General features: G+C 47.3%; 1 protein-coding gene across 1 annotated transcript; it reads right to left on the bottom strand.

Moving 5' to 3' along the window:
- Nucleotides 1-1,543: 1,543 nt before the first annotated feature.
- LOC120930792 (putative per-hexamer repeat protein 5) lies at nucleotides 1,544-20,095 on the bottom strand. Its single transcript, XM_040341966.1, has 3 exons — nucleotides 20,001-20,095; nucleotides 19,273-19,435; nucleotides 1,544-3,022 (listed from the first exon to the last, which is right to left on the bottom strand). The coding sequence occupies exons 1-3, from the start codon at nucleotides 20,093-20,095 to the stop codon at nucleotides 1,544-1,546; spliced, it is 1,737 nt and encodes a 578-aa protein (XP_040197900.1).
- Nucleotides 20,096-61,060: the final 40,965 nt, after the last annotated feature.

Genomic DNA, 61,060 nt, shown 5'->3' with positions numbered 1-61,060 from the left:
CCCTGTGTCTCCACCACTCCTCTGTGCACCCCTGTGCCTCCACCACACCTCTATGTGCCCCATGTCATCTAGTAACTCCATGAGTGACCCATGTTTTTTGGTGCATCCCATGTTAGCTAGTGACTCCAAGTACACCCCATGTCGAACATTGCATCTAATGCGCCAGTGCGCCCTCTGTGCCTCCAGTGCGCCCTCTGTGCCTCCAGTGTGCCCTCTGTGCCTCCAGTGCACCCTTTGTGCCTCTCTCGATGACTACAGACCACTGTCCATGACAAACCACAAAATGAAAAAAAATGTACATTTATAAAATTGCACTGAAGGAAGTCGAGGGGTACAACGTTTTACGAAAGACTGATGATTGGCGAGGACGCACGCCGCTCTTCACACCACAGTGGCTCCGTTTACACGCTCCTTAGAAAGCACACATCTCAAGGGGTTCAGGATGATGGCCGATGCCTCATTTTATCCACCTGGCTAGATGTAACTTTCGGGGATCCCAGCGGCGACGTCGAATCCTCTTAGAAAGATTCTTACGAAAGATTGGCGGTTGGCGGGTACGTTCCGGCTCTGTGATCGGAACGCCCTCCAGGGGAACATTTGGCCATATAAAGGAGTTTATTGAACCTTAGAAATGTTGTGTGTCCGGAGGGCCTGGGAACGTCTCGGTGAGACGCCCTCCACCCCGCACACTCACCAATTCTTCGGGTTTTTGTAGAATATTTGTTTTATCTCAGTTTTCTGCTCATACAGCGGGAATGTTGGCGCCCCCCGCGGGGGAACTGTCACTCCTTCTGACAGCTCTCACTTTTCCATGATACTGGAGAGGTGTTTTTACTATGAGTGTCGGCGGGGGGTCCTGACGGGCAGCGGGGAGAGGGCACAGGAGAACATAGCCGAGGGCTCCATGCTTGTTACATGGTGAGCCAGGTGCGCCATTAATACGTCAGCCCGCGTTTACGGGGGTCGGGCTAATTGATTTTAAACGCTGCATGCTCTAGTTTTTACGACAGGTCATGCCGGGCTTCAGAGTCAACTGCTGGTCAACGCGGAGTCTGCCGAGAAAACATATCACTAGCAACTGTTATCAGGGCCGCCATCAGGAATTTCGGGGCCCCTTACACTGCTTCAGGCACGGGCCCCCGAGGGGGGGGGGCGCCCACGAATTGAGAAGCGGGGAGGGGTGCTGACGAACAAAAAAAAAAGAAAAGGGGATTGCCATCTGGGCACCTGGGGACCTCCGGGCCCCTTACAGGTATACTGACGGAATTTTTTTTTCTTGTTCCATTTAAAAAAAAACATGGGCCCCTTACAGATATATTGACAAAAAGAAAGAAAAAAAGAAAAACAATAAAAAAAAGGGGTTGCCATCCGGGCACCTGGGGACCTCTGGGCCCCTTACAGGTATACTGACGAAATAAAAAAAACAAAAAAAATAAAAAAATAAAAAAACAAGGGGTTGCCATCCGAGCACCTGGGGACCTCCGGGCCCCTTACAGATATACTGCCTGTACCCGCCTGATGGCGGCCCTGAATGTTATTGGTTTCAAAGGACCATCCCAGACTCGTCCCTAATAAGCCTGGAATCATCTCCGGGTTCAACTGCTATTGGATTTTCCAATTTTTCTGGAGTTTTTGTCCGATTCTGAATCTCCCATCGACTACCAGTACCCTTACCAGTACCAGTACCATTACCAGTACCAGTATCAGTACCATTACCATTACCAGTACCAGTACCATTACCATTACCAGTACCATTACCAGTACCATTACCAGTACCATTACCATTACCAGTACCATTACCATTACCAGTACCATTACCAGTACCAGTACCATTACCAGTACCAGTACCATTACCAGTACCATTACCAGTACCATTACCAGTACCATTACCATTACCAGTACCATTACCATTACCATTACCAGTACCAGTACCATTACCATTACCAGTACCATTACCAGTACCATTACCAGTACCATTACCATTACCATTACCAGTACCATTACCAGTACCATTACCATTACCAGTACCATTACCAGTACCAGTACCATTACCAGTACCAGTACCATTACCAGTACCAGTACCAGTACCATTACCAGTACCATTACCAGTACCAGTAAAATTACCAGTACCATTAGCAGTACCATTACCATTACCAGTACCATTACCAGTACCATTACCATTACCATTACTAGTACCAGTACCAGTACCATTACCATTACCAGTACCATTACCATTACCATTACCAGTACCATTACCAGTACCATTACCATTACCATTACCAGTACCAGTACCATTACCAGTACCATTACCAGTACCATTACCATTACCATTACCAGTACCATTACCAGTACCAGTACCATTACCAGTACCAGTACCATTACCAGTACCATTACCAGTACCATTACCATTACCAGTACCATTACCAGTACCAGTACCATTACCAGTACCATTACCATTACCATTACCAGTACCATTACCAGTACCAGTACCATTACCAGTACCATTACCAGTACCATTACCATTACCAGTACCATTACCAGTACCAGTACCATTACCATTACCATTACCATTACCATTACCATTACCATTACCATAACCAGTACCATTACCAGTACCATTACCAGTACCAGTACCATTACCAGTACCATTACCATTACCAGTACCATTACCAGTACCAGTACCATTACCAGTACCAGTACCATTACCATTACCAGTACCATTACCATTACCAGTACCAGTACCATTACCAGTACCATTACCAGTACCATTATCATTACCAGTACCAGTACCAGTACCATTACCATTACCAGTACCAGTACCATTACCATTACCAGTACCATTACCAGTACCAGTACCATTACCAGTACCAGTACCATTACCATTACCAGTACCAGTACCATTACCAGTACCATTACCATTACCAGTACCAGTACCATTACCAGTACCATTACCAGTACCATTATCATTACCAGTACCAGTACCATTACCAGTACCAGTACCATTACCATTACCAGTCTCCCACTCCCATATTAAAAAAGTATTTTTCCCAACCCTCACTCAGCAGCAGCAGAAGAAAACCTCTGATTGGTCCACAAAACACCAATCACGTGTCCCGTTGTAATGAAATTTGGATTGGAAAATCCTCAACGAAGTTTCGTATACAATTCGGAAAGCACAGCAATTCGGATTCCGGATGCTCCCGAATGTACAAATTTGGGGAAAATTGGTAGGAATTTTCGATTCGTACGAAACGAACCTCACATGTCTACTCAGGTGACTTTATGAGAAGAAGTGTGATCAGCGCCCGGGCTGGAGGACCACTGAGAAAAAGCCACGGGGAATGCGTTGATTTCCATCACCGCTGCAAGGCGGGAGCAGCAAAAAACGATCACCGAGCGGCACCACCAAGAAAGAAGGCGGAGCTTGTGTACGGACCAAGAAAGCTTGTCTGTGCCCACATAGTCATATATACTGTAACTACACACTGCGTATAGAGACACTGGACGCAATGAGAGACACTGGGAACACACTGGCCACACTTGAAGACACTGGGGTAGATTCAGCTAGGGGCGCGCACTGATACGGCGGCGCAGCGTACCGTTTTTACGCTACGCCTCCGTAAATTACTGGAGCTACGCTTCATTCACAAAGCATTTGCTCCGTAATTTGCGGCGGCGTTTCGTAAAAGGGGCCGGCGTAAGCGCGCATAATTTAAATGATCCCGTAGGGGGCGTGGATCATTTAAATTAGGCGTGTTCCCACGCCGAACCTAATGCGCATGCGCCGTCCCTAAAATTTCCCGACGTGCTTTGCGCTAAATGACGTCGCAAGGACGGCATTGGTTTCGACGTGAACGTAAATGGCGTCCAAGCCCCATTCACGGACGACTTACGCAAACAACGTAAATTTCGAAAATCGCGACGCGGGAACGACGTGTATACTTACCATTGGCCGGCGCCTCCTAATAGCAGGAGCAGCCTTACGACAAAAGCGACGGACGCAAACGACGTAAAACACGACCGCCGGGCGCGCGTACGTTTGTGAATCGGCGTAAGTATGCAATTTGCATACTCTACGCTGACCACTACAGGTGCGCCACCTAGCGGCCAGCGTCAGAATGCAGCCTAAGATACGACGGCATAAGAGACTTATGCCAGTCGTATCTTAGGCTACAGTCGGCGTATCGAGCTTTCTGAATACAGAAAAGTCGATACGCCGGCGCTACTTAGCAATTACGCTGCGTATCTATGGATACGCAGGCGTAATTGCTACCTGAATCTACCCCACTGGCCACACACTGGTGGTACTTAGAGACACTGGCTTCACTTGGAGACACTGGCTGCACACTGGTTGCACTTTGAGACACTGGCCGAACTTCTAGCCATCTGGTCACACTTGGAGACACTGGCCACACACTAGCCACACTTAGAGACAGTGGCTGCACTTGGAGACACTGGCCTCACTTGGAGACACTGGCCGCAATTAGAGACACTGGCCACAATTAGAGACACTGGCCACAATTAGAGACACTGGAAACACACTGGTTGCACTTTGAGACACTGGCCGCACTTCGAGCCATCCCGGAGACACTGGCCACACTTGGAGATACTGGCCGCACTTGGAGACACTGGCCACAATTAGAGACACTGGCCACAATTAGAGACACTGGCCACACACTGGTGGTACTTGGAGACACTGGAAACACACTGGCCCAGATTCAAGTAGAATCGCGCAATATTTGCGTGGGCAAAGAGCAAATTTTTTTTCTCTGCGCCCACGCAAATATTGTGCTTTGCCCGCGATTCACGGAGCAGTTGCTCCGTAAATTGCGCGGGCAATATGCTAAGCAGCCGGGCGCAAGGCTGCCTAATGTAAATGATCCCGCCGGGGGCGGGAATCATTTAAATTAGGCGCGCTCCAGCGCCGAGCGAACAGCGCATGCTCCGTCGGGAAACTTTCCCGACGTGCATTGCGGCAAATGACGTCGCAAGGACGTCATTTGCTTGTAAGTGAACGTGAATGGCGTCCAGCGCCATTCACGGTTCACTTACGTAAACGACGTGAAATTTGAACGTCGCGAGCGGGAGGCGCAGCTATACTTTAGCATTGGTTGCGCCTGCTATTAGCAGGAGCAACCTTATGCTAAAGGCGCCGTACGGAAACTCCGTACCTTGCGTACGCAGGGCCCGCGCAACTTTTGTGAATCGGTGGTAGTATGCAATTTGCATACTATACGCCGATCACAATGGCCGCGCCCCCTAGCGGCCAACGCAAGAATGCAGCCTGGGATGTGAAGGCATAAGGAGGCTTATGTCTGTCAGATCCTAGGCTGCAGTCGGTGTAACGAGGTTCCTGAATCAGGAGCACTCGTTACACCGGAGCAAGTAAGCACTTGCGCCGCGCAACTATGGTTGCGCGGGCGCAAGTGCTTCTTGAATCTGGGCCACTGGTTGCACTTTGAGACACTGGCCGCACTTCGAGCCATCCCGGAGACACTGGCCACACTTGGAGATACTGGCCGCACTTGGAGATACTGGCCGCACTTGGAGACACTGGCCACAATTAGAGACACTGGCCACAATTAGAGACACTGGCCACACACTGGTTGCACTTTGAGACACTGGCCGCACTTCGAGCCATCCCGGAGACACTGGCCACACATTAGCCACACTTAGAGACAGTGGGGTAGATTCAGGTAGCAATTACGCCTGCGTATCCATAGATACGCAGCGTAATTGCTTAGTTGCGCCGGCATATCGACTTTTCTGTATTCAGAAAGCTCTATACGCCGACTGTAGCCTAAGACATGCGTGGCATAAGGCTCTTATGCCGTCGTATCGTAGGCCGCATTCTTACGCTGGCCGCTAGGTGGCATTCCCGTGGTGGTCAGCGTAGAGTATGCAAATTGCATACTCACGCCGATTCACAACCGTACGCGCGCCCGGCGTTCACATTTTATGTCGTTTGCGTTCGTCGGTTTCTGCGCAAGGCTGTTCCTGCTATTAGCAGGAGCAGCCATTGCTAAGTATACCCGCGTCGCGATTTTTGAAAATGACTTCGTTTGCGTAAGTGAATCGTAAATGGCACTGGACGCCATTTACGTTCACTTTGAAGCAAATGACGTCCTTGCGACGTCATTTACCGCAATGCACGTCGGGAAAGTTTCCCGACGTAGCATGCGCACTACGTTCGGCGCAGGAAAGCGCGTAATTTAAATGATCCACGCCCCCTACGGGATCATTTGAATTAGGCGGGCTTACGCCGGCCATTTTTACGGAGCGCCTCCGCAAATTACGGAGCTACTGCTTCCTGAATCAAGCGTAGCGCAGGTAATTTACGGAGGCGTAGCGAACAAAACGTAACGCTGCGCCTCCGTAAGAAGTGCGCAGCAGTACCTGAATCCACCCCCTTGAGTCCAATTAAATAGGAAAACTCTCGGTGTGAGTGGAGAACACAAACCCAATACGGTATTATTACGGATTGGAAGTTGTGGTGACGCTGACCCTGCAACCTCCAATAATAATCCCAGACCAGGAGATCGGACTCTTCTGATTGGCCAGCACTGAAATTAACTCCCCGTATGCCGCCTTCCTCAAGCTGTATAATAAGTGTGTCTCCCGGCTTTGTATTGGGCGATGGAGGATTGTGAGCCGACCTCTCCTGTCCTCCTCTCCTCTCTCTTGTCTCTCAGTGAATAAGCAGGAAGTGTCAGGGTGGTGTGATAGGAAATCCCGGGATTTGGAATGTCACAGTCCGGACACTGGGAGGGAAGAGAGCAGAGCGCAGGCTTCCTGGGGTCACACAGTGTCACTGACAGCACAATATTGTCCCCTTCTGTCCCTTATTGTCACCATCACACTCTGACTGCTCAACATCTCCGACCCTCAGAGGGACCTCCGTCCAACAAGTCCTACAATGTCACACTGCCCCCCCCATACCTGTCCTTCAATGTCACACTGCCCCCCCCATACCTGTCCTTCAATGTCACACTGCCCCCCCCATACCTGTCCTTCAATGTCACACTGCCCCCCCCATACCTGTCCTAGAGATGTCACACTGACCCCCCCATACCTGTCCTACAATGTCACACTGTCCCCCCCCATACCTGTCCTACAATGTCACACTGCCCCCCCCCATACCTGTCCTACAATGTCACACTGCCCCCCCCCCCATACCTGTCCTACAATGTCACACTGCCCCCCCCATACCTGTCCTAGAGATGTCACACTGCCCCCCCCAATACCTGTCCTACAATGTCACACTGCCCCCCCCCCCCCACTCCATCCAACAAGTCCTACAATGTCACACTGCCCCCCCCCCCCCATACCTGTCCTTCAATGTCACACTGCCCCCCCTCCACACCTGTCCTTCAATGTCACACTGCCCCCCCTCCACACCTGTCCTTCAATGTCACACTCCCCCCCCCCTCCACACCTGTCCTACAATGTCACACTGCCCCCCCCCAATACCTGTCCTTCAATGTCACACTGCCCCCCCCCCTCCACACCTGTCCTAAAATGTCACACTGCCCCCCCCATACCTGTCCTACAATGTCACACTGCCCCCCCATACCTGTCCTACAATGTCACACTGCCCCCCCATACCTGTCCTACAATGTCACACTGCCCCCCCATACCTGTCCTACAATGTCACACTGCCCCCCCATACCTGTCCTACAATGTCACACTGCCCCCCCATACCTGTCCTAGAGATGTCACACTGTCCCCTCCTGTCCTAGAGATGTCACACTGCCCCCTCCTGTCCTAGAGATGTCACACTGCCCCCTCCTGTCCTAGAGATGTCACACTGTCCCCTCCTGTCCTAGAGATGTCACACTGTCCCCTCCTGTCCTAGAGATGTCACACTGTCCCCTCCTGTCCTAGAGATGTCACACTGTCCCCTCCTGTCCTAGAGATGTCACACTGCCCCCTCCTGTCCTAGAGATGTCACACTGCCCCCTCCTGTCCTAGAGATGTCACACTGTCCCCTCCTGTCCTAGAGATGTCACACTGTCCCCCCCTGTCCTAGAGATGTCACACTGTCCCCCCCTGTCCTAGAGATGTCACACTGTCCCCTCTTGTACCTGTCCTAGAGATGTCACACTGTCCCCTCCTGTCCTAGAGATGTCACACTGTCCCCTCCTGTCCTAGAGATGTCACACTGTCCCCTCCTGTCCAAGAGATGTCACACTGTCCCCTCCTGTCCAAGAGATGTCACACTGTCCCCTCCTGTCCTAGAGATGTCACACTGTCCCCTCCTGTCCTAGAGATGTCACACTGTCCCCTCCTGTCCTAGAGATGTCACACTGTCCCCTCCTGTCCAAGAGATGTCACACTGTCCCCTCCTGTCCTAGAGATGTCACACTGTCCCCTCCTGTCCTAGAGATGTCACACTGCCCCCTCCTGTCCTAGAGATGTCACACTGTCCCCTCCTGTCCTAGAAATGTCACACTGTCCCCTCCTGTCCTAGAGATGTCACACTGTCCCCTCCTGTCCTAGAAATGTCACACTGTCCCCTCCTGTCCTAGAGATGTCACACTGCCCCCTCCTGTCCTAGAGATGTCACACTGTCCCCTCCTGTCCTAGAGATGTCACACTGTCCCCTCCTGTCCTAGAGATGTCACACTGTCCCCTCCTGTCCTAGAGATGTCACACTGTCCCCCCCTGTCCTAGAGATGTCACACTGTCCCCCCCTGTCCTAGAGATGTCACACTGACCCCTCCTGTCCTAGAGATGTCACACTGCCCCCTCCTGTCCTAGAGATGTCACACTGCCCCCTCCTGTCCTAGAGATGTCACACTGTCCCCCCCTGTCCTAGAGATGTCACACTGTCCCCTCCTGTACCTGTCCTAGAGATGTCACACTGTCCCCTCCTGTCCTAAAGATGTCACACTGTCCCCCCCTGTCCTAGAGATGTCACACTGTCCCCCCCCTGTCCTAGAGATGTCACACTGTCCCCTCCTGTACCTGTCCTAGAGATGTCACACTGTCCCCTCCTGTCCTAGAGATGTCACACTGTCCCCTCCTGTCCTAGAGATGTCACACTGTCCCCTCCTGTCCTAGAAATGTCACACTGTCCCCTCCTGTCCTAGAGATGTCACACTGTCCCCTCCTGTCCTAGAGATGTCACACTGCCCCCTCCTGTCCTAGAGATGTCACACTGTCCCCTCCTGTCCTAGAGATGTCACACTGCCCCCTCCTGTCCTAGAGATGTCACACTGTCCCCTCCTGTCCTAGAGATGTCACACTGCCCCCTCCTGTACTAGAGATGTCACACTGTCCCCTCCTGTCCTAGAGATGTCACACTGCCCCCTCCTGTCCTAGAGATGTCACACTGTCCCCTCCTGTCCTAGAGATGTCAAACTGTCCCCTCCTGTCCTAGAGATGTCACACTGTCCCCTCCTGTCCTAGAGATGTCACACTGTCCCCTCCTGTCCTAGAGATGTCACACTGTCCCCTCCTGTCCTAGAGATGTCACACTGCCCCCTCCTGTACCTGTCCTAGAGATGTCACACTGCCCCCTCCTGTCCTAGAGATGTCACACTGCCCCCTCCTGTCCTAGAGATGTCACACTGTCCCCTCCTGTCCTAGAGATGTCACACTGTCCCCTCCTGTCCTAGAGATGTCACACTGCCCCCTCCTGTCCTAGAGATGTCACACTGTCCCCTCCTGTCCTAGAGATGTCACACTGTCCCCTCCTGTCCTAGAGATGTCACACTGTCCCCTCCTGTCCTAGAGATGTCACACTGTTCCCTCCTGTCCTAGAGATGTCACACTGTCCCCTCCTGTCCTAGAGATGTCACACTGTCCCCTCCTGTCCTAGAGATGTCACACTGTCCCCTCCTGTCCTAGAGATGTCACACTGTCCCCTCCTGTCCTAGAGATGTCACACTGTCCCCCCTGTCCTAGAGATGTCACACTGTCCCCCCTGTCCTAGAGATGTCACACTGTCCCCCCTGTCCTAGAGATGTCACACTGTCCTCTCCTGTCCTAGAGATGTCACACTGTCCCCTCCTGTCCTAGAGATGTCACACTGTCCCCCCTGTCCTAGAGATGTCACACTGCCCCCTCCTGTCCTGGAGATGTCACACTGTCCTCTCCTGTCCTAGAGATGTCACACTGTCCCCTCCTGTCCTAGAGATGTCACACTGTCCCCCCTGTCCTAGAGATGTCACACTGTCCCCCCTGTCCTAGAGATGTCACACTGTCCCCCCCTGTCCTAGAGATGTCACACTGTCCTCTCCTGTCCTAGAGATGTCACACTGTCCTCTCCTGTACCTGTCCTAGAGATGTCACACTGTCCCCTCCTGTCCTAGAGATATCACACTGTCCCCTCCTGTCCTAGAGATGTCACACTGTCCCCTCCTGTACCTGTCCTAGAGATGTCACACTGTCCCCCCCTGTCCTAGAGATGTCACACTGTCCCCTCCTGTCCTAGAGATGTCACACTGTCCCCTCCTGTCCTAGAGATGTCACACTGCCCCCTCCTGTCCTAGAGATGTCAAACTGTCCCCTCCTGTCCTAGAGATGTCACACTGTCCCCTCCTGTCCTAGAGATGTCACACTGTCCCCTCCTGTCCTAGAGATGTCACACTGCCCCCCCTGTCCTAGAGATGTCACACTGACCCCTCCTGTCCTAGAGATGTCACACTGCCCCCTCCTGTCCTAGAGATGTCACACTGCCCCCTCCTGTCCTAGAGATGTCACACTGTCCCCTCCTGTACCTGTCCTAGAGATGTCACACTGTCCCCTCCTGTCCTAGAGATGTCACACTGTCCCTCCTGTCCTAGAGATGTCACACTGTCCCCTCCTGTCCTAGAGATGTCACACTGTCCCCTCCTGTACCTGTCCTAGAGATGTCACACTGCCCCCTCCTGTCCTAGAGATGTCACACTGTCCCCTCCTGTACCTGTCCTAGAGATGTCACACTGTCCTCTCCTGTCCTAGAGATGTCACACTGTCCCCTCCTGTACCTGTCCTAGAGATGTCACACTGTCCCCTCCTGTCCTAGAGATGTCACACTGTCCCTCCTGTCCTAGAGATGTCACACTGCCCCCTCCTGTCCTAGAGATGTCACACTGTCCCCTCCTGTACCTGTCCTAGAGATGTCACACTGTCCCCTCCTGTCCTAGAGATGTCACACTGTCCCCTCCTGTCCTAGAGATGTCACACTGTCCCCTCCTGTACCTGTCCTAGAGATGTCACACTGCCCACTCCTGTCCTAGAGATGTCACACTGCCCCCTCCTGTCCTAGAGATGTCACACTGTCCCCTCCTGTCCTAGAGATGTCACACTGTCCCCTCCTGTCCTAGAGATGTCACACTGCCCCCTCCTGTCCTAGAGATGTCACACTGTCCCCTCCTGTCCTAGAGATGTCACACTGTCCCCTCCTGTCCTAGAGATGTCACACTGTCCCCTCCTGTCCTAGAGATGTCACACTGTCCCCTCCTGTCCTAGAGATGTCACACTGTCCCCTCCTGTCCTAGAGATGTCACACTGTCCCCTCCTGTCCTAGAGATGTCACACTGTCCCCTCCTGTCCTAGAGATGTCACACTGTCCCCTCCTGTCCTAGAGATGTCACACTGTCCCCCCTGTCCTAGAGATGTCACACTGTCCCCCCTGTCCTAGAGATGTCACACTGTCCCCCCTGTCCTAGAGATGTCACACTGTCCTCTCCTGTCCTAGAGATGTCACACTGTCCCCTCCTGTCCTAGAGATGTCACACTGTCCCCCCTGTCCTAGAGATGTCACACTGCCCCCTCCTGTCCTAGAGATGTCACACTGTCCTCTCCTGTCCTAGAGATGTCACACTGTCCCCTCCTGTCCTAGAGATGTCACACTGTCCCCCCTGTCCTAGAGATGTCACACTGTCCCCCCTGTCCTAGAGATGTCACACTGTCCTCTCCTGTCCTAGAGATGTCACACTGTCCTCTCCTGTACCTGTCCTAGAGATGTCACACTGTCCCCTCCTGTCCTAGAGATATCACACTGTCCCCTCCTGTCCTGGAGATGTCACACTGTCCCCTCCTGTCCTAGAGATGTCACACTGTCCCCTCCTGTCCTAGAGATGTCACACTGTCCCCTCCTGTACCTGTCCTAGAGATGTCACACTGTCCCCTCCTGTCCTAAAGATGTCACACTGTCCCCCCTGTCCTAGAGATATCACACTGTCCCCTCCTGTCCTAGAGATGTCACACTGTCCCCTCCTGTCCTAGAGATGTCACACTGTCCCCTCCTGTCCTAGAGATGTCACACTGTCCTCTCCTGTCCTAGAGATGTCACACTGTCCTCTCCTGTCCTAGAGATGTCACACTGTCCCCTCCTGTCCTAGAGATGTCACACTGTCCCCTCCTGTCCTAGAGATGTCACACTGTCCCCTCCTGTCCTAGAGATGTCACACTGTCCCCTCCTGTCCTAGAGATGTCACACTGTCCCCTCCTGTACCTGTCCTAGAGATGTCACACTGTCCCCTCCTGTCCTAGAGATGTCACACTGTCCTCTCCTGTCCTAGAGATGTCACACTGCCCCCTCCTGTCCTAGAGATGTCACACTGTCCCCTCCTGTACCTGTCCTAGAGATGTCACACTGTCCCCTCCTGTCCTAGAGATGTCACACTGTCCCCTCCTGTCCTAGAGCTGTCACACTGTCCCCTCCTGTCCTAGAGATGTCACACTGTCCCCTCCTGTCCTAGAGATGTCACACTGTCCCCTCCTGTCCTAGAAATGTCACACTGTCCCCTCCTGTCCTAGAGATGTCACACTGCCCCCTCCTGTCCTAGAGATGTCACACTGTCCCCCCCTGTCCTAGAGATGTCACACTGTCCCCTCCTGTCCTAGAGATGTCACACTGTCCACCCCTGTCCTAGAGATGTCACCCTGTCCCCTCCTGTCCTAGAGATGTCACACTGTCCCCTCCTGTCCTAGAGATGTCACACTGTCCCCTCCTGTCCTAGAGATGTCACACTGCCCCCTCCTGTCCTAGAGATGTCACACTGTCCCCTCCTGTCCTAGAGATGTCACACTGCCCCCTCCTGTCCTAGAGATGTCACACTGTCCCCTCCTGTCCTAGAGATGTCACACTGTCCCCCCCTGTCCTAGAGATGTCACACTGTCCCCTCCTGTCCTAGAGATGTCACACTGCCCCCTCCTGTCCTAGAGATGTCACACTGCCCCCCCTGTCCTAGAGATGTCACACTGTCCCTTCCTGTCCTAGAGATGTCACACTGTCCCCTCCTGTCCTAGAGATGTCACACTGTCCCTTCCTGTCCTAGAGATGTCACACTGTCCCCTCCTGTCCTAGAGATGTCACACTGTCCCTTCCTGTCCTAGAGATGTCACACTGTCCCCTCCTGTCCTAGAGATGTCACACTGTCCCCTCCTGTCCTGGAGATGTCACACTGCCCCCCCTGTCCTAGAGATGTCACACTGTCCCCTCCTGTCCTAGAGATGTCACCCTGTCCCCTCCTGTCCTAGAGATGTCACCCTGTCCCCTCCTGTCCTAGAGATGTCACACTGTCCCCTCCTGTCCTAGAGATGTCACACTGTCCCCTCCTGTCCTAGAGATGTCACACTGTCCCCTCCTGTCCTAGAGATGTCACACTGCCCCCTCCTGTCCTAGAGATGTCACACTGTCCCCTCCTGTCCTAGAGATGTCACACTGTCCCCTCCTGTACCTGTCCTAGAGATGTCACACTGTCCTCTCCTGTCCTAGAGATATCACACTGTCCCCTCCTGTCCTAGAGATGTCACACTGCCCCCTCCTGTCCTAGAGATGTCACACTGTCCCCTCCTGTCCTAGAGATGTCACACTGTCCCCTCCTGTCCTAGAGATGTCACATTGTCCCCTCCTGTCCTAGAGATGTCACACTGTCCCCTCCTGTCCTAGAGATGTCACACTGTCCCCTCCTGTCCTAGAGATGTCACACTGTCCCCTCCTGTCCTAGAGATGTCACACTGTCCCTTCCTGTCCTAGAGATGTCACACTGTCCCCTCCTGTCCTAGAGATGTCACACTGTCCCCTCCTGTCCTAGAGATGTCACACTGTCCCCTCCTGTCCTAGAGATGTCACACTGTCCCCTCCTGTCCTAGAGATGTCACACTGTCCCCTCCTGTCCTAGAGATGTCACCCTGTCCCCTCCTGTCCTAGAGATGTCACCCTGTCCCCTCCTGTCCTAGAGATGTCACACTGTCCCTTCCTGTCCTAGAGATGTCACACTGTCCCCTCCTGTCCTAGAGATGTCACACTGTCCCCTCCTGTCCTGGAGATGTCACACTGCCCCCCCTGTCCTAGAGATGTCACACTGTCCCCTCCTGTCCTAGAGATGTCACACTGTCCCCTCCTGTCCTAGAGATGTCACACTGCCCCCTCCTGGAGGGGTCCCTCCATGTTGTAGATCAGTGTTAGTGGAGACGGAGAAGGATTCGGGGGAAAGGGTTGGAGGAACAGGGTCATCGATGGAATCTGAGGGTTAAATGATCTCATCAGACAGAAAGTAGCGGGGGAGACGGACGCCATGGGGGGGAAATAATTACACAATGCAGGCCCTCTACACTCTTCCTACTGTACAACAATGGATCATTCCAGCACTGCCCTGTGCTTCTGATCTACTGCATGACTTGGTCCGGCTCTCTGTACAGCGCTGCGGTATATGTCAGAGCTATATAAATGTATAATAATAATAGTGTGTGATGGGGGAGGGGACATTAGAGTCATAGGCGTGCGCACAGGGTGTGCCAGGTGTGCCTGGGCACACCCTAATCACCCTGTGTGGTGCACATTGTACCGAAAAATACTACATTAAACTGGCACTAACGCACAGAAAAATACAGCATTAAACGGCACATAACACACCAAAATATACTACTTTAAACATGCAGTAATGCACAGAAATATGCTGCATTAACCAGTTCCCGACCCCCGCATGTACATATACGTCCACAATATGGCACGTACAGGCACATGGGCGTACATGTACGTCCTCGCCTATTAGCGGGTGGGGGGTCCGATCGGGACCCCCCCCCCGCTACATGCGGAGGTCGGGTCCGCTCGGGGAGCGATCCGGGACGACGGCGTGGCTATTTGTTTATAGCCGCTCCGTCGCGATCGCTCCCCGGAGCTGAAGAACGAGGAGAGCCGTGTGTAAACACGGCTTCCCCGTGCTTCACTATGGCGGCGCATCGATCGTGTCATTCCCTTTATAGGGAAGACACGATCGATGACGTCATTCCTACAGCCACACCCCCCTACAGTTGTAAACACATACTAGATGCACCCTAACTCCTACAGCGCCCCCTGTGGTTAACTCCCAAACTGCAACTGTCATTTTCACAATAAACAATGCAATTTAAATGCATTTTTTGCTGTGAAAATGACAATGGTCCCAAAAATGTGTCAAAATTGTCCGAAGTGTCCGCCATAATGTCGCAGTCACGAAAAAAATTGCTGATCGCCGCCATTAGTAGTAAAAAAAAAAAAATTGATAAAAATGCAATAAAACTATCCCCTATTTTGTAAACGCTATAAATTTTGCGCAAACCAATCGATAAACGCTTATTGCGATTTTTTTTTACTAAAAATAGGTAGAAGAATACGTATCGGCCTAAACTGAGGAAAAAAAATGTTTTTATATATGTTTTTGGGGGATATTTATTATAGCAAAAAGTAAAAAATATTGCATTTTTTTAAAAATTGTTGCTCTATTTTTGTTTATAGCGCAAAAAATAAAAACCGCAGATGTGATCAAATACCACCAAAAGAAAGCTCTATTTGTGGGGGGAAAAAGGACGCCAATTTTGTTTGGGAGCCACGTCGCACGACCGCGCAATTGTCTGTTAAAGCGACGCAGTCCCGAACTGTAAAAACACCTTGGGTCTTTAGGCTGCATATTGGTCCGGGGCTTAACTGGTTAAACGTGCAGTAACACACTGGAATATACTGCGTTAAACATGCAGTAATGCACAGAAATAGACCCCTGATATTTCACCAAAGCTCCCTAATGGGGCTCCTAAAAAAAAAAAAAACCTACTGACACTACTGGGGTAGATTCAGGTACATTTGCGCATTTTTTACGGAGGCGCAGGGCAACGTTTTTGCCCTGCGCCCCCGCAAATTTTCTGCGCTACCCGCGATTCACGGAGCAGTAGCTCCGTAAATTGCGTGGGCGCTCCGGGAAAAAGCCCGGCGTAAGCGCGCGCAATTTAAATGATCCCGTAGGGGGCGGGGATCATTTAAATTTGGCGCGTTCCCGCGCCGAACGTAGTGCGCATGCTCCGTCGGGAAACTTTCCCGACGTGCATTGCGGTAAATGACGTCGCAAGGACGTCATTTGCTTCAACGTGAACGTAAATGGCGTCCAGCGCCATTCACGATTCACTTACGCAAACTACGTAAAGTTCAAATTTTGCGACGCGGGAATGACGGGTATACGTAACATTGGCTGCCCCTTCTATTAGCAGCCTTACGCGAAAACCGCCGTACGCAAACGACGTAAACTGCGTACGTAGGGCTCGCGTAACGTTGTGAATCGGCGTTAGTATGCAATTTGCATACTATACACTGAGCACAACGAGAACGCCACCTAGCGGCCATCGCAAGAATGCAGCCTAAGATATGCGGGCATAAGAGCCTTATGCCACGCATATCTTAGGCTGCAGTCGGCGTAACGAGGTTCCTGAATCAGGAGCATTCGTTACGCCGGCGCAAGTAAGCAATTGCGCTGCGTAACTATGGTTACGCAGACGCAATTGCTTACTGAATCCACCCCAGTGTGTGATGGGGGAGGGGACATTAGAGTGTAAGCTCCTGTGGTACAGAGACTGGCTACGTCTGGAGATCTCGTTTAAACCCCCCCCCCAGTTCTCTGGTGACACAGACCATCTGTGGTGACATCATAGTGATGGATGGACAGCAGTGTATATATTGACACTAGAGGAGATAATGGTGACACTTGGTGCGGTGACATCCACACGTGACAGAGACGCCTCTGTGTCTCCCCAGTCCTGGCTGAGCTGTGATGGAATTGTTTTTGCAGGCTGATGAGAGGTCACATCCTGACCGGCGGGTCCGGGAACCCGAAACAATAAGTGTCAGCCGGCCACCAACTTGTGCTGCCCATGTTGTCTATAAGGCATCTGTGCCGATCCCACGGGCAGGAGCCAGCGATCCACAAAATGCCAATCGGCTGGACCCGTCCCACGTTCATGACAAATTCACACTTCGCTAGACAACGTTTTGTCATTGGGCGAGAAGACGAATGGCGACTTTATCGGCCAAAGGTTTGTGTGGACTCGCTCCTCTATGAGAGGTGGTCGGATATCCCATTCCAGAATCAGGGCCATTTATATGGAGTTGCCCCCCCCCCCCCGTATACCGGCCTCCAAACTTCTGAGAAGGCTTTAACAAGAATATCGAGGTCGTTTGTGGGAATGTTTGCCCATTTGTGAGGTCCGGTTAGGGCCGCCATTAGGGGGGTACAGGCAGTACACCTGTAAGGGGCCCGGAAGTCCCCAGGGGCCCAGATGGCATCCCCCGTTTTATTTTTATTTTTTTATTTTTTTGTAAGGGGCCCTGGATGGAAACCCCCCCCCCCTTTTTTTCATTTTTTTTCATATATTTTGTTATTTCTTTTTTTTTTTATTAAAGGGCCCAGAGGTAGCCAGGGCCCCGGATGGCAACCCCCCTTTTTTTTTTTTTTTTTATATATTTTTTGTTATTTCTTTTTTATTTTTTATTAAAGGGCCCAGAGGTCGTCAGGGCCCCGGATGGCAACCCCCCTTTTTTCTTTTTTTTTTATATATTTTTTGTTATTTCTTTTTTTATTATTATTAAAGGGCCCAGAGGTCGCCAGGGCCCCGGATGGCAACTCCCCCTTTTTTTTATTTTTTATAAAAAAAATTATATATTTTTTTATATATTTTTTTGTTTGTTTTTATTAAAGGGCCCAGAGGTCCCCAGGGCCCCGGATGGCTACCCCCCCTTTTCTTTTTTTTATAAAAAAAAATATATATATTTTTTATTGTTTTTATTAATGGGCCCCGGATGGCTACCCCCCCTTTTCTTTTATTTATAAAAAATATATATATTTTTTTTATTGTTTTTATTAAAGGGCCCCGGATGGCAACCCCCCTTTTTTTTATACATATTTTTGTATTTCTTTTTTCTTTTTATTAAAGGTCCCAGAGGTCCCCAGGGCCCGGCTACCCCCCCTTTTTTTATATATATATAATACATTTTTTATATATATATGTATATTTTTTATTTCTTTATTTTATTTTTTGTAAGGGGACCAGAGGTCCCCAGTGGCACCCCCCCCCCCCCCCCCGTTCACAATTTTCTCAATTAGCGGCGGCACCCCCCCTGCTTCTCAATTCGCAGCAGCCCCCCCCCCCCCCGCTTCTCAATGTAAGGGGCCCCATTATTCCTGATGGTGGCCCTGGGTCCGGTACTGAGGTTGGATAAGAAGACCTAAATCACAATTAGTGATTCAATTCATCCCTTTAAACCCAAACACATATTAATTACACAGGTTCTGAGGCTGATTAAGGTGGTAACTAAACTCACTTGGTGCCTTATCTGCATTAAATTAGCCCCAGAACCTGTGTAATGCATATGTGTTTGGGTTTAAAGGGATGAGGTGGCAACTCTACCTGAAGGTGTTCAGTAGGGTTGAGGTTGGGGCTCTGCACGGGACACTTGAGTTCCTCCACACCAAACTGGTCGAACCATGTCTTTATGAATCTTCTAGGAAGGCTTACCACAAAATTGCCGCCACTGTGCCATCAAACCCAGTTACTGTAACCATCAATTACTGCCAGTGTTCCCCATCAATTGCCGCCAGTGTGCCCCATCAATTGCCGCCAGTTTGCCCCATCAATTGCCACCAGTGTGCCCCATCAAGTGCCGCCAGTGTGCCCCATCAATTGCCGCCAGTGTGCCCCATCAATTGCCACCATTGTGCCCCATGAATTGCCGCCAGTGTGCCCCATCAATTGCCACCAGTGTGCCCCATCAATTGCCACCAGTGTGCCCCATCAATTTCCGCCAGTTTTCCCCACCAATTGCCACCAGCTTGCCCCATCAAATGCTGCCAGTGTGACTAAGTGTGTATAAGCTTGTTGGACATCTCATTCCAGAACCATGGCCATTAGAGTTGGCCCCGTGTAACGGCCTCCAGTTTTCTGGGAAGGCTTTCACAAGAATTCGGAGTGTGTCTGTAGGAATGTGTCCCATTTGTGAAGTCAGGTGTTGATGTTTGATGAGAAGACTCGCCTCACAATCAGTGATGCAACTAATTCCAAAGTGTTCAGTAGGGTTGAAGTCAGGGCTCTGTGCAGGACACTTGAGTTCTTCCACATCATGTCTTTATGGAGCCGACTCCACTCTTCTAGGAAGAAATTCCACACAATGTTGAAGTGTATCTGTGGAATGTGTTCCCATCTGTGAGGTCAAGTACTTACAGTATGTTGAATGAGAAAACCTGGCTCACAATCGGCATTCCATCCCAAAGATGGTCAGTTGGGTTCAGGTCGGGGCTCTGTGCAGGACGCTCCATCCACTATATCTTGATGGAGCTGGCTCCACTCTTCTTGGAAGGCTTCCCACAAAATTAGAGTGTGAATCTTATCATCTATATAAGCTTGTTGGATGAGAAGACCTAAATCACAGAAAGCATTCTAATTCATCTCATAGGTGTTCAGTAGGGTTGAAGTTGGGGCTCTGTGCAGGACACTTGAGTTCCTCCACAACCAACTGGTCAAACCATGTCTTTATGGAGCTGGCTCCACTCTTCTAGGAAGGCTTCCCACAAAATTAGAGTGTGAATCTTATCATCTATATAAGCTTGTTGGATGAGAAGACCTAAATCACAGTAAGCGTTCCAATTCATCTCATAGGTGTTCAGTAGGGTTGAAGTTGGGGCTCTGTGCAGGACACTTGAGTTCCTCCACAACCAACTGGTCAATGTGATGGAAATGTGTTCCCATCTGTGAGGTCAAGTACTTACAGTATGTTGAATGAGAAAACCTGGCTCACAATCGGCATTCCATCCCAAAGATGGTCAGTAGGGTTCAGGTCGGGGCTCTGTGCAGGACGCTCCATCCACTATATCTTGATGGAGCTGGCTCCACTCTTCTTGGAAGGCTGCCACACATTTGTGAACGAACGTTGTCACCCTCAGGGCCGTCTTTTAATTTTGATTGGGCCCTGGGCAAACATTTTCTTGGGGGGGGGGGGGGGGGGGGGGGCCTTCCATTTTAAGACATACAAAAAATAGCAGGTAGACTCAAAATCAGTTTACTGCAGCAGATCACGCAGAGATTGTAATTGTTTGCCAGAGGTTACAGCCTATCCTTACCACTCACTGGCTGGTTTCTAGAGGTTACAACACATAATTTCTGCTTGCCGATTGGTTGCTAGAGGCTACTGCACATTATTAGCGCTCACTGATTGGTTGCTAGGGGTTACAGCGCACCATTACCACTTACTGATTGGTTGCTAGAGATTAAAGCAGATCATTACTGTTCACTGATTGGTTGCTACAGGTTAATGCACATCATTACCACTCACTGAGCAGTGGAGAAATCTCAAATACTGCAGACATACTGTAGATTACCAGAGACTGCGGACATACTGCAGATTACCAGAGACTGCGGACATACTGCAGATTACCAGAGACTGCGGACATACTGTAGATTACCAGAGACTGCGGACATACTGTAGATTACCAGAGACTGCGGACATACTGCACAAGATTACCAGAGACTGCGGACATATTACAGATTACCAGAGACTGCGGACATACTGTAGGAGATTACCAGAGACTGCGGACATACTGCACAAGATTACCAGAGACTGCGGACATACTGTAGGAGATTACCAGAGACTGCGGACATACTGTAGGAGATTACCAGAGACTGCGGACATACTGCAGATTACCAGAGACTGCGGACATACTGCACAAGATTACCAGAGACTGCGGACATACTGCAGATTACCAGAGACTGCGGACATACTGCACAAGATTACCAGAGACTGCGGACATACTACAGATTACCAGAGACTGCGGACATACTGCACAAGATTACCAGAGACTGCGGACATACTGCAGATTACCAGAGACTGCGGACATACTGCACAAGATTGCCAGAGACTGCGGACATACTGTAGGAGATTACCAGAGACTGCGGACATACTGTAGGAGATTACCAGAGACTGCGGACATACTGCAGATTACCAGAGACTGCGGACATACTGCAGATTACCAGAGACTGCGGACATACTGCAGGAGATTACCAGAGACTGCAGACATACTGCACAAAATTACCAGAGACTGCGGACATACTGCAGATTACCAGAGACTGCGGACATACTGTAGATTACCAGAGACTGCGGACATACTGCACGAGATTACCAGAGACTGCGGACATACTGCAGATTACCAGAGACTGCGGACATACTGCAGATTACCAGAGACTGCGGACATACTGCAGGAGATTACCAGAGACTGTGGACATACTGCAGATTACCAGAGACTGCGGACATACTGCAGATTACCAGAGACTGCGGACATACTGCAGGAGATTACCAGACTGCTCCCGGCCCCACCCCGCTCCACTGACGCTTTGTTGGGGCCCACACTAACCGTGAATTGGGGCCCCCGGTGACCGGTTTGCAGAGTGCGCAGAGGACAAGGGAGGCTGTATTCCAGCGCTAGCCAGCAGAGAGGGGGCCGGGAGCTCCACTGACTCTCTGAACCCGCCCCATGCAGTGCCAGTGATCGGAGTGGGAGCGTCAGTGGAGCTCCCGCCCCCGCCCCCAGACCTCTGTATGCCAGTATAGAGGGGTCAGAGCGTCAGCGGAGCAACCGGCCCCGCCCCCTCTCTGCTGGCTAGTGCTGGAATACAGCCTCCCGTGTCCTCTGATCTACGCTACAAAGCCGTCATCAGGGGGGGCCCCCAATTCATGGGTAGCACAGGGGCCCCCAACAAAGATTGGGCCCTGGGTGACTGCCCTGGTCACCCTAGGATATGAAGTATGTCCATGGCCGTCTTTAGCACAGGGAAAAAAGGGAAGCTGCCCCGGGCTCAGTCATTGCTGTGGGGGCCCAGCTAGCCCTTGAGCCAACACTGCCTGCAAATAGTTGGGCACTGTTGTCACCCTAGGACAGGAAGTGTGTTACTGGCAGGATCATTAGGTGAAAATAAAGAGGGGGGGGACGGAAAACTGGTGTGCTAGAAGTCCATAATCCCCAGGAGGCGGGGCAGTGACACCAAAGTGAGCAGAACTGCTGTGATGTCACTATTCTTAGCTCTGGTGTATGGGGGGGCGGGGCGGGGCGGGGGGGGGTGATAACAAGAGCCCGTGGATTACTTTACAAATCCTTTGGCAGGTAGAATATTTCCTGTATCTGTGATTCAGCTCTTTGGCAGGAATGGTCATTTAATCCCCATATCCTAGGAGTCGGCTCCCGATAACAGAGAGCAATTCATAGGCCCCGAAGGTCCAGGCCCTCACATAATCCTTTGTCCCCGGGGGACCCCCGGCTGGGTTTCAGGACTGGTGTCGGTAACCTGTATTTAAACAGCTACTTTTGCTGTTCTTATACTAATCCTAAATGGTACCTTGGTGAAATAAAAAAAACGCTCTCCCTGTACACCGGACAAACCAGACCGACGGGTTCCAGAGCTCCGCCCCTCTGGAGGTCTAGAGGAACCCCCCCCCCCCCCACTACCTCCCCGCACAAAGGCCCAGATTCACAAAGCACTTACGCCGATGTATAACACGTTACGCCGACGTAAGTGCAAATGTGCGCCGGCGTATGTGTGCGCCAGACCCACAAACCAACATGCGCCTAAAAACAGGCTACACCCCGCCGACGTAGCTTGCACACGCCGGCGTAGGGTGGGCGCACATATGGGCTCGGCGCATGGTGCAGCTCCCATTGATTAACCATTTCAAACATGCAAATGAGGGAAATACGCCGATTCACGAACGTGCATTTGCCCGGCGCAGGCTACGCGAGATGCGCATAAGTTGTACGTCCGGCGTAAAGTTATTCCCCATAAAGGAGGTGCAACCCGACAACAGACATGCACAGGTCTGCACCAGGGAACACAAGCCGGCGTATTGTGCGCTGGATGTGTGTCTGGCTGGGCGTACGCGGTGATCCTGCGTAGCTTAGGCAGTTGTGCCGGCGTGGTTGTGAGCCGGCGCAGGGGGGTGCTGTGCATGCGTCCACGTCACGGCACATGCGCAGTTCGTGATACGTACCTGTCTGGCGCTCGGGCCATCATTTGCATGAGGTCATGCCTCATTTGCATGGGTTCACGCCCACTTCCACCTACGCCGGCGTTCGCCTTCGAAACCCACGCCATGCTGGCGCAGCGTTGGGAGCACTGGCTTGCTGAATGCAATGCTTGCCTCTCCGCGCTGCGTTGGCGTGGCGTACGGTGTTTGCTCTACAGCGGCGTAATGTGCGCCTTGCTTTCTGTGAATCTGGGCCCAAATCACTGAACGGAAGGTGGAATCATCTGCAGAATATGTACCGGTTATGGGGTTGGGGGTGGAGCAATGCTCTGCAGATCAATCAACAATGGAAATAACTCGCAGGGTATATCAATCAGCATCTGTTCAGGAGAGAGAATGGGAAGGTGCAACGCTCTGCAGCTCTCCGGATCGATCAATAGACACTACATTACCAAAAGTATTGGGACGCCGTGACCTTTTAACCACTTCAGCCCCCGGAAGATTTGCCGTTTTTGGGATTCGGTGCTGCGTCGCTTCAACCGACAATTGCGCGGTCGTGGCGACTTGGCTCCCAAACAAAATTGGCGTCCTTTTTCCCTCACAAATAGAGCTTTCTTTTGGTGGCATTTGATCGCCTCTGCGTTTATTTTTTTTGCGCTATAAACAAAAATTGAGCGGCGATTTTGAAAAAAAAAATAATAATATATTTTTTACTTTTTGCTATAATAACCACTTCAGCCCCCGGACCGTTTTGTTGCAAAAGGACCTGGCCCCTTTTTGCGATTAGGCACTGCGTCGCTTCAACCGACCATCGCGCGGTCGTGCGGCATGGCTCCCAAACAAAATTGGCGGCCTTTTTCCCACCACAAATAGAGCTTTCTTTTGGTGGTATTTGATCGCCTCTGCGGTTTTTATTTTTTGCGCTATAAACAAAAATAGAGCGACAATTTTGAGGAAAAAAAATAAAAATAAAATACATTTTACTTTTTGCTATAATAAATATCCCCCCAAAAAAAATATATATATATATATAAAAAACATTTTTTTTCCTCAGTTTAGGCCGATACGTATTCTTCTACATATTTTTGGTAAAAAAAAATCGCAATAAGCGTTTATCGATTGGTTTGCGCAAAAGTTATAGCGTCTACAAAATAGGGGGTAGTTTTATGGCATTTTTATTAATAGTTTTTTTTTTACTAGTAATGGCGGCGATCAGAGATTTTTATTGTGACTGCGACATTATGGCGGACACATCGGACACTTTTGATGCCATTTTGGCACCATTGGCATTTATACAGCGATCAGTGCTATAAAAATGCACTGGTTACTGTGAAAATGACACTGACAGGGAAGGGGTTAACCACTAGGGGGCGATGAAGGGGTTAAGTGTGTCCTAGGGAGTGATTCTAACTGTGAGGGGGCGTGGCTACGAGTGACACGTCACTGATCGCTGCTCCTGATGACAGGGAACAGTAGATCAGTGTCCTGTCACTAGGCAGAACAGGGAAATGCCTTGTTAACACAGGCATCTCCCTGTTCTGCCGTTCCGTGACACGATCGAGGGACACCGGCGGGCATCCAATCCGCGGGTTCCGGGGCACGGTCACGGTGCTCACGGCGGGCGCCCGCGTGCCCGCTAGGCAGCAGATTTAAAGCAACGTACCTGTACGTTGCTTTGCCTGCCCGTGCCATTCTTCCGACATATATCTACGTTAGGCAGTCGGCAAGTGGTATCCCAGTCTTAGGGCCGGATTCAGATACGAGATACGACAGCGTATCTCCGGATACGCCGTCGTAACTCTGAGTGCGCTCGGTCGTATCTATGCGCCTGATTCATAGAATCAGTTACGCATAGATTTCCCTAAGATCCAACCGGCGTAAGTGTCTTACACCGTCGTATCTTAGGCTGCATATTTACGCTGGCCGCTAGGTGGCGCTTCCGTATAGTTACACGAGGAATATGCTTATTTAGGGATTTACGCCGATTCAGAAACGTACGTCCGGCCGGCGCATTTTTTTACATCGTTTACGTTAGGCTTTTTCTGGCGTAAAGTTACCTCTGCTATATGAGGCGTAGCTAATGTTAAGTATGGACGTCGTTCCCGCGCCGAGTTTTGAAAATTTTACGTTGTTTGCGTAAGTCGTTCGCGAATAGGGCTTTGCGCAATTTACGTTCACGTCAAAACCAATGAGGCTTTGCGGCGTAATTTCGAGCATGCGCACTGGGATTCTTTCACGAACGGCACATGCGCCGTTCACAAAAAAAACTAAAATACGTGGGTCATCTTAAATTTAAATAAAACACGCCCACAACATCCCCATTTGAATTAGGCGGGCTTACGCCGCCACACATACGTTACGCCGCCGTAACTAGGGGTGCAAGTTCTTTCTGCATACGGAACTTGCGCCCAAAGTTACGGCGGCGTACCGTATCGCAGATACGTTACGCCAGCAGATAGATAGAGAAATGTATCTGAATCCGGCCCTTAGTCCGTAGGGTTCAATATTGAGTTGGCCCATAGACATGTGCAATTAGTTTCGCTCCGAATTCGTCAATTTCGGAAATATCCGAATATAACGGAAAACCCATTTAACTAATTTTTTTCCGAATATTCGTAAATTCTAAAATTCGTAAATTCTAAAATCTGAAATAATAACTAACTTATAATAACTTAACTACAGTGAAACCTCAGATTGCGAGTAACACGGTTAACGAGCGTTTCGCAATACGAGCATTTTTTTTTTTCAATCCTGGCTCGGTTTGCGAGTGTTGTTTCCCAACACGAGCAGGATTCAGGCCACAGCGGTGTGCAGTACCGCATTTGGTCAGAAGTGTGGGGGGGGGGCGCTGGAGCCGAGCGGACTTGGAAATACTCAGCCTTTCTGAGGTTTTCCGAGTTCAGCCGAGCTGTCCCCGAGCCTTTCTGAGTATTTCCGAGGCTCTACGGCCCCCACCTCTGGCCACACGCAGTATTGCATGCCATAGAAGTCAATGCGGAACTAATTATTTTTGTTTCCATTGATTTCTATGGGGAAACTCGCTTTGATATGTGAGTGCTTTGGATTACGAGCGTTCTCCTGGAACACATTATACTCGTAATCCGAGGTTCCACTGTATTACTAACTATTAAATTATAGATGTTGGAATTTCCTTTCAAATTTGGCTGTTAGTGAACGTAACGAATATAAATTTATCCGAAGTTACGAATTATCCGAAAAAGCCAATGTCATAGCAAAAGGAATAAAACGTAACAAATGAATAACAATAATAATTATAATAATAATAATAATAAAAACTTTGAATTGTTATTATTTATTATTATTATTATTATTATATATATATATTTTTTTTCCATTCGTTTAGATGCGGCATTCCTTATTTTGGATAATTTGTAACTTCGGATAAATTCATATTCGTTACGTTCACTAAAGCCCTGTACACGCGATCAGTCCATCCGATGAGAGCTGACTGATGGTCTGATGTGCCTACACACCATGGGCTAGATTCACGTAGCTGCGCCCATTCGTACGGCGGCGCAACGTATCGTATTTACGCTGCGCCGCCGTAAGTTTGAGAGGCAAGTGCTGTATTCACAAAGCACTTGCCTCCTAACTTACGGCGGCGTAGCGTAAATGGAGCCAGCGTAAGCACGCGTAATTCAAATGATGACGAGGGGGCGTGTTTTATTTAAAATAATGGTGACCCCGCAAATTTTACGTTTTTTTTACGAACGGTTCGTGAAAGAAACCCAGTGCGCATGCTCGAAATTCCGACGCAAATCGTCATTGCTTTCGACGTGAACGTAAATTACGTCCAGCCCTATTCGCGAACGACTTACACAAACGACGTAAACAATTCAAATTTCGAAGCGGGAACGACAACACCTCCGTAACGACAACACCTCCGTAACGACAACACCTCCGGGCTAACGTAACGACAAAGTGACCCTCCCTCCGTAACGACAAAGTATCGTAATGTATCGTAAAATGTATCGGTGAATCGCAAAGTATCGTAACGACAACACCTCCGGGAACGACAACACCGTCGTACTTAACACCTAATAGCAGGAGCAACCTTACGTCCAAAAAGCCTAACGTAAACAACGTAAATAAATTGCGCCGGCCGTACGTACGTTTGTGAATCGGCGTATCTAGATCATTTGCATATTCTACGCCGAAAACAACTGGAGCGCCCCTAGCGGCCAGCGTAAGATTGCACACAATTATACGCCGCCGTATTCAAGTTACGTCGGCGGAGGAAGCCTATTTTTTGAACGTATCTGCCTTGGAGAATCGGCGTAATGATACGACGGCGCAGATTTGAATTTACGGCGGCGTATCTGGTACATGAATCTACCCCCATAGGTTAAAAAAACGATCGGGTCAGAACGCGGTGACGTAAAACACAACGACGTGCTGAGAAAAACGAAGTTCATTGCTTCCAAGCATGCGTCGACTTGATTCTGAGCATGCGCGGGTTTTTAACCGATGCTTTTGCATACTAACCGTCGGTTTTGACCTATCGATTAGGCGTCCATCGGTTCAATTTTAAAGCAAGTTCTATTTTTTTGGACCGATGGCACCCACACGCGGTCGGTTTGGACCGATGAAACGGTCCTTCGGTCCGTTTTCATCGGTTTAGACTGATCGTGTGTACGCGGCCTTACAGCCAAATTTGAAAGGAAATTCCAATTCCGGTGGTTGACTTTACGAATTTTCAAATTTACGAATTGCGATTGACCTGAAAAAAAAAATGAAACATAAACTAACACATTTTTCAGCAGTGCACATGTCTATTGGCACACCATTTGCAGCTATAACAGCTTCAATTCATCTGGGAAGGCCATCCACAAGGTTTAGGAGTGTCTATGGGAATGTTTGACTATTCTTCCAGAAGATCATTTGTGGGGTCAGGCACTGATGTTGGATGAGAAGGCCTGGCTTGCAGCCTCCGCTCTAATTCAAGGTGTTCTATTAGGTTGGAGGTCAGGACTCCGTGCAGGACAGTCAAGTTCCTCCACCCCAAACTCGATCATCTGTGTCTTAATGTCAGTTTTGCTGAAGCAGCTTCTATACATGGTACAGATGTGCTACTTTACAGGCAGACTAATGGGACCCCCTAGGCACTATATTTAACCAAGCATGTTGAGGTTGTATGATGGTCATGTTGGGGTTGTATGATGGTCATGTTGGGGTTGTATTATGGTCATGTCTAGTGGTGGGTCATGTTGGGTTTGTTTAATTGTCTTGTTTAGTGGAGGGTCTCGTTGAAATTGTATTATGGTCATGTTGACGTATTACGGTCATGTTCAGTGGTGGGTCATGTTGGGGTTGTATTATGGTCATGTTGGGGTTGTATTATGGTCATGTTGGGGTTGTATTATGGTCATGTTCAGTGGTGGGTCATGTTGGGGTTGTATAATTGTCTTGTTTAGTGGAGGGTCACGTTGAAATTGTATTATAGTCATGTTGAGGTTGTATTATGGTCATGTCTAGTGGTGTGTCATCTTTGGGTTGTATTATGGTCATGCTGGGGTTGTAATATAGTCATGTCTCGTGGTGTGTCATGTTTGGGTTGTATTATGGTCATGTTTGGGTTGTATTATGGTCATGTTGGGGTTGTATTATGGTCATGTTGACTTTTTTACGGTTATGTTCAGTGGTGGGTCATGTTGGGGTTATTATGGTTATGTCCAGTGGTGGGTCATATTAATATGGTATTATGGCCATGTTGGGGTTGTATTATAGTCATGGCTAGTGGTGGGTCATGTTGGGGTTGTATAATTGTCTTGTTTAGTGGAGGGTCTCGTTGAAATTGTATTATGGTCATGTTGACGTATTATGGTCATGTCTAGTGGTGGGTCATGTTGAGGTTGTATTATGTTCATGTTGGGGCTGTATTATGGTCATAATTAGTGGTGGGTCATGTTGGGGCTGTATAATTGTCTTGTTTAATTGAGGGTCATATTGAGATTGTATTATGGTCATGTTGGGGTTGTAATATAGTCATGTCTAGTGGTGGGTCATATTAATATGGTATTATGGCCATGTTGGGGTTGTAATATAGTCATGTCTAGTGGTGGGTCATGTTGGGGTTGTATAATTGTCTTGTTTAGTGGAGGGTCACGTTGAAATTGTATTATGGTCAAGTTGACGTATTACGGTCATGTTCAGTGGTGGGTCATGTTGGGGTTGTACTATAGTCATGTCTCGTGGTGGGTCATGTTGGGACTGTATTATGGTCATGTTGGGGTTGTGGTATGGTCATGTCTTGTGGTGGGTCATGTTGGGGTTGTACTATAGTCATGTCTCGTGGTGGGTCATGTTGGGGATGTATTATGTTCATGTTGGGGCTGTATTATGGTCATAATTAGTGGTGGGTCATGTTGGGGCTGTATTATTGTCTTGTTTAGTGGAGGGTCATATTGAGATTGTATTATGGTCATGTTGGGGTTGTAATATAGTCATGTCTAGTGGTGGGTCATGTTGGGGTTGTATAATTGTCTTGTTTAGTGGAGGGTCACGTCAAAATACTTTTATGATCAAGTTGACGTATTACGGTCATGTTCAGTGGTGGGTCATGTTGGGGTTGTATTATGGTCATGTTGGGGTTGTGGTATGGTCATGTCTAGTGGTGGGTCATGTTGGGGTTGTGGTATGGTCATGTCTAGTGGTGGGTCATGTTGGGGCTGTATTATGGTCATGTTGGGGTTGTGGTATGGTCATGTCTAGTGGTGGGTCATGTTGGGGCTGTATTATGGTCATGTCGGGGTTGTGGTATGGTCATGTCTAGTGGTGGGTCATGTTGGGGTTGTATTATAGTCATGTCTCGTGGTGCGTCATGTTGGGGTTGTATTATAGTCATGTCTCGTGGTGCGTCATGTTGGGGTTGTGGTATGGTCATGTCTCGTGGTGCGTCATGTTGGGGTTGTGGTATGGTCATGTCTCGTGGTGCGTCATGTTGGGGTTGGTATTACAGTCATGTCCGGTGGTTGGCAATGTTGGGGAAGTAGTGTCACCTCTAGCGTCCCATCCCTGTGAATAAGACAACACTCCCTCCCTATCTCTACCTGGAAAACACACACTATTTATGATGCAAATGATCCAGACACAGAGCTCCATTCTTTGGTCCCAGGAAGTGTATTGACTGATCTGAGGTGTGGTCCCTGTTTTTTGATGGACCTTGAATTCCGACCCTTAGACCAGCTCTCAAGGTGACGGGACTGTTTGAAGTTCTCGGCGCAGACACAATAAGGTAAACAGTTTGCAGAGTTTATGGAGGTGGAAATAAACTAACAGACAGGAAACAGAGGCCTTCACAATGGAGGTCGGAGGTGTAATTCACTGCGGGGGCCATAAACAAGCCTCTTCTCAGCTCTGTTTATGAATCTGTGGCCTCTAACGACTGCTGAGTGGCAGTTAAGGAGGGAAATGGGCTCATTCATGTGCAGATTACAGGCCTACAAGTGTAAGAACTTGGCAAACAAATGACATTTATGAGGTGAGTTTAATGGACAGAGGAGGACTTGCTCTGCTGGATGTTATCTCAGGATCCTCCCTCCAAATCAGCCCCATGCTGAACCCGGCCCATGGAAACCGAGAGACGAAAAACAGAGGAGGCCAATTATCGAGGAACGCCAAACGCCGGCCCGGGGATGACCGTCGCTCGCTCAGCCGTATATCCAAAATCTACTTTAGTTTTTAGGATAATTTCGCTTTTTTTTTTTTCGTTTTTTTTTTTAGTTCTTTTTACTTTTTTTCGTGTATTTAATTGTTATGTTTGTACCGTCTGCCCGGGTCGCCGTACTGCGGCACCATTCACTTTGAGGTAACACACAAAAAGAGCATTGTACCCCCATGTGTTCTGAAGTGTTTAACCGCTTACCGCCCGGCCTATAGCAGAATGATGGACGGGCGGTGGTTGCGTTATCCTGACTGGGCGTGATATGATGTCCAGCAGGATAACAGCCGCCGCGCGCCCGTGGGGGCGTGCATCGCGGCGATCGGTGGTGCGGTGTGTCAGTCTGACACACCGCTACACCGATCTCAGTAAAAAGCCTCCGTCAGAGGCTCTTTACCATGTGATCAGCCGTGTCCAATCACGGCTGATCACAATGTAAACAGGAAGATCCGTTGATCGGCTTTCCCTCACTCGTGTCTGATAGACGTGAGTAGAGCAGAGCCGATGGGCTGCTCTCCTAACAGGGGGGTATGTGCTGTTTGTTTATCAGTGCAGCGGTCCCCCCTTGGATGCCCGCCCAGGACCACCAGGATGCCGGAATAGACCACCAGGGATGGCCACCCCACTGGACCACCAGGTTTGCCACTCTAGACCACCAGGGAACTGCCAATCAGTGCCCACCCACAATGCCAGCGCCAGTGAAACCAGTGATGCCTATCAGTGCCAGCTATCAGTGACGCATATCAGTGCCCATCAGTGTCACGTATCAGTGCCCAGCAGTGCCGCCTATCAGTGCCCCTCAGTGCCCAGCAGTCCTGCTTATCAGTGCCCATCAGTGCCGCCTATCAGTGCCCATTAGTACCCAGCAGTCCCGCTTATCAGTGCCCATCAGTGCCGCCTATCAGTGCCAATCAGTGCCCAGCAGTCCAGCCTATCAGTGCCCATCAGTGCCGCCTATCAGTGCCACTCATAAGTACACTTCCTGCGGCCTCTTTGCAGCCACTTCCTGTCTACATGCACTCCAGCGATATGCGGGTTTCCTGATGGTGACAACAGAAGTCCATGTCTGTGTCATGTGTCCTGATAGGGCCACTTCAGAAGCCCGGGTGGCAGGGTGATTATAGTAATCTCCGGTGATCCCGCCATGAAGATCCGTGTTCAGGCACTTCCTGTTATAAGGCGACAACGCTCTCCCAATTACACTCCTGCGTTGTCACCCCGGTGATCCCTCATGGCGGGATCACCGGGGATTACTATAATGGAAGCTAGACATGTGCAATTTTTTTTTTTCGCTCGGAATTCGCTTCTTTACGAATTTTGAATAATTTGTTAATATGAAAATATCCGAATTAACCCGTTTATCAAATTTTTCAGAATATGGGTAATTTGGTAAATCTGTATATTCGGATAGTCGAATATTTGAAAAATTGTAAATTGGTAAATCCGTAAATTTGAATATTCGAAAAATTCGTAAATTGATAAATTTGAATATTTGGAATCTGGTAAATTTGAATATTCGAAAATTCGAAAATTGGTGGAACGGGAAACTTGAATATTCGAAAATTGGTAAACTGAAATATTCAAAAATTCGAAAATTGGTCAATTTGAATATTCGAAAATTGGTAAACTTAAATATTCGAAAATTCGAAAATTGGTCAATTTGAATATTCGAAAATTGGTAAATTTAAAAAAAAATCGGAAATTGGTAAATTTGAAAAAAAAATTTAATTGGTAAATTTAAATATTTGAAAATTCGTAAATTGATCAATTTGAATATTTGAAAATTCGTAAATTTGAATATTCGAAAATTAGTAAATTGGTAAATTAGAATATTTAGCGAAAATTGGTAAATTGGTAAATTTGAATGTTCTTAAATTCGTAAACTGGTCAATTGGTAAATTTGAATATTCGAAAATTAGTAAATTGGTAAATTTGAATATTTATCGAAAATTGGTAAATTGGTAAATTTGAATGTTCTTAAATTCGTAAACTGGTCAATTGGTAAATTTGAATATTCGAAAATTCATAAATTGGTAAATTTAAATGTTCGAAAATACATAAATTAGTAAATTGGTAAATTTGAATATTCAAAAATTCATAAATTGGTAAATTTGATTATTCGAAAATTGGTCAATTTGAATATTCGAAAATTCGAAAATTGGTCAATTTGAATATTCGAAAATTGGTCAATTTGAAAAAAATCGGAAATTGGTAAATTTGAAAAAATTCGTAAATTGGTCAATTTAAATATTTAAAAATTCGTAAATTGATCAATTTGAATATTCTAAAATTGGTAAATTTGAATATTCGAAAATTAGTAAATTGGTAAATTTGAATGTTCTTAAATTCGTAAACTGGTCAATTGGTAAATTTGAATATTCGAAAATTCATAAATTGATAAATTTAAATGTTCAAAAATTCGTAAATTAGTAAATTGGTAAATTTGTATATTCGAAAATTGGTAAATTTAAATATTCAAAAATTAGTAAATTGGTAAATTTGAATATTCGAAAAATCGCAATTTCTAAAATCCGAAAATAAGAAAGAAAATCCGAAAATAAGAAAGAATAACTAACTAATAATAACTAACTATTCAATTATAGGTATTGAAATTTCCTTTCTAATTTGGCTGTTAGTGAACGTAGCGAATACGAATTATCCAAAATAACAAATGCCGCATCTAAATGAATGGAACGTAACAAATTAATAATAATAATAAATAATAATATTAAAAACGTTTTATTATTATTAATATTATTTATTATTAATGCATTCAGTTCCAAAAAAAACATTTTCCCCTCTATTACCGAGGACAACCCAAAATTTGGGGGATTTTATTTTACTTTCACTTTCAATGATAATGTTAAAACAGGACACATAGCGAGATTGAATCTCATTATTGGGGACCCACACAGCAATACAAACGGACAGGGGTTCTAATCTAATCTCTACTCTATCCAAAAAAAATTAAAAAAAATAAAGTTTTCCCAAAGTTACTACTAAAATTACTACTAAAATCTATAAACAAAAAGACTTTTCAAATACTGAGCCGCCTGCAAATCCTGATCTACACTGCCACCTGCCAGACCGTATGTGGAACTGCATGGCGGGGGCGCGGGGGGGGGGGGGGCATTCATACAAAAATAAAAGACAAATCCGATATTGGAGACAAAGGGACGGCGAATGAAGATGATTTTCGGGGGATTGCAAGACTAACAATGGTCCTAAAGGTTGATATTTTTTTTCAGTGTTTTATTTCACAGGGAAAAAAAATGTATATGAAATAAAAAATAAAATAAGAAAATAAAATAAAATTTTATTTCACAGAAAAAAAAATGTCAATGAAATAAAAAACTAAATAAAAATAAAATATAATTTTATTTCACAGGAAAAAAAATAGAAATGGAAAAAAAACAATAAACATAATAATAATAATAATAATCATAATCATAATAATAATCATAATCATAATAATAATAAAGAATAATAATTTAAAAATGTGCTGCCCCTTTAAATGTTATATTTTACTTTTTTAAAAATAAATAAATAAATAAATAATTACATATATACACATACAATTTTTGTAATGTTATTTCACAGGAAAAAAAATAAATGTAAATGAAATAAAAAAAATATATAATTTTATTTCACAGGAAAAAAAAGCACAATAATAATAATAAATTATAATAAAAAATGTACTGCTCCTTTAAATTTTATATTTTACTCTTTTTTTCCTATAAATAAATAAATAAAAAAAATATATATATACACATATATATATATATATATATATATACAAAAAAATAAGAAATTATTTTTTATTTCACAGGAAAAAAATAAAAAAATAGAATATAATTTTATTTCTCAGGAAAAATAAAATGGAAATGAAAAAATAAATAAAATAAAAATAATAATAATAATAATAATAATAATAATAATAATAATAATAATAATAATAAAATGTGCTGACCCTTGAAATTTTATATTTTACTATTTTTTTCTAAAAAATAAATAAACAAATATGTATATATATATATATATATATATATATATATATATATATATATATATATATATATATATATATATATATATATATATATATATATATATATATATTTATTTTTTTATTTCAGAGGGAAATTTAAAAAAAATAAAATAAATAATAATAATAATAATAATAATAATAAAAAAATGTGTTGCCCCTTTAAATTTTAAATTTGACAATTTTTTTTCCTAAAAATAAATAAATATTAATTTTATATATATATATATATATATATATATATATATATATATATATATATATATATATATATATATATATATACAAATCACTTTAGTATGAAATATTATAAAATTAAAGGAAGCTGCAGAAGTTTATTATGATATATATATATTCATTGGACGAATGTTATTAGCTTTTCCCCACCTTTGATGAATTCTGATCATACTTTGCTTAATACAGAGATTTCCTAGGATCAGCAGCTCCATCTAGTGGCCTTTTTTTTCCCTTGAAATACCTTAGTTGAGAAAATTCTACATTATGGGCACTAGATGGGGCTGGTGATTACAGGAAATCTCTGCATTAAAGATGAATATAGTCAGGATTCGAGATGGCTGGGCCAATGCTTATCACATTTGTCCAGCAAATGTTTAATAAATTGACCCCCCCTAGGAAAGAAAAGGTTTGGTTGTACTATCAGATTGTATTGTGTATGACCAGCTTTAAGAAGACCATAAATCAGATTGTACACACTCCATTAGATTAACCTTCATCACAGTACAAGGGCGGGGTTCCCTCCATCCCTGTGCTGAGTTCCTGGGTCTGTACACCCGCTGTGCCCATTATGAGGGGTTCCCTCCATCCCTGTGCTGAGTTCCCGGGTCTGTACACCCGCTGTGCCCATTATGAGGGGTTCCCACCATCCCTGTGCCGAGTTCTTGGGTCTGTACACCCGCTGTGCCCATTATGAGGGGTTCCCACCATCCCTGTGCTGAGTTCCCGGGTCTGTACACCCGCTGTGCCCATTATGAGGGGTTCCCACCATCCCTGTGCCGAGTTCTTGGGTCTGTACACCCGCTGTGCCCATTATGAGGGGTTCCCACCATCCCTGTGCTGAGTTCCTGGGTCTGTACACCCGCTGTGCCCATTATGAGGGGTTCCCACCATCCCTGTGCTGAGTTCCAGGGTCTGTACACCCGCTGTGCCCATTATGAGGGGTTCCCACCATCCCTGTGCTGAGTTCCAGGGTCTGTACACCCGCTGTGCCCATTATGAGGGGTTCCCACCATCCCTGTGCTGAGTTCCAGGGTCTGTACACCTGCTGTGCCCATTATGAGGGGTTCCCACCATCCCTGTGCTGAGTTCTCAGGTCTGTACACCTGCTGTGCCCATTATGAGGGGTTCCCACCATCCCTGTGCTGAGATCCCAGGTCTGTACACCCGCTGTGCCCATTATGAGGGGTTCCCACCATCCCTGTGCTGAGTTCTCAGGTCTGTACACCTGCTGTGCCCATTATGAGGGGTTCCCACCATCCCTGTGCTGAGATCCCAGGTCTGTACACCCGCTGTGCCCATTATGAGGGGTTCCCACCATCCCTGTGCTGAGTTCTCAGGTCTGTACACCTGCTGTGCCCATTATGAGGGGTTCCCACCATCCCTGTGCTGAGTTCCCGGGTCTGTACACCCGCTGTGCCCATTATGAGGGGTTCCCACCATCCCTGTGCTGAGTTCCCGGGTCTGTACACCCGCTGTGCCCATTATGAGGAGTTCCCACCATCCCTGCGCTGAGTTCCCGGGTCTGTACACCCGCTGTGCCCATTATGAGGGGTTCCCGCCATCCCTGGTGGATCATGTATATATTATGGAGAATGTATTAGGAGGTGTTGGGACATACCAAGAAGATCTCAGTGTTGGAGCATTTGAGACCTCCATGAAGTTGGGGGGCGGAGTCCATGCTCCGCCCATGACAACAATAAGACTCTTGGGTGGAGTGACCCTTTAAAGGAAATCCTTTCTTCTCCTCTGAACCTCAACCACAAGGGGCCCCATCTTCTCCCGGCTCCATCCGAAAGGAGAAAAGAACGTTTTCCTGAAGCTACTAAAAATCTATAATAAAAAGACATTCCAATAGGATGTGAAGACATTACTGAGCAGCCTGCAAACCCTGGCCTATACTGCCACCTGCAGGGCCCGGGGTGGAACTGCATGGGGGCCCCTTTCATCCAAAGTATCCGATATTGGAGACAATGGGGAAGGTGAAATGAAGAAGGTTTTTCGGGGGTTTTCAAGGCCGTAATGTGAATAAAATGATCATAAAGGTTAAGAGTCACGACGCTCTCTACGTTGCAGATAGAGAAAGGAGCTGTGTGTTAGTGGGCGTCCTGACTCTCCTGTAGTCCAAGGGAGGGGGGCGAGCACGACACTCCACACCCTCCACACTCCTTTTTATTACCCGTCATCTATGCAGTAAAACATGTGCAATTTGTTTAGTTTCTAATTCGTTTTTTAACAAATTTTGAGAAATTCCTTAATTCCGAATTTTCGTATTTCCGAATTTTTCAATTTCCCGAAAATTTCGAATTTCCGAATTTTCGATTTTTTTTAATTCGAAAATTTAAAAAATTCAGAATTTTTGAAAATCAGAATTCTCGTATTGTGGAATTTAAAATTTTTCGCATTTTCGGAAATTCAGAATTTTATACAATTCGAAATTTCTAAATTGTAAAGTTCGAAAATCTAAAATTCGAAAAAATGGCTTACTCAGCAGCCTGCATATCCTGGCCTGCACTGCCATCTGCTGGGCCCTATATGGAACTGCATAGGAGCCCAAATTCATTCTTTCATCCAAAATAAAAGAAACAATCGCTCTCTCCACCCGTAAAATCTGATATTGGACAATATGGCCCGGATTCACAAAGCACTTACGCCGACTTAAGTGCAAATGTGCGCCGTCGTATCTGTGCGCAAGACTCACAAACAGAGATGCGCCTAAAACCAGGCTACACCCCGCCAACGTATCTTGCTTACGCCGGCGTAGGGTGGGCGCACATTTAGGCTGGGCACATGGTGCCGCTCCCATTGATTAGTCATTCAAATATGCAAATGAGGGAAATACGGCAATTCACGAACCTGCGTGCGACTGACGCAGGCTACGCGATGTGCGCGTAAGTTGTACGTCCGGTGTAAAGTTAAGCCCCATAAAGGAGGTGCAACCCAGCAACAGACATGCAAAGGTCTGCACCAGGGAACACAAGCCGGCGTATTTTACGTTGGACGTGTATCTGGCTGGGCGTAGGCTACGTTTATGGCGTACGCGGTGATCGGGTGTATCTTAGGCAGTTGTTCCAACATGGTTGTGAGCATGCGCAGAGGGATGCGTCCACGTCTCGGCGCAAGCGCAATTCATGATACGTATCTGTCTGGCGCTCGGACCATCATTTGCATGGGGTCACGCCTCATTTGCATGGGGTCACGCCCACTTCCACGTACGCCTTTCGAAACCCACCGCAGTTTTGGGAGCACTGGCTTTGTGAATTCCATGCTTGCATCTCTGCGCTGCGTTGGCGTAGCGTATCTTATTTGCGCTACGGCGGCGTAATGTGCGCCCGCTCTCTGTGAATCTGGGCCTATATCTGTAAAGCTCTGCGTAAATTGTTGGCTCTCCATAAGTACCTGAAATAAATAAATAAAATTACATTGTCCTCATTTTATTTTTTATTTTATTTTTTACTAAAGTGTTGCATATTTTTCTTGCAAAAAATAAATACAAATTTAATTAAAGTGCCAGTATATACATATTTTAGTATTTTTTTATATATATATATATATATATATAAAAGAAGAGACATCGTGGGATGGTGACCGTAAAGACGGTTTTCAGGGGGTTTGCAAGGATGGATTTAACCACTTCCCGACCGCCGCATGTACATTGACGTCGGCAGAATGGCACGTACAGGCACATTGGCGTACCCGTACGTCCCTACCTAGACGTGGGTTGGGGGTCCGATCGGGACCCCCCCGCTGTACATGCGGCGGTTCCCGTGGCTTCAGGAGCGATCCGGGATGAGGGCGCAGCTATTCGTTTATAGCCGCTCCGTCGCGATCGCTCCCCGGAGCTGAAGAACGGGGAGAGCCGTATGTAAACACGGCTGCCCCGTGCTTCACTGTGGCGGCTGCATCAATCGAGTGATCCCTTTTATAGGGGAGACACAATCGATGACGTCAGACCTACAGCCACACCCCCCTACAGTTGTAAACACACACTAGGTGAACCCTAAATGTTACAGCGCCCCCTTGTGGTTAACTCCCAAACTGCAACTGTCATTTTCACAATAAACAATGCAATTTAAATGCATTTTTTGCTGTGAAAATGACAATGGTCCCAAAAATGTGTCAAAATTGTCCGAAGTGTCCGCCATAATGTCGCAGTCACGAAAAAAATCGCTGATCGCCGCCATTAGTAGTAAAAATAAATAAATAATAAAACTATCCCCTATTTTGTAAACGCTATAAATCTTGCGCAAACCAATCGATAAACGCTTATTGCGATTTTTTTTTTACCAAAAATAGGTAGAAAAATACGTATCGGCCTAAACTGAGGAAAAAAAATATTTTTATATATGTTTTTGGGGGATATTTATTATAGCAAAAAGTAAAAAATATTGCATTTTTTTCAAAATTGTCGCTCTATTTTTGTGTATAGCGCAAAAAATAAAAACCGCAGATGTGATCAAATACCACCAAAAGAAAGCTCTATTTGTGGGGAAAAAGGGACGCCAATTTTGTTTTTGTGTGTTTTTCATTTGCTCTTTTAATATAAAAAAATTAAATAAAAATTTATTTATTAATTTTTATTATTTTTTTGCAAGAATAATAAGCAACACTTTAGTAAAAAAAAAAAAATTCAAGTGCCAGTACATACATATTTTTGTATTTTTTTTTTTATATGGAAAGAGAAAATGAAAAACACACAAAAACAACCTTTAGGGCCACTTTAAATCCAGCCTTGCAAACCCCCTGAAAACCGTCTTTACGGTCACCATCCCATGATGTCTCTTTTCATATAAAAAAAAAAATAATTAAAATACTAAAATATGTATGTACTGGCACTTTAATTTTATTTAATTACATTTTTTTTATTTGTTTTTGTTTTTTTGTTTGCACGAAAAATATGCAACACTTTAGTAAAAAATAAAATAAAAATGAGGACAATGTGAATTTTTTTTTTTTTTCAGGTACTTATGGAGCGCTAACAATTTAACGCAGAGCTTTACAGACAAAGGGGCAGATCCACGTACAGCGGCGCATCTGTACGCCGGGCGCAGCATATCTAAAATACACTATGCCGCCGTAACTTTTTATTTTTATTTTGAATCCTCAAAGAATTCGCGTCGTAAGTTACGGCCGCGTAGTGTATCTTTGGCGGCGTAAGGGCGCGGGATTCAAATGGATGTAATGGGGGGCGTGTTTTATGTAAATACGTTGTGACCTGACATAAACAACGTTTTTTTTTAACTGCGCATGCGCCGTCCCTGGGGGGATCCCAGTGCGCATGCTCGAAATTTAACCGGAACAAGCCAATGCTTACGACGGTGACGTCATTCTACGCAAATTCCTTTTCGCGAACGACTTACGCAAACAACGTAAAAAATAAAAAATGCGAGGCGGGAACGACGGCCATACTTGACATTGAGTACGCCTCATAACAGTAGCTTTAACTATACGGCGTAAAAAGCCGAACGCAAACGACGTAAAAACAATGCGCCGGCCGGACGTACGTTCGTGGATCGCCGTAACTAGCTAATTTGCATACTCGACGCGGAATTCGACGGAAACGCCACCTAGCGGCCGCCGAAAAGTTGCAGCTTAGATCCGACGGCGTACGAAGACGTACGCCTGTCGGATCGACCCGAGATGCCGTTGTATCTTTGTTTTGAAGATACAAAACAAAGATACGACGCGCAAAATTTGAAATTACGCGGCGTATCAAGAGAAACGCCGGCGTAATACCTTTTGTGGATCTGGCCCATATTGTCCATTCTCATCAGCCCCTGTCCTCAAGGAGCTTACAATCTAAGGTCCCCCAACTCACATTCACACGCGAGGGCCAATTTAGACAGGAGGAGACAATGAAGCATGTCTTCGGAAGGGTGGGAGGAAACCGGAGCACCCGGAGGAAACCCACGCAGGCATCGGGAGAGCATGCAAACTCCATGGGTTGTGCAGTGATTGGGGTTTTAAAATCCACAACCTCAGTGCTGCTCGGGTGGAAGTGGTGACCACTTAGCCACTGTGCTGGCCACCGGCTTAAGCTGACATCACATGTCACAGGGGCCCTTTAACTCCATAGAGATGGTGAAAAGTGTTCTCAGGCTGTAGGAAGGGGTTATAAGGTGGCTGGCATCCCTTGCTGCCAGCATTGCTGCAGGGGTGGGGGAGGGGGGTCAGCCTGTCAGTGCTCAGACCATACGCCGCACACTGCATCAAATTGGTCTGCATGGTTGTCGTTCCCAGAAGGAAGCCTCTTCTAAAGATGATGCACAAGAAAGAGCCGCAAACAGTTTGCTGAAGACAAGCAGACTAAGGACATGGATTACTGGAACCGTGTCCTGTGGTCTGATGAGACCAAGATAAACGTATTTGGTGTCAGATGGTGTCAGGCGTGTGTGGCGGCAACCAGGTGAGGAGAACAGACAAGTGTGTCTTCCCTACAGTCAGGCATGGTGGTGGGAGTGTCATGGTCTGGGGCTGCATGAGTGCTGCCGGCACTGGGGGGCTACAGATCATTGAGGGAACCATGAATGCCAACATGTACTGTGACATACTGAAGCAGAGCATGACCCCCTCCCTTCAGAGACTGGACCGCAGGGTAGTATTCCAACATGGTAACGACCCCAAACACACCTCCAAGATGAAAACCACCCCAAACACACCTCCAACATGATAACGACCCCAAACACACCTCCAAGATGACCACTGCCTTGCTAAAGAAGCTGAGGGTAAAGGTGATGGACTGGCCAAGCATGTCTCCAGACCTAAACCCTATCATGAAGGGGGGGGGGGGGTAAATCTTTCCTGGAGGTGAAGTGGTTAATATCCTGACCACCCATCCGGACCCCCCGCTGCGAATATGAACCACGATGCCCCGTGCTGCCGGCGTACCGGTCGGTTTATCGCAATACACGGCCTCAGGGCCATTTTGGTCAGTTTGTAAAATAATCAGGAAAAGAGAGGAGTAGACGTAAGAGGAAATATTTATTGGAACAGATCTGGTTGGCGATTGGTGGAACTTTCTTCCTCTTCCTGGCTCCTGTATTGTCTTCCATTGGTCGTCGAGAAATGAGAAGCTGCAGAACATCCGGGGCTGCTGTCAGCAATCACAGGGCCCCGTACAACCTACCTGACAGGGGCCCGCCCCCAGAATGTGTAAGTCCCCCCCCGAACACAGACAGTGGCCCAGATTCAAAGAGCAATTGCGCCTGCGTAACCATAGTTACACAGCGCAATTGCTTACTTGCTCCGGCGTAACGAATGCTCCTGATTCAGAGAGCTTGTTACGCCGACTGCAGCCTAAGATATGCGTGGCATAAGGTTCTTATGCCGTCATATCTTAGGCTGCATTCTTATGTTGGCCGCTAGGTGGCGTTCCCGTTGCGGTCAGCGTATAGTATGCAAATTGCATACTAACGCCGATTCACAACGTTACGCGAGCCCTGCGTACGCAGTTTACGTTGTTTGCGTACGGCGGTTTTTGCGTAAGGCTGCCCATGCTAAAAGCAGGGGCAGCCAATGCTAAAGTATACCCGTCGTTCCCAGGTCGCAAAATTTGAAATTTACGTCGTTTGCGTAAGTGAATCGTGAATGGCGCTGGACGCCATTCACGTTCACTTTGAAGCAAATGACGTCCTTGCGACGTCATTTACCGCAAGGCACGTCGGGAAAGTTTCCCGACGGAGCATGCGCTCTACGCTCGGCGGCGGGAACGCGCCTAATTTAAATGATCCACGCCCCCTACGGGATCATTTAAATTACGCGCCCTTACGCCGGGCAATTTTAAAGAGCGCACACGCAATTTACGGAGCTACTTTAATTGCGCGTAGCGCAGAAAATTTACGGAGGTGCAACAGCAAAACGGTGCGCTGCGCCTCCGTAAAAAAAGGGGCAAATGTTACTGAATCTGGGCCAGTGTGTATTTGGGGCCGCTCACCTGCACACCAGTCAGATTAGAGCCTGCAGCCATATTTGTACAGCCGATGCGTCTCCATAGAGTAATCCTACATTCACATTAACGCATGTCAGGGACGCATGCAAAAATTGCTCCCTTTCCCAACACTCATAGAAACGCGCTGCTGTTTAGTACGCAACACGGCGCTGTCATTCGTTTTTAATAGTACCCCTACACACCAAGGACTGTTTTTTGCATTTCTCACTCATAGGGCTGCCCAGTGACATGAATATGCTGCCCTACGTGTGGAAACGCGCTCACTCGCGGTCACACTTGTAGGTGTGAACCAAGTCTGACAGGCGGCTCCAGCTGCATGAAAAAAAATACTCATTTACACACCCAGAGTACATGTGAGGATGAGCCCTTCGTTATGTAGTTTTTTTTTAACAATTTAATTTTTTTAAATATTCCATTACATTGCAATACATGTTTAAGCCGGCCAACTGCGTCAAAGTAATCCCTCTCTGGCCAGTCCCTACTCTACTCTACAAAATGCAAATGCTTCAATGTATATAGTGCCCCCTATGGAACGTCCAGTGTGTATAGTGCCCCCTATGGAATATCCAGTGTGTATATTGCCCTCTATGGAATATCCAGTGTGTATAGTGCCCCCTATGGAATATCCAGTGTATATAGTGCCCCCTATGGAATATCCAGTGTGTATAGTGCCCCCTATAGAATATCCAGTGTGTATAGTGCCCCCTATGGAGTATCCAGTGTATATGGTGCCCCCTATGGAGTATCCAGTGTATATAGTGCCCCCTATGGAATATCCAGTGTGTATAGTGCCCCCTATAGAATATCCAGTGTGTATAGTGCCCCCTATGGAACATCCAGTGTGTATAGTGCCCCCTATAGAATATCCAGTGTGTATAGTGCCCCCTTTTGAATGTCCAGTGTGTATAGTGCCCCCTATGGAATATCCAGTGTATATAGTACCAATAACTTATACACATACAGTGCATATATATGTAACCCATCAGATGCTAGAGGGGTGTGATCACTTGCTAACACTATAACAATTCTGGTTGAACCTTCTGCTGCACACTGCTGTGCTTTCTAGTAACCTTTTGGAAAAAACAGGGATTTTTAGTTCACATATATTGCAATGCAAGTATAACCACTTCCCGTATAACAAAACCACGTGCGCAAAGTGGTTAAATTATCCTGACTGGAGGTCATATTATGGCGGGCAGGGTGCGCACCGTGGCGATTGGGGATGATGCTTGTCCCTCGGACACAGAGCATACCCAATCAGGGTAAACAGCCAATGAAATTGTCTGTTTACCATATGATCGGCAGTGTCCAATCATAGTCGGGCACAAGTGTAAACAACAGAACTGTTTCCAGGTGATCCCCGCTTCCTCTCTCACACACCGTTCGTGTGAGGAGAGCGTAGGAGATCTGTGAGTAGAAAACTGACATTTTTTACACCTTACTGTGCTCAACACGGCCCCCCACCCTCCCCCCCAATAAAGAGAACCTGTCACCAGTACTGTCACACAGACCTGCCATGGGTTCTCCCAACAGTACCGTCACAAAGGCCCTCCATCAGTACCGCCATCAGTACTTTCACATAGGCCCTCCATCAGTACCGCCATCAGTACTGCCATCAGTACCGTCACATAGACCTTCCATCAGTACCGCCATCAGTACTTTCACATAGGCAGTCCATCAATACCGCCATCAGTACCGTCACATAGACCCGCCATCCACCTGGGTGGGCTCCAAACCCAATGCTCTGCATTCCAAGCCCACCCTATTATGAAGCCTATTAATAGCCTTTAACCTCAATCCTAGCCTTTAACTTTAACCCCAACCCTAGCCCTTAACTTTACCATTAGCCTTTAACTTTAACCCTAGCCCTTAACTATAACCCTAACCTTTAACCCCAACCCTAACCCTTAACCATAGCCTTTAACCCCAACCCTAGCCCTTAACTATAACCCTAGCCTTAACCCCCAACCCTAGCCTTTAACTTTACCCCTGGCCTTTAAACCCAACCCTAGCCCTTAACGTTAACCCTAGCCTTTAAACCCAACCCTAGTCTAACCCTAGCCCTCAACCCTAACCCTAGTCCTTAACACTAACACTAAATCTTAACCCTAACATTTAACTCTAGCCCTCAACCCTAACCCTAGGTCTTAACCTATGCCGAAGCTCGGGGAAGAATCTGTAGGAGAGCAAGGTGCAGCCTAAAGGAAGCTGGGAGGAGTCTGCAAGGGAACAGGGAGAGTTCTGCTAGGGAGACAGAAGTATGTGGGAGTGGCGGGAGGAGTTTGCAAGAGAGCACTTTCAGGAAGGGGGAGGAGCCTGCCAGGAAATGGGGACTGGGTCTACAACAGAGCAGGGAGGAGTCTGCAGGGAAGCGGTAGGAATCTGTGAAGGAGCAGAGAGGAGTCTGCACACCATGCATCCCTCCCTTCCCGGCAGACTCCTCTCTGCTCCCATACAGACTCCCATCGCTTCCCTGCAGACTTATCCCTGCTCAATTGTAGGCTCAGTCCCCTCTTCCTGGCAGACTCCTCTCCACTTCCTGTAGACTACCCTGTTCTCTGACACTCTTCTGTGCTTCAGTGTAGCCTCTGCCCTGGCTCCCCCACAGTCTTAGCCTGGCTCCCTAGTAGACACCTGGGCTAAGTCTGCAAGTGAACCGGTACAAAATCTATGAGGGAGCCAGGCTGGGACTGTCGGGAAGAGGGGACTAAGTCTACGAGGGAGCGGGGAAGGATATTGCAAGGGAGCTTTAGGAGTCTGTCCCCCAACAGACTCTTCTCTTCTCCTCTGCACAATCCTCCCTACTCCCTCGTAGACTTTGTCCTGACTTCCTCACAGTCTCAGTCTGATTCCCTTGTAGACTCTGTCTTGGCTCCCTTGTAGTCTCTGTCCCGGCTCTCTTGTAGTCTTTGTCCGGACTCCTTTTTAGTCTCTGTCCCGGCTCCTGGAGCCAGGCTGGAACTGTTGGGAAGAGGGGACTACGTCTGCAAGGGAGCTTTAGGAGTCTGTCCCCCCACAGACTCCTCTGCACACTCCTCCCTGCTCCATCGTAGGCTCAGTCCTGACTTCCTCACAGTCTCAGTCTGACTCCCTTGTAGGCTCTGTCCCGGTTCCCTTGTAGACTCTGTCCCGGCTCCCTTGTAGACTCTGTCCCATCTTCCATGTGGACTTAGCCCAGTCCGGATATTTTATATGATGTGTTCTGTTCCTAGATCCGGTAGGACTTCCTCGAAGCTGCATGTTCATCAGACTTTGTACTCTCTGGAAGTCCTGTTTCCTTGGAGTATGTGATGATTTCTGGATTTCAATGGTGGTCGATGGCTGAGAAAAAACACTAGGCGTGAAATCCCTCGCCATATTTTACTTCGGTTTCCATAAACTCCATCCTGGCGTGTTTCGGCTTCAGTCCAGCTTCTGTATGGCTCTCCATTGATCACTCTCAAATGAAAAGCCATCGTATAGCTTCTGCTTCTCGTCTGGAATGTTCTTATCGTTTAGGAGGACATCCAGGGGTATCTTCTGCCTTGTAATGTGTCTGAGGCCCTGAAATAGAAAAAAGAGAACAATGAGATTCATGAATGAATGGAAGAAACCCCTCTATGTAGGGAGGCACTGATATATCGGACAGGGGAAAATTATCGGCTGAGAATAGGGTTATCTGTGTTTTGGCGATAGAAAAAAAAGGTGCCGATAATGGCATGACGCCTCCTATTAACTTCAATGCAAAAATGCCCCCTATTGACACACTGATCAAATACTTACCTTTTGACGTACAAAGAATGGGGGGCGTGTCTCTCTCGCCTCCACCTCCTCCCAGTTTAGTCCTCTGAAAAACGGGTGATTTCTGATGTTCCTGAAGGTCACTTTGCACCGCTCTCTGTATCCGTCCTTCAGCTACGGGGAGAAAAAAACAGGAAAACATAAGATGACAGTAATAGCGCATGAAGAGCACTGACTCTCTGGCGGAGCCTATATGTCTACTCTCCTTTTCCCACTGGGACTGTGTCACTACTTACCTTTTTCAGCAGGTCCTTGAAGTCGGTGTAGGCCGCATAGTTAATGGAATGGTCACGTGGAATGAAGTTTGAAAAAGTACCGAAGGCCATGTCACTTAAAGTTAACCCCAACATGTAATAATCCCTCGCTTGTTGAACCGGCATCTGTGGAGAAATCAGAGAGAGAAGGATAAGGATGAAAGGTCAGGCTAGAGACCAACAGCATCAACATTACAACAAGTATTCAGTTTCAACGTGTAAATGTTAATCCCCAGGGGTGGGTGGTAGCTGGATGTGGCACCCAGGAGTGGACAGGACCCCCCAGTGCCAGATGATGGTTAGACAGGATCCCCAGGACTGAACAGGGCTGAAAAATAACCTCAGGGTCAGATGGAAGCTAGAAAGGGCTCCCTAGGATCAGACAGGACCCTCGGAGCCAGATGGTAGCTGTAAAGGTCTCCCAGGGGCGGAAGGCAGCTGGATGGGACCGTCAGGGCCAGTTGATGGTTAGATGCCCCCCCCCCCCCCCCCCAGGACTGGACAGGACCCTCAGGGCCAGATGGTAGCTAGAAAGAGCCCCCAGGTGCAGGTGTTAGCTGGACGGGACCCCCAGAACCAGATAGTGGCTGGGTGAGGCCCCCAGGACTGGACTTGATATCCAGAACCAGATAGGTAACTGGACCAAGGTCTTTAATCCAACCCTAATCTGATAATTGCTCTGTATATAAAGGTTCTGGTTAATCCAGGTCTAGTTTGGTTGATAACTGCCCTGTGTACAGGCACATTGGACTTACCTCGCTTTCAGGCGTGAATAGATTTGCAATTCCGAAGTCTGCGATTTTGATGTGACCGGTGCCATCTATGAGGATGTTGTCAAGCTTCAGGTCTCTGTGGAAAAAAAAAAGAGTGTCAGTTCTGCAGTTCAGACAATGATCCCTCCCATATATCCCGAGAATTACAGATCCATAGAGGGGTGAACAATCACAAAGCTCCCTTTCCTAGCGCCACCCAACATTTCCTATGATCCGGTCCACGTTCCTCTGTCCTCCTCTCCTTATGTGTGCGTCCATTGGATGAGGGAGGAGGAGGAACGGGTCACCATTGGGTGTTCAGGCAGCGGGAATTGTAAAGTAAATAATAGTACTTACCTGTGTATGATACCTCTGGAGTGGATAAACTCCAAACCACATATGAACTCCGCTGTGGTCAGTCTGAGGGTGGTGATGTCACATGTTTCATTTGCTTCCTTTAGATGTCCTCCGCTTAGATATTCCATGACATAGAAGAATTGGTTCTGGGGGGGGGGGACAGATAGGTCAATCAATGCATTTCACTTAGAAGGTCCAAATCAGAGTCACACGTTATATATCTACCCAAATATACTGCATGACGTCTACCTATACCTACCTACAGTCCATCCATCTATATCTACCTACACTATATCCATCCATCTATATCTACCTACACTATATCCATCCATCTATATCTACCTACACTATATCCATCCATCCATATCTACCTACACTATATCCATCCATCCATATCTACCTACACTATATTCATCCATATCTACCTACACTATATCCATCTATCTATATCTACCTACACTATATCCATCCATCTATATCTACCTACACTATATCCATCCATCCATATCTACCTACACTATATCCATCCATCTATATCTACCTACACTATATCCATCCATCTATATCTATTCATTCATATCTACCTATATCCTTCTGTCTCCATCCATCTATATCCTTCTATCTATCTACATCCATTCATTCATATCTACCTAAATCCTTCTATATCTATCCATCCATATATATCTATATCCTTCTGTCGCCATCCATCTATATCTACCTATATCCTTCTATCTATATCCATCTATATCTACCTATATCCTTCTATCTATATCCATCCATCTATATCTACCGATATCCTTCTATGTACATCACATTGCTGAGGTCACTGACCCAGCAATGATGTCACTGGACTGGGCTGATGATGACATCCAGATATCATGTAGCAATGCTTGAACAATTTTATATACATGCCATTCATTTTATACTTCTCTTCCGAAAAATAGACTTACCTCCGTCTGGAATGCGGCGTAGGCGTGGGTACAGTAATGGCTGCCCCCCACCCTCTCTAGGGAACGACGCTCACACAGGGCAAAGTCTTCGCCGAATGAAACTAATAGATACTTCTGAACGATCTTCACGGCCACCAGCATGCTGCTGTCAATGTGAGTCGCCAACAGCACCTGTAGGAGAGAGAGAGGGAGACGGTTAGTACATTCATCTTTTTCCATGTTCTGTAACTGCTAGGCCTGGTTCACACACGCTTTGCTGTTTGAAATGCATTTCTCATTCGGATCACACTTTAGACAGCAATACTGGGGGAACCACGCATGTTGTGCATGGATGGGTGGGGGGCGGTTGCAGCACAGCATCATTTATTCAAATGGGTCAAGTTCGGCCACAGAGCATGACAATGGGGTATCATTCCTGCCACCGCAGCGGCGAAGGAAAGCATTCGTATGCCCCCAGCAACAGGGGGAGTGTTTGAGAGGTGGGGGTTTTAAAGGAGGAGTGTGTGTGGCTGTCAGTGGGTAGAGAGGGGTTGGCTGCTACGGAAAGCCGATCGCCGCTTGCGCGACCCCGGGCAGCAGATGTCCCGGGTGCCTACGCTAGAGCACCCCTGTCTGGCCAGTTACTGGAGCTCAGTGCCGGAACTTGTTATGGCACTGGGCTTCGGGATTCAGCTGTACTCCCCTGATGGTGTTGCTTTTTTTTCCTCCCAGGGGATGGCTTTTTTGTCCCCCCCCCCGCAAGTTGTCCCCTAGGCCTGGGCCTTGTCAGCCTAGGCCAAAACACAGCACTGCCCCCCCCCAGTGTCTATGGGCCCCTCACTATTAATCTCTGCTTACTTACCATCCCAAAGCGTCCTGATCCAAGTATCTCATGGAAGATGAAACTCTCCGGAGTCAAATTGGTCTCTTTGTGTCCTTTAGGGGCCGCTTTGTGTTCTGTAGGGCCCGCTACGCGTTCTGTAGGGCCCGCTACATGTTCTGACGTCCCGTCGTCTGCTAGAGAGAGAAGAAAGAGAAATAAAGTTTATTGCCCCGCCCACATACAGGTCTTATCACTGATTTCTACTGGTGATTGAAGTCTCCAATACAGAGAGAAGAGCTGACCCTGGAAGTTTACATTTACACAGGGAAATTATCATCCAATCACTGACTATACTTAGAGCAAGTCTATAGGTGTGTTCTAGGTCATTGTATGGGGGTTAAACTTTGAATACCATGCCTAGGAATGCGGGGGGAGGATATGGGGGGTTAAACATTCACTGCCATTCCCAGCATTGGGAGGGAGGTTAAACTTTAATAGCAATGTCCAGCTGGGACGTAATTGGGGGGTTGAGCTTTCATTGCCATAGCCAGCAATGAGGGAGGGGGGGCAGAATATGGCAGGGTTATACTTTCACAGACTTGACCAATAATATAGGGGGGGTTAGACTTTCACTGCCATGCACAGCAATTGGAGGGGGGGGGTAGAAAGATTATGGGGAACTTTCCTTGTCATGCCAAGAAATGGTGGGGGGTGGGAAATTAGACTTTCTCTGCCATGCCCGGCAATGAAGAGGGGGAGGTATGGGGGAGTTAAACTTTCAGTGCAATGCCCAGCAATGGAGGAAGAAGTTTATGATTGGGCAAAATCTTCAGCTGCCTTTGCCAGCAATTGGGGGGGAGAGGGTATAAAAATATCAGTGCCATTGCCAGCAATGTGGGGGGAGATTATGGAGGGGGGTTAAAACTTTAAGTGCCATGCGTAGCAATGGGGGGATTATGGGGAGTCAAACTGTCACTGGGGAATGAGGTGGTTAAACTTTGACTGACATGGCCAGCAATGTAGGGGGAGATAATGGGGGGGTTAAACTTTCAGTGCCAAACCAAAGGAGAGGGGGGTAAGGAGAGGGGATGTGGGGGGAGTAAGGTGATAATTTCTCTGGTTAATGATAAGTAAAATTGGTATTTGCTCGCTATCACAGAGTGAATGTCTCCTTCTCTGAGCCCAGTTCCTCTTTATTGATGAAGTTGGTGGAGGAATTCCTTGTTTTCCTCTCCTATGTACTATATGGAGATTCACAACTAATACTTACCTCCTCCGTCACTCCTCCTCCTCTTCCTCAGATGGCTCTCACATTCTTTGTCCTGGGACCATCTCCTCTTCTCTCCTTTCCTCTCTGCACAGCTCTGGAGATCCTCACTGGCTGTGTAACATTTGCTTTGCTTCCTGGGAGTCTGGCCTGTCTGCTCAGCAGAGCTCCCTTCTTCCTCCTCTCTGCTCCTTTTCCTGGGAGTCTGGCCTGTCTGCTCAGCAGAGCTCCCTTCTTCCTCCTCTCTGCTCCTCTTCCTGGGAGTCTGGTCTGCCTGCTCAGTGGAGCTCCCTTGTTCCTCCTCTCTGCTCCTCTTCCTGGGAACCTGGACTGTCTGCTCTGCAAACATCTCTAGTTCCTCGCTGGCGCTGTAATAGATTTCCTCGCTGCTCCTCTTCCTGGGAGTCTGGCCTGTCTGCTCAGCAGAGCTCCCTTGTTCCTCCTCTCTGCTCCTCTTCCTGGGAACCTGGCATGTCTGCTCTGCAAACATCTCTAGTTCCTCACTGGCACTGTAATAGATTTCCTCGCTGCTCCTCTTCCTGCTCCTCTGATTGGACATTGTGGATGTTCCAAAGCAAAGTTCCTCTCTGCTGATCTCCTGTCCTCTCTGCATAGCAGCTTTTATAATTTAATTAGATATGAAATACTAAAGAAAAGTGATAATAGAAACTCCTCCTTTTCTTCCTGCGCTGTGTACAATATATACAATCTATATATGGTTATATATGGAATATTCTCCTATAATAGAATGCTGATAGAGAGCTCAGAATTATGTGTCTGCACTCGTCTGTCTCCAGTACACAAATGACTCTCCTCCTCTCCTCACTCTATTTATAGCCTGTGAGCCAGCCCTTTGTGATGTCACAGCCCCTTTGTCACATGACCAAATTCAAATTTCCAGCCACAGCCGGAATCTTCCAACTGACACTTATGCCCATATATGGTAAACAGCCCAGAACAAGTAAACAAGCGCTGATCATGTGATACAGATCTGACCTATACCAAAGTGTTGTACAATTTTACACATTATTCATACACATATATATGGTGCTGACATATTCTGTAGCGTTGTACAATTCAAAACTATTATTATTACTGATCTATATGTAAATAGCTCTGATCTATTCTGTCACATTGTACAATTCTATATTCTTATTATTCAAATATCCAGCCACAGTCTGATCTTCTAACTGACACTAACTGACACTTCTGCCCATATAAGGTAAACAGCCCAGATCATGTAATATGGATCTGACATATACCGTAGTGTTGTACAATTTTACACATTATTCATATACATGTATATAGTGCTGACATATTCTGTAGCGTTGTACAATTACATATTATTATTATTACAGATTTCTAAAGCACTGACAGCGTTGTACAATCACTCATTGGTAATTATTATAAATATATATTTTATATAGCACTGACATATACCACAGCGTTGTATAATCACACATATTACTATATATGTTATATGGCACTAAGATATACTGTAGGGTTCTACAATCACTCATTAATTATTATAATTAAAAATGTCATATGGCGCTGACTTATACCATAGCGTGGTACAATCCCTCATTATTACTATCTATTCATATAGCGCTGACATATACCGTAGCGTTGTACAATCCCACATTGATACTATATATTCATATAGCGCTGACATATACCGTAGTGTTGTACAATCACTCATTATTATTATATATTTATATAGCACTGACATATACCATAGCGTTGTACAATCACACATTATTACTATATCTTCATATAGCGCCGACATATATTGTAGCGTTGTACAATCACTTATTATTAATTATTATAATTTAAGGGTAACTCCACCCCATCATATCAGAGATCCCCCATCATATCACAAATCCCCCATCACATTAGAGGACCCCCCATCACATCAGAGATCCCCCATAACATCAGAGGACCCCTATCACATCAGAGGACCCCCATCACATCAGAGATCCCCCATCACATCAGAGATCCCCCATCACATCAGAGGACCCCCATCACATCAGAGGACCCCCATCACATCAGAGGACCCCCCCTCACATCAGAGATCCCCCATCACATTAGAGGACCCTCCATCACATCAGAGATCACACAAAGATCCACGCTCACGAACATCTGCAATTCATAGTAGACCCAATAATATAGGGAAAGAGTAAAAATTTCCAGTAAAATATTTAGGAAGAAAATCCATTTATAAGCGATCAGCTCCAAACATTTAAAAAGTCCATATGAACTTGTATACAAAGTTATGCAAACTGTATGGATATAAAGTGAATTCAGCAGGCAGCTTACAACCAATTCATGGGCTCAAACCTCCCGGATTCGATAAACATGCCTTTAGGTGGAGTACTCACAGTACCTTAGGGGCAGATGGTGGGATAGCGGAGTAGCGGTATTGAAGAGATGGCCGTTCAAACTTCAGCTAGAGCCTGAGCCCGACATCAGGCTGTCCGTGTATCCGATGTGTCACCGCGGAGCGAGAGGGACAGAACCATCCGATGAATCCCACAGCCGGGGACACAGCGTGATGAGATCTGGAGAAACAGGCGCTTGTTCAGTCCGAACGTGGTGACGTCACACGTCTGAGACCCCGTTCTACGGTCGGAGACAGTGAAGCGAGGATGTGATAGATGCCCTCTGGTGGAAAATCCTTAGATTGCGCTCTCCAATGCAATTAGGTGGAAGCCGCCAGCGGGAAAAAACGATATTTAAAATAATGTTGAGGTGCCCTTGGGAATGTGCTCAATCACAAACACTTCCAGATACTTGAAATTTTGGTTGTGAGAGTGATAAAAATGTCATGGCATGTAGTGCTCTTATCGTGCGGCCTACATAAAAAAGCCCACACGGACAACGTAGCACATATATGACAAATTCGGTTGAGCATGTAATAAATTGTTTAATAATGTATTCTTTGCCAGAACGCATGGTTATCCTGTCATCATTAAGATGATCAATAAGATCAACATTATTTTAAATATCGTTTTTTTCCCGCTGGCGGCTTCCACCTAACTGGATTGGAGAGCGCAATCTAAGGATTTTCCACCAGAGGGCGTCTATCACATCCTCGCTTCACTGTCTTCGACCGTAGAGCGGCGTCTCAGACGTGTGACGTCACCACGTTCGGACGGAACAAGCGCCTGTTTCTCCAGATCTCATCGCGCTGTGTCCCCGGCTGTGGGATTCATCGGATGGTTCTGTCCCTCCCGCTCCGCGGTGACACATCGGATACGCGGACAGCCTGATGTCGGGCTCAGGCTCTAGCTGAAGTTTGAACGGCCATCTCTTCAATACCGCTACTCCGCTATCCCACCATCTGCCCCTAAGGTACTGTGAGTACTCCACCTAAAGGCATGTTTATCGAATCCGGGAGGTTTGAGCCCATGAATTGGTTGTTAGCTGCCTGCTGAATTCACTTCATATCCATACAGTTTGCATAACTTTGTATACAAGTTCATATGGACTTTTTAAATGTTTGGAGCTGATCGCTAATAAATGGATTTTCTTCCTAAATATTTTACTGGAAATTTTTACTCTTTCCCTATATTATTGGGTCTACTATGAATTGCAGATGTTCGTGAGCGCGGATCTTTGGTGTATTTTCTGTATTTTTGGTACTTCCGGGTACCACGATTCCCGCAGCACCGGACTATCTTCTGCATACCCTATATATGAGCTACTATTCTTACTTTAGGGTTACTATTATCCTCATCTAGCGCCAGTGATTTTTTTGTGTACTTGTACATCAGAGATCCCCCATCACATCAGAGATCCCCCATCACATCAGAGATCCCCCATCACATCAGAGATCCCCCATCACATCAGAGATCCCCCATCACATCAGAGGACCCCCATCACATCAGAGATCCCCCATCACATCAGAGGACCCCCATCACATCAGAGATCCCCATCACATCAGATATCCTCAATCACATCAGAGATCCCCCATCACATCAGAGATCCTCCATCACATCAGAGATCCCCCATCACATCAGAGATCCCCTTCACATCAGAGATACCCCATCACATCAGAGATCCCCCATCACATCAGAGATCCCCCATCACATCAGAGATCCCACATCACATCAGAGGACCCTCCATCACATCAGAGATCCCCCATCACATCAGAGATCCCCATCACATCAGAGATACCCCATCACATCAGAGATACCCCATCACATCAGAGATCCCCCATCACATCAGAGATACCCCATCACATCAGAGATCCCCCATCACATCAGAGATCCCCCATCACATCAGAGATACCCCATCACATCAGAGGACCCTCCATCACATCAGAGATCCCCCATCACATCAGAGATCCCCATCACATCAGAGATCCCCATCACATCAGAGATACCCCATCACATCAGAGATCCCCCATCACATCAGAGATCCCCCATCACATCAGAGATCCCCCATCACATCAGAGATACCCCATCACATCAGAGGACCCTCCATCACATCAAAGGACACCCCCATCACATCAGAGATCTCCATCACATCAGAGATCCCCCATCACATCAGAGATCCCCCATCACATCAGAGGTCCTCTATCACATCAGAGATACCCCATCACATCAGAGGACCCTCCATCACATGAGAGGACGCCCCCATCACATCAGAGATCCCCATCACATCAGAGATCCCCATCACATCAGAGATACCCCATCACATCAGAGGACCCTCCATCACATCAGAGTACCCCCCCATCACATCAGAGGACCCCCCATCACATCAGAGGTCCTCCGTCACATCAAAGGCTCTCTCCATCACACCAGAGGTCCCCCCATTACATCAGAGAACCCCTCATCACATCAAAGATCCCCCATCACATCCAGGGGAGGGCTGGCAGCCTTAGACCTGGGGGGCAAGTCCAGTCAAGTGGCCCTTTGAACCACCAAATAAGCTCACCAGCACCAGTGCCCATCAGCGCAACCTCACCAGTGCCCATCAGTGCAGCCTCACCAGTAGGTTACTGGGTGGGCACAGGCCTGGGGCAGGGTAAATAGGGTGTATGTGGGGGTATATGGGATGTGGGGTTCAGCTGCGGGTGTCAGGGTCTCTCACCTCAGCGATGGCAGCTGCCTGTGCCAATGCCAGCTCAGCAGGTCCTTGCAGGGCCTCCTCCAATCTGAGTGTGTGAAGTGATGCTCCTGTACTGGGGTCAAGTAAACTTACAGCCCGAGCCAGTCACAAGGGTCCCAACTCCCTGGTGCACCTTGCTGCTCAGGGGTGGACTGACAACACCCAGGGACCCCAGAACAAGACTGAGCGGGGACGTGTCAGCTGGGATGATTGACATCACTAACTCAGGCAATGACACCTCTGTGGATCTATGACAGGTGAGTTTAAGACTCGGAGGAGGGGAGCTGATATCTCTCTGGATTTGACAGGTGAGTATAAGACTCAGAGGAGGGAATGGAGGGGAGCTGATATACTCACCTGTCATAGATCCAATGAGATATCAGTTCTTCTCCATCCCCTCCTCCGAGTCTTATACTCACCTGTCAGATCCATAGAGATATCGGCTCCCCTCCAGCCCCTTCTCCAAGTCCTATACTCGCCTGTCATAGCCCCTCCCCCCTCCGAGTCTCATCTCTCTGAATGTATGACAGGTGAGTATATCGGCTCCCCTCCATCCCCTCCTCCGAGTCTTATACTCACCTGTCATAGATCCAGAGAGATATCCGCTTCCCTCCATCCCCTCCTCCGAGTCTTATATTCACTAATCCTTGGATGTTTTTTCACCTTAATGTATAGAATATATTAAGGTAAAAAAACATTTACCTTTACAACCCCTTTAACCACTTAAGACCCGGACCATTACGCAGGTAAAGGACCTGGCCCCTTTTTGCGATATGGCACTGCATCGCTTTAACTCACAATTGCGCGGTCGTGCGACGTGGCTCCCAAACAAAATTGGCATCCTTTTTTCCCCACAAATAGAGCTTTCTTTTGGTGGAATTTGATCACCTCTGCGGTTTTCATTTTTTGCGCTATAAAAAAAAATAGAGCGACAATTTTGAAAAAAATTCAATATTTTTTACTTTTTCCTATAATAAATATCCCCAAAAAAAAAAATCGCAATAAGCGTTTTCGATTGGTTTGCGCAAAAGTTATAGGCCCGGATTCACGTAGATGCGTGTATCTTTGTGCGGGCGTAACATATCCTATTTACGTTACACCTCCGCAACTTTGACAGGCTGCCAGCTGCTTTAGTTGGCCATTAAATTGTCTATCCGATAGACCTAATAGCGCAGCCCAATGGCCAACTGAAGGAGCACACATGGTAGGCTGACAACGCAGCTTAGCATCCTCAGTCTGAAACAAGAAACGCTATAACTGGCAAGATCTCAAGGTAAGAACCTTTTCAATAAAAAAAAAAACACATACCAGTGAAGACGTCTCAAAACATTTAATAAAGTTTCACGGTTCCTGAAGGAGGAACAACACAAAATAGGGGGGGGGGGGGTTGCCTTTACTGATTCAGAACTTCCTGGATCCTCTTTTGAAAACTTTTTGCGAACTCCAAGAATTTGTCTTTGACCTCGGCCCCATTTCTGTTGCTTTCTTCAGTCTTTGCACAGCCGCGTTGCCAGTGGTGGACCAATTCGGCTTTTATCTCAGGGTTCCTCCCATGGTCATCAAATTTTTGCTGGAGCTTCAAAGTAGGCTTCATCTTTGGCACTTTGGTGACAGTACGTGGCCTTGTAGATCTGGGCTCCTGCCATGCTAAATGTGGTTCCTGGGATTGAGTTTTGGTCACGGCATTCTGAGTCACCTTGATACCCTTCTGGACGCAATTCATATCTGTGACAATTAACTGGTCCATAGGAAGTGTGATCTGCTCAGGTGACATGTCGTTTTGCACCTGAAGGATCATTTCAGCCACGGCCAGTTTGCATTTTTGCGATTTTAGGACACACACGGGAAGATCAAGACTGATTATCTTGGTAATTCCAATGGCTGAGATGGAAGATATCGACAGGGGCTGCTCTTTGCTTGGGGGTCTAACGGATCGCTTGAACTTCACAGATCTAGGGCTAGTTTTGGAGTAAGATTTTGGTCTTAATGCTTCTTCTTTGCCTTCAATTAGAATTGGTGGATTGGGCTTGTGGCCTGTGAAGGAATCTTTTCCCACACCAAGAGGTTCAACAAGATCCATAAGTTGTAGTTTTGATTTGGACGAAATCTGAGCCAGTGGAGAGCTAGGAAGAGCCTCTGAGATTCCAAGACGTCCCTGGGAGAAATGTAGACTAGGCAGCACCACCTCCTTTTCTGTAGAAGTCAAGACTAAAGTGTCCTTTCTGTTCTGAATTTCCAAGCTCTTACGTCCTTCATATTCTTTGTTGTCCGGGGATTCTGTCTTTAATGCTTCCACTTGGTCCTCAGTAACAACTGGCAGACCGGGCTCGTCCCATGTGCTAGTATCCTCCTCCATTTCATGGTCACCAAGAGATTCAGCAAAATACATAGGGGGTAGTATTGATTTGGACAAAATCTGAACCAGTGGAAGGCCATTAAGAGACTCTGAGCTTCCAAGAAGTCCCTGAGAGAAATGTAGACTAGGCAGCACCACCACCTTTTCTGTAGAAGTCAAGACTAAAGTGTCCTTTCCATTCTGAATTTCCAAGCACCTAAGTCCTTCTTGTTCTTTGTTGTCCAGGGATTCTAGCTGTAATTCTCCTACGTGGTCCTCAGTTACAACTGGAAGATTAGGCTTGTGCCTTGTGTGAGTATCCTCCTCCATTTCATGGTCATCAAGAGGTTCAACAGAATCCATTGGTGGAAGTATTGATCCACGATAAATCTTAATCGGTTGACGGAAATAAAGAGACTCTGATCTTCCAAGATGTCCCTGAGAAAAAGGTGGACTAGGCTGCACATCCGCCATCTTTACAGGAGTCAAGATTAAAGTGTCCTTTCCGTTCTGAAAGTCCTTATGTCCATCGTGTTCGAAACTGTTTCGATCAACTGTTGTGCTGGCCAACTCTCTAACTAAACCTTTGGCTTTTCTCTTGCAAGGGAGACTTTTAAAGAGTGCCAGAACCATCAAGACAGCGGTCAGGATAAGGAGTAGCTGGTTCTCCTTAATGTAGTCCATCAAGCAATATACTAAGCTGCTCTCCATTCTCAGCAGGCTGTAAAGTAAAAAGGAACATTTAAGAAAACTGAATCATTCTAGTATCGGGATCTATTGTGGGTATGGAGGCCAGTGCCTCTATACAAGGGGGTGACCTTCAAGGAAGCTAAGGAAGATATGGAAGCCATCACTGTTTATCTCCCCTGAGAATGCTACTTGCCTATCTGTCATCCCGAACCTCTGCCTTCAACACTTTGGACCAGATTCTCTAAGATCCCGTGGCGGCGTCGCGTAAGCTATTTACACTACGCTGCCCCAACTTACAGGAGCAAGTGCTGTATTCCCCAAACACTTGCTCCGTAGTTTGCGGCGGCGTAGTGTAAAAGGCCCGGCGTATCCCCGCGTAATTCAAAGGGGATGGCTTGTATTTAAATTAAGCGCACCCCCGTGCCGATCGAACTGCGCATGCGCCGGGCTTAAAATAGCCCAGTGCGCATGCTCCAGTTCTCGACGGAAAACGTCAATGACGCCGAAGTGTGCGTCATTGACGTAATGTCGTATTCAAGAACGACTTAGGAAAACAACGTACCCGACGGGAAAAGACGACGCGGACCCGACGCCATACTTAACATGGCATACGGCGGACTGGCGTAAGGTTACCCCTCATATAGCAGGGGTAACCTTACGCTTACGCAAACAACGTAAGCGACAGCTACGCAATGCAAATTCATTCGGGAGTCGGCGTATCAGGCTCATTTGCATAAACAAATGAGACCTGAACGTAAACGCCACCTAGCGGTCGGCGTTGTATTGCATTTAGGATCCGACGGTGTAATTGATTTACACCAGTCGGATCCTCGCCTAAATCCGTCGTATCTTGTTTTGTGAATACAGAACAATGATACGACGGCGGGAAATTCGAATTACGCCGGTGTATCAGTAGATACTCCGGCGTAACTCTTCTGAGAATCTGGCCCTTTCTGATCTACTGAATCTTAATCTGGAATATTCACAGAGTCTGTGTCAGAAAAGTGTTCACCCGTTGGTGGTGCTGTCGGTCTCTTGGATCGCAGTACCAGTGTCCACCAGCTGGTGTCTTCCAACACTCAGGATCTGTAGTGAGAGGACTCACCTGCTGGTGGCACTGTTGGATCCTTGCGCCGTAGTACCGGTGTCCACCAGCGGGTGTATCCTATTGCCCGAGGGCCCAATAATCTCCTATTGCCCAGGGGCCCCATAATCTCCTATTGCCCGAGGGCCCCATAATCTCCTATTGCTCGGGGGCCCCATAATCTCCTATTGCCGGGGGCCCCATAATCTCCTATTGCCCGAGGGCCCCATGAGTTGTCAGTCTGCCCCTGAGGGGCACTGTGATATAAAGGGGGCTGTACTGTAAAGGGGCACTGTAATGATTACAGTGCCCCTTTACAGTGTAGCCCCTTTATATTACAGTGCCCCTAACAATCACAGCCCCCATCACAGTGCACCTTGCGGTCCTGCCCCCCCTCCATTTTTTCTCTAATCACAGTGCCCCCTTTTACTCTCTGGCTCCCATGCACAGCCCTACCTTCAGAAGACACATGCAGCATTCAGCCTGTGTGTCCTCTCCCGCCCCGTTGACGATGTCATCCTATCAGC

This window comes from Rana temporaria, chromosome 3 (assembly GCF_905171775.1).
Source record: "Rana temporaria chromosome 3, aRanTem1.1, whole genome shotgun sequence".
Taxonomy (NCBI): Eukaryota; Metazoa; Chordata; class Amphibia; order Anura; family Ranidae; genus Rana; species Rana temporaria.
Note: the sequence above shows the minus strand (reverse complement) of the source record. Positions and strands in the feature narration are given on the sequence as shown.

Excerpts from the sequence above, each read along its gene's own strand:
- LOC120930792 (XM_040341966.1), bottom strand. The coding sequence starts at position 20,095 with ATGGAGCGTCCTGCACAGAGCCCCGACCTGAACCCTACTGACCATCTT. Across the intron at positions 19,436-20,000 it reads GTTTTCTCATTCAACATACT|ATGGGAACACATTCCACAGA; the intron begins GTAAGTACTTGA and ends TTGACCTCACAG. Across the intron at positions 3,023-19,272 it reads AATTAGTTGCATCACTGATT|TGGGAGACTGGTAATGGTAA; the intron begins GTGAGGCGAGTC and ends TTAATATGGGAG.